Here is a 72089-nt window from a genome sequence, read left to right as displayed (position 1 = left end):
GAATGGTAAATTTAAATATTGTGGATAAGTTTAAAAATCTCATGATAATTTAGGGTCCGTTCTATTTAGCTTAATTTCAGTTCAGTTTAGTTAAGTTTCAATCGATTTAGTTCAATTTCTAATTTCTCTCTCATAAATAATTCATTTTAACTCTATTCAGTTCAGTAAATCAGAACATGCATTTAATATGATAGTACCTTACTCAATGCATAATTACCAATACATTTCAACAAATATGAGACGCGAAATTTATCCCTACTCATAACAGTGTCAAATCAATCACACGTAATAAACATACATTCTTAAAAATTTAGCTTGTTGAAAATTTTTGAGAAAACAAAATACTCCATTCTTTCCTGACAAACAGAAAATTGCTTTAACATTTTTTTATACAAACATCGGATTCTTACACTTTGATTATGCACTGTAAGCAAGCTAACGTAGGCCATCTTCACCCAAAAAACAAAACATAACCAAAAAGAAAAGGCAAGCTAAAGTTAAAAAAGGCGAATTAACAGAAACTCAACATCATGTCACTATTAGCAAAAATTATCATCCTCTTAACCTTAAAGTTTGTCCTCTAAATATGTCATAAAAACCATATTATAAAATAAAACCATATTATAAAATAAAACCATATTATAAAAATAAAACCATAGAATAAATCACATTACATTACATGAAAAGAATTTAAAAAATGTTGTCTTGTCTGGTACGAGTATATATTATGTACTGGGACCAAGGGAATCCACCTCCAGTAAACCAATTTTTTCTGCACAAAAAAAAACTAAAATCCAACACAAAAACTGTTTCTGTAAGGCGTGCTTTGTTTGATCATTCTCTCTCAATCTTTCTCTCTCTATATTTTACTCGTACAATGCAAAGATAAAGCAAAAAAGTGTTGTTTGTACAGATACCCACACTACTAAAGTTTTTTGCAACATTTTCTTCTTATAAACCCACCTTACAAATTATTCTTTCCATTGTTTTTATCTTTTTGTAATTTTTTCTGGGTTTTCTGAATTATTTTCTGGGTTTTTGCAAAATTTGGTTCATCCTTAAGGTCAGTTCTTCCATGCCAAAAGGGTTAATTAGTAATTTCCTAGACTGATATTTTTTTTTTTTTGGTTCTTGTTTGTTTTTAGTCAAAAAGTTGGTTGGAATTTTCTTTTATTTGGTTTGTTGGTTGAAAATTTTAATGGGTTTGGTTGAAACTTGTATAATCAGCTGAAATTCTGGGTAATTTACATAAATTACAGATTTTTATTTGTATTTTTTTTTTTTTTATCATAATCAGAAAACTGGGTTTCTGAGTTTTTTTTTTTAGTAGTGAAATTATGTCTGAAGTAAAAGTTAGTAAAGGTGGAACAAAGATCAGAAATGTACCAATTGCTGTAACTCCAGAAGGTTTCTGGTGTTGTCCTTCACCTGTTGTATTCCAAAAAAATCTCAAAACACAACATCCATTGAACAAATCAAAACCACCACCAAATCCATCTTCCCCAACACTACCAAGCAGTGGCGAATCAATAAAAAAGAAACCGACAACAAACTCACACGAAAGAAAACCGTCTTCGCCAAGCCGGGCGAAGACGGTCCCTTCAGATGATCATAAGAGTACCAATGATAGTACTACCCCTGCCTCTAATGTGGCAGAGGGAGTTGTTGAGAGAACAACACATAGGAATAAGAGTGAGAGTTTGCCTAAAAAGGTTTCAATTGAGTTTGGTGAATCAGGGACTAGTGATATGAAGGTTGTGTTGTATGGGAAGCATGGATTTTCGGTTAAATTGAATGTTCATAAGGATGTTCTTGTGGAAAATAGTAGTTTTTTTGCTGAGAGATTGGCTGAGCAAGAGTCTGATGTTGCATCACTTCAGATTTTGGAATGTGAAGATGTTGAAATTTATGTTGAGTGTGTTGGTTTGATGTATTCTAAGGATATGAAGCAAAGGCTACTTAAGCAAAGTGTTCAACGAGTGCTTCGTGTTCTTAAGGTAAATTCCGAAAACCCGAGTGATCAAATATATCTGCTTTGTATTCTTGCTTGTTAATCAATAGTTTTCTGCTATATTATTCCTGCTATTGTGTGATGAATTGTTTTAAGATCTCTGTGATATAATTGTTTGAAACATTGTCACCAATTAGTGAAATTTTTCCTTAATGATACCAAATTTAGAGTTATAGATTGGCTTCAGATGTTGAATGCCTTGTTTACCCTTGATGAAACTCAATAATTTGACAGGTTTAGCATCTTGGGTTTAGATATTTGATTATGCTATATGCTTCAATGCTTATTCGATTATCGATTTGGTTTTTTATAGGCGCTGATGTAATTGGTTTCATAGAGGTTCTTAATGTATGACTATGAAGTGGGAGCTCAAGTGGATGAGTTTTAACTTTTAAGATATTTTTATGTATGCCTTCTTTTATGGGAGCATATTGATAGTATAGTTTAGATTTGGTTGGTGAGGGTAGTTAGCTTCAAGAGCCAAAATATGAGCTACCCCTCTAAATCGCGTGATTAAAAGCATTCATATGCTTAACTACTTGAGTGGGTTTTCATCTTCATCTACCATGCTGCATTTAGAGTTACAGAAAGATGAGAACAAAACCATGAACAAAGATTATCATCAGTGAAATGCAAATTTGTTTTCCTCATTTTAGAAAATTCCTTATAAAGACCTTTAGTCCTTCAGACTTCTTCAGTACGTGTGAACTAATGATGAATTCATTGCAGGTTGCAGAGGTAATTGGTTTTAGCTCGTGTATCAAGGCGTGTTTAGATTACCTGGAAGCTGCCCCTTGGGTTGGAGAGGAGGAAGAGGAGAAAGTGGTGTCTTCAGTTCTGAGACTTCAGAGTGAGGGTGTTGGTGTAAATCCTGTCCTGAAACGAGTCTCTTCGCAAATCTCAAGACCTCCAAAAGACACACTATCTCAAATTGTGGAACTTGTTCTTAAGAGTAATGAAGAGAGAGGTCGGCGTGAAATGAAGTCCGTTGTTCTTAAACTTCTTAGGGAGAATAACAGCAGCTCAGATTGTGATAGCTCACCTGATATCTGTTATGAAACAATTTATGCTTCATGCAGAAGCTGCTTAGATTCATTATTATCCCATTTCAAGCGGGCAACCGGTCCTGAGTTTAGTGACCGGCCGATGGACAATCAGGATCCTATCGCCAAGCAAATTGCTCTAGAAGCAGACAACCTTGCCTGGTTGCTGGATATTTTGGCTGAAAGACAGTTAGCTGACGAGTTTGCCCTCATGTGGGTGTGCCAACAGGAGCTAGCAGGCTTACATCATAAGCTTCCTGCTATGACTCGCTACCATGTTAGCTGCATAACAGCGAGGTTGTTTGTTGGGATTGGCAGGGGGGAGCTGCTACCATCTAAAGATACCCGGCATATGCTATTGCAAACGTGGTTGGAGCCATTGACCAATGACTACAGCTGGTTGAATCATGGGTGCAGATCATTTGATCGAAAGGTGGTGGAGGAAGGGATTGGGAGGACAATCTTGACTTTACCCCTTGAGGAACAGCAGAGTATTCTGCTCTCTTGGTTGAGCAATTTCCTAAAATCGGGTGATAATTGCCCGAATCTTCAAAGAGCATTTGAGGTTTGGTGGCGGAGGACCTTCATTAGGCCATATGCTGAGCCACGAGTAAATCAAGGTCAGTCAGATAACTCAATGACTTCATAGGGTGTAGACTAAAATAATTACCTCGAGAAAGTAATTCATACAGGTATATGTACAATGCTGATTGTGTTTATTGTTTGAAGAGTGGTTTCTTAACTTGAAATTTGGAGTGACATGGTGTTGTAGTTTATGTACCTTGACCCACCAAATTGTTGGGATGAGGATGCTATTAGGAAGTTTGAGTCCTGTGAATCCAATATTGTGTTTATAAGCTGATATATATAGCTGTGGTTATCTTCATGATATCAGAATTGGTGAATAAAAATGTTAACCAATTCCAAGTGATTCCGATTAATATTAGTCCTTCTTAGAATGCTTGTATATGCAACTTTTTATCAGCATGTATTTCTTGAGTTAGCGTTTGATTTTTCAAATGTTCCTAAGATCGAAAGTTAAAGATTCAGAATTCATGGTGTACACTGTACAGGAGGAAATGCTGTTAAAATAAAGCAAACCGGCTTTCTGGATATAGTAATGTATCAATCTTTGCTTCCTCTGGTACATTTGAAGCTTTGAGCAAGTGTTTTTGTTAAGAGATGCCCTTAAGTCCTTTAGATTGGTATCTAAGGAGCACTTCTACACCTATCTAGCAGGATACTGCTCGAGCTTTACTTGCTGGTAGTTGAGTACTAATTGGTGCTAGCTATTTTTTGCTACCAAAAAGCTGAAACAATGCAAATCAACAATAAAATGCGAGGGACCTCATCGATTCACCACATCATGGAAGGAACAAAATCAACGGGATTAAAATTTCAGACTGCATAAAACTATTTACCTTCGTGAATTAAGCCATTTCAAAATTTTCAACTGTAAGACCATGGCTAAACTTAAACTTGCTCACAAGTCTTGTATAATACCAAGCAAGGCTTGGCTCACTTGGTAAAACTCTAATTCTATATCCTTGATATTTGATATTTAAGGTTCAAAACTTACCAAGTGAGAAGGAAACACCAAGCAAGACTTGGCTCACTTGGTAAACTTCTAATTCTATATCCTTGATATTTAAGGTTCGAAACTTACCAAGTGAGAAGGAGGCTTGTTTTTGGGTGAAAATGAGACTTATATTTGGAAACCAAGGAAGAATAAATGTCATGCCCCAACAAAGCAACAACTATATAAGCAACTTCAATGTGGTTTGGTCCTTGTCGGCCTGAAAATATTAATAGTTGGGTAGAGGCTGCATGTTTTGGGCTTTTACCAAGTTAGTAAGTTCATTGGACAACCAATTTGGATCGAACTGTGATGGAAAATGATTACAATTGGAATTTTGACTATTAATATCACAATTTTGAATATTAAAGTGGGAAAAAAAGATATTATAAAAGGGGTCGTTAAATATAGCCCTCGAATATCTAACTAATGCCCGCAAAATAAAATAAAATTACGTATTTATCCTTATAATAACGATTATTAAAATAATTAATTTTACCTCAATTTCACACTTTTACTGTACACAAAACTTTTTACCGTTCTCTCTAGCGGTCAACGACCACGAACGCTCATCGAACAACCACCTCCAACCACCGTGAGTTTCAAAATCAAACAAATTTTTTTAATTTTGCAAAATCAAATTTGTTAGATCTTATGGACAACGACGAAATACCAGAAACACAACCTTAGACGCTCGCCAAAGGCTCGTCGAACCGTACGGAATCAGTACGTCGCGATAATTTTTTTAAAAAAATTCGAAACCCAAGAAACGCCTAGAATTTTCGAATACCCTAGGCTGAAACGCCTAGTTTTTTCGAAACATCCTAGGCTATTGCAACTAAAACTAAAATCTCACATGGACACATGGTTGCATTTTTCCTTAAGTTAAAGTGGGATATATGAGTAATGCATAAGTCAAAATATTGCAACTAAAACTACTGGAGGAAAATAATAATGTAGATTGTAGATCTCATTCTCTATCCAAGAAGGGAGGTATTAAATACCGCCAACAAAAATTATCAAAACCGCCAACTTTTTAAGCGAAATGTCATTATTGCCCTTACTAAAATACTAAACCCAAACCCATCTTTCTCCTCTTTCTTTTTTCTCTCTCATCAACAACCCCTCAAGATCCCCAAAAACAACCACCACCACCACCACAGAGACAATCGACGTACCAGTCAGCGGCGTTCAAGAGGTGGTGGCGCTTACATGGGTGACGGTGGTTGACGGTGGGGACATGGCTGGAAACCGGGGAAGGAGGTAAATTTGCCGATTAGCTTTTTGTTTTGAATTTAAGTTTTTTTTTTAAAAAAAAAAAATTCCGATGGCTGGTAACCGGCGCTCAAAACCGGTTGATCGCCACTGATGGTCAAAACCGGTTGACCGTGCTGGTCAATCGGTTTTGACCACCGGTTACCGGTGGCAGTCAACTGGTTTTGAGCGTCGTTAGCCAACAATTTTCTTTTAAAAAAAACTTATTATTTTTTTTATTCAAAACTTATTCTAATTAATTGTTATTAATCTTATTATTATTATAAAATAATTATAATTAATTTTATTACTATTGTTGTAAATAATTATATTGATTAGCTGTTATTATTCTCGGCAATCTGGTGTAGATGGTGGTGGTTAACGCGGTGGTTGTGGGTTTGTAGTGGTCGACATGGTGGTGTGGGTGGTACCGGTGGTGTGATTGGTGGTGGTTGATGTGGTTGCTTTAGAAGAGGTGGATGGAAATCACGGAATGAAGTTAAGAGTAAGAATATGGGGAAGATTTCAACTTATTTAGACCCCAACACACACACACACATAATCGATAAAATAGATTTGTGTTGAGCATGTTAGGCATCAAGCCAAGTTCGTTAAGTCTATTCATCTAACTAATTTGAATACATTTATTTTTTATTTTTATTTTTACTTAAAAAAAAAGGGGGTTAAGTAATTAGGTTAAACATGTCAAGTCGGCTTAAAGATTCTAATTTGCAGACGTAAACTAGTCAATTTCATGTTAGGATTATGGCATGAGTTATATAAACTGGTTAAGCCAAACCTAACTTGACCCCCTGTTGCAAACCCTACTATATCAAATAATTTCAATTCATTATTTTTCATCTTTCCTACAACTATAAAGTCTTACGCACCTTTCCAGAGTTCGTTAAGATTATGCTCAAAAGTCTCAAATCCATCAAGAAAATTACATGTTAGTCGACAGTGTGTTATTGCATTAAATTGCATATACAATGAATTTAGTGGCCAAAGTTGGGAAAAAATTGCAACCTTAAGAGGTCAAAATATTGCAAAAACATGGAAAAATTGAATGAAGAGAGTTATAAGAAAATCATGCAATATGGAGGACCACAATTTATAATTGATGCCAAAAAAAAAAAAAAAAAAGTAGACAAATAGTAAAATGGAGGTAGAGCAAAGAGCTAAAAGCGGGCCTAAGACAAAAGCCCGAAAGAGTAATGAGCTTTCACCATCGAACGTGGGCCTGGTTTTGGTGCACTAGGAATCCCGGCACTCCTGATTCTTATATCTTTGTCTGCTTCTTTTTTCTTTCTACTACTATCTTGTTTCTTCTATTATTACTCCTGTCTTCCTTTTTATTTTCTTCTTCTTACCATGTTATATGTGTAAATTGTGTTGAGGTTGCTTTAATATTGGTTCTTATATTATGCTTCTTCCGTGTTTTTTAAGTTGACATGTTTTGAATTTGGCGTTATTCACACCATGTTACTCCGTAATACAGTTTTAGAGCTTTATTACTATTCAAACCTTGCAAAAAGGTTCATGAAACTTAATTCATGATAAGAGTCGATAAGTTTAGAGTTACACACACTCGAACACTACCCTTAGATTTCATTAAGAGTCAATTTTTTTGGTAGAATAAATTAAAGTTTGAAAAGTAAGTTGGATCCAACCAAACAAGCCCTAGTTAGATTCATCAGCGATTAATTACACTCATCGAAAGTAGAAGATAAATGGGGCCCAACGGGTCCGACCCGTATATGGGCAGACTGCTCCATCCTTGTCTTGCCACGCTTTCAATCAAAACATTTGATGATCAATTAAGGCTAAGAGGGGTGTAGGGGACCAAATTTTAACACACCAAGATTTTTATAGAAAGCGATATACTCTTCATAATGTATAATTGGTCCTCAAAGAAATTGTTATCCCCACATTTTTTAACTCATTTAATTTAATCTTATGTATGAAAATGATGTTGTCATTGCTGCCAGTTATTTATATCCAACTAGTAAAATGACAAGGTTTAAAAACCATCTATTAATTGCAACAATTTTCGTTCAATATCAAAGTACGGAGATCCATCCCTCACCTTATTCTATGAGAATTATTGCCAAACTAGCTATTCTCATGTCACTGCACATGCTTTAAGATGCTAGTCCCTCAACTGGTCATTTGCCTAACTATTGGTCTTGCATTATTGGTAGACCCGACTCGAATGACTTTAGTAGACTGATTCGATTTATATTTGAGTCTTTTTTTCAATTTGAAGGTCATAATAGAAACTCGCCTGACCATAGTTGTAGGACTTATTCTCTTCACCTGAAATAAGAAGATGTGGTCTGAATTTTGTAAGATCTAGTCTAATCTGATCTGAATCAAATTGAAAGAAGTTGAAAGCGCTTCATAAAGAGAGTATTCATCAACGTCAAATATCATCCATGATTTTAATCCAACTTAATTATATATGTGTTTCAATTTTGATCTCTATTGCATTGTAAATGTTGTACTCTTTAATTGATTAGTTAATTTTTACGCTCAAAAGAATTTTCATCCTATATATACTCGCATTTTGTACTCAACACTTAGTTTTCATTATGAGGGACCAATAGGTAAAAATAAATTTGTTATTACTATTCATTTTATTGTTTTAGTTTCTTTTTTTGAAAGAACATTTTATTGTTTTAGTTAATTAGTATTATATGTAACATCTAGTCATCCACCTTATTTTCACTTAAACAAAAAAAAGTTTTAAGTTCAATCATGTCTATTTTCACATAATCATATCATCACAAGTAGACCCTATAAAAAAAGTGCAAATAAAATGAACATTAGGGCAAAAGAAAGTGCAATCAAATCGATCTAATCAATTCATCATCTGTTTACTAACTACTTTACACCATTGTTCGAATCTCTCAAATTGTGACAATCCATCATTTCAATCATTTATCAATCACCACTCCCACTCCAATCTCATTAACATGCTTAAAAGTTAGGCCCTCCATCCACTAAATGATTGGAAATTATTATTACATCAAAATGCCCTTATAATTTGTCACCCAATTTATAATTAACGACATCATAGTGACTATACTATCACTTCTTGACTACATGGTCGTCATCTCATTGGTTCCTTTTACACTATTCTTAATTATTTAATCATTCACAAAATTAATTTTACATACGTAGTATAAATAACAATTGACTAATTGAACTCCACTCACCCAAAAATAAAATTCAAAAAAGAAGCTTAATTCTTCTACTATACAATTTTCCAACAAATAATAAAAAGATAATCATAATATGATGCATGGACCAACCTAGCTAGCTAGTTTACTTAGCTACATACATACATACGTCCTGAAATTGCACCAATCTATATTTTTTCACCCCTTTTTTTCACTTTGTTCAATTTTTATAAGCTAGGAAGACATATTATTTTTTGAATTTGTACGCCTTTCCCGCTTATTTTCTTTATAATAACAAAAAAAAAAAAGAATATAATAAAAATATAAAAACCAATTTTAGCAGCTCCCAAAGTCCCTAACAGAAAAGGCAGCACCTTTCTCCGGAGCATTCCCGGCATGACGAAGCCCTAAAGTAAGGGACACGTCACCAGTCGAAGTCCCAAATCTAATCATAGTGGTGGGGCCCACGTTGTCCCCACCACCAAAATGACACGTATCATCTGCTGGTCCATGGATAAAATCCTGGGACCCACTCTGCTGAAGTCCTACAAGGGCTGCAGCCGAGTGGGACGGTAGTTGGTGATGGTGTTGGTGGTGTCTATTGATTGCAAGAAGTGAAGGGTCGCGGTCAGATGGCGGGGCTGCAGGTGTCATTGTTTCAGCGGATCTTTTGCCTTCTGCTGAGACAGTGGCAGTGGCAGCAGGAGAAGAAGACGGCATTGGGTTATGTGAAGTTGATGCTTGTTGTTGTTGTTGCTGCTGTGTTGCGAAGCTGTTGCTAGTGCTGCTGCTCGTTTGGTTTCCTTCTCGATCGCGTTCTCGTTCTCGCTCTTCTTCCATTTCTTTGGATTCTTGTTGGTACATCTCTTCAATCATGGGTTTCCATAACCGTACTCTTGCATTTATGAACCAATTTGATACCTGTTTTTCAAAATATATGGTCATTACACTTATAAATGAGTTCCATAATATTACTGTATAATGATAGATGCATTAATGTTTAATCATGTTATAATTTCTCCGTCCTAAAATAACAGATATTATTTGACTCGGACCATTCAAAGTTATTCTAACCATTCTAATAATTCTCACTTTCATAGTTTTATATTAGAAAATATATTACATGTATCAAGTTTCTGTAAGAAAATATAATCATAAATAAATTACTCCGGAGTACTAAATATTTTTTTACTTATCAATTTTTTTCATACTCGAGTATTGTACCTTGTACATCCAGTATGTTACACGTAGAATTCACACTATTCTATTTTCCAAATGCCTCTAATTTTTACCTTCTTTTATACCAAAAGAAATTCCTAATTAATAAACGCAACCAATCTATATACGAGTAACACAGTACATAGTATTATGGTTGGACAATTGACTCAAAAAATGGTCACAATATAGTATGAGACGACCATTGATTGGATGTACACACCAACTTAAGTTTGAAAGAAATAAATGGGACAGACAAATTAAATACAAGGTTCAATAAATACAAAGCAGACACTGAATAAGTGGCACTGGTAGTACTGATGATTTGAGAATTGACCTTACTGAATTGTAGTTTTGAGGGCATTCAATTTTATGAAAGTGAATGGTGAATAGTATTAGTGGGAACAATTATAGTAACCAGACCCTACTTTTTTAGGACCATCCTCTTCTATTGCCTATGCACGTTATATCCTATCCTTACCTCATCACAAACACATCCCAATCATATATTTCTAAAGGTAAAGTAAAAAATAAATCAAGATACGTACGTCATATGGATGACCGCTTGTAAATAAACAAAGTAATCCCTATAATATTGAGCGAGTAACCACTATATATAACACTGATGAAGTATTCCATAACCCTTGTAACACAGACCGAGTAACTCTGTAACACTAGTGAAGTAACCAAGTGATGGCACATTAAAAGTAAGTTTGTGAGTAAGTAATGAAAGGGAGATATGATAGTTTATTTTGTTTACTGTATTTCAAAACAGTCATAATCGTGTAGATTTCTGTCTCTTTTATTTGTTTATTTTTACATGCAATTCAACTGACAAGAGACACTACGACCTAAAACCTCCATGGTATCCTTCTTCAAATAGGGCTACAAGACTTGTGGGATACCTATACACTAGGGACTAGGGTGTACCATCCTATATCTTATAAGCATAATGAAGATTGAAGAGTAAAGACAATATATATTTGACTTTTTATTATTCATTGTTAGACAAAAATGACAATCCTTCCAATTCCACTTGTTCAATTGTCTTATTGTAATTATCTAGGAGTAAATTGTTTTTTAGAGCATACTTTTAGAAACAAAGACGACATTTTATAGCATGCATGTAAGACGTAACAAGCAATTTTAACCTCTCAAGTTTAGCTCAATTGAAGTAAATCTCTTGAAAATCTTAATAAGAGACAACCAAACATTTTAAAAATTATAAAGCACCTAAAACTCGTAACAGGGACCATTTAAAAAGCATAAAATCATCTAAATAATGGAATCTAAATCAACAAACAAACCTAGTAATAATTTTTTTTTTTCTTTATTTATGTGAAGGCTCCTATATATTTAGATCGAAAAGGCTCCATTCCAATATGAATACTTTAAAAAAAATACTCCGTAAAACTTTTTAATTCAATTCTTTGAATATACTTTAATATATCTTATTAAGAAAAACTATATTCAGCCTCAATAATATTATGCAGTTGGTATGTTGGTAATCTTAAAAGATCATCGAGAGACAAGAGATACCCTTTCTATTTTATTATTTAAGCACGACTTTTATATTATAGGGATAACTTTATTTATTTGCCTAATGATTAATAATCAAGAATCCTATTCTATTGATTACACTTAAAAATGCTCAAATTAGGGGGGTAGGAGTTGGTTATGTTTAGAATAAAGAAGACCTAACAAAACAAACATGTCCTTCCTAATCCTTTCCCAACCGAATAGTTGTACAATAATAAGAAAGAATCAGCATTATTTAATGGCAACTGAAGAGGCTGAGTAATAACCAATGGGCAATGACGTAGCATGCATTTTAGTGCTTGTCACGCACTTACATGCAATGCAATGCAATGCAACGTTCCAAGAATATGCTCTTTTTTTTCTATTAGTTGCATTGTTCTTTTTAGATTTTCTTTCGATTTTATATCTTAGCTAGCTAATTAATGGGAAAAGACTTTATGCATATTGTGGAAGAAGGATTGTTTAAAAGATGAAATTAGATTTCACAATCTTGTTCTTAATATTGTATTGGGATGCTATGAGATATAGGCTGCCGATATTGATGACATATGTCCCGTCTATATTTATCAACTATTCTGCACTGCCCTACATTAAAATTTCATCTTACTTTATAATTTTTCCTCTATAAGTATGTTGAAAAAAAATGCAATTCTTTGAGAAAAAAAAAATGGTGTAGATTTTATAGATCTTAGAAGGCAATTAGGAATCTTAACTTGCCAACTAAATTATTATTAGATCTATTTTTAGTGTTATGAAGGTTAAGATGATGTTGCATAGGATGGAGATAGACTTGAGGGTCTTCCTAGAACTCTAGAAGGGTGACATATCTTAGCTATAGTGTGCACTCAAATCATCTTTATTTTCTCGTACTGTTTTCAAATTGTGTATTGGTTGGTGAGCTTTATACTTATTGTATTAGTTAGTAAAATTTTCAATTATCAGAAAATATTTATATAAATATGTAAGCAATTCATAATGACCAATGAGCAAAGAATTTGTACTGTTAATCAAATTAGCTAGTACAATCAGGTTCCAGTTTACGATTGTTTATAAATTATCTACTTCTAAATGTAGTAATTTATAAACTTTTCATATACCTTAATATGTTTCACATATTGTGGTTTGTTTTTATACAAATTTTATTTATCTCTCTTTTTGCTGATTTATTTTTTTACGCATCTTTTGCAATCTCTCTATTGTAGTTATAATTTTATTAATAATTTATGCTTGGAATTATTTAAACTAAATGAGATACTAAGGGTATGTTCATTAATATTGTTTGTTTTCAATTTTTTTATTTTTTAAAAATAATGAAATGGTAACCATATATATACGCACGCAGTATAAAACTATAGTTTTCTTCTTACTTATTAGTTTTCTAAATCAACATTATTATTATTATGATATTAATAATAATAATAATAATAATAATAATAATAATAATAATAATAATAATAATATTATTATTATTATTATTATTATTATTATTATTATTATTATTATTATTTTTATTATTATTATTATTATTATTATTATTATTATTATTATTTTATACATCTCATATCATATGACAAGTAAAATCAAAAATCCAAAAATTGAAAACTAGCATTGGTATTAAACAAGCCCTAAATGTTACGCAATCATAATATACTGGCAAAGCTACTAGCTATTATGTATATAGTATAAGGCCCTGTTCTCTTCACCTTACAAAAATAATATTAAGTAAAAATAATTTCAGTTCAGTAAAAATAAGTTCAGTTCAGTCAAATTAATTTCAGTTCAGTAAAAATAATTTTAGTTCAGTAAAAATAAGTTCATTTCAGCAAAATTCAGTTTTATTAAAGAATAATTATAATAGAAAATCAGTAAAAATAATTTCAGTTCAGTAAAATTAATTTAAGTTCGGTAAATAGAATTTAAGTTCAGCAAAAATAATTTCAGTTCAATAAAAATAATTTCAGTTCAGCAAAATTACGGTGAAGAGAACGGGGCCTAAGTCCTTAAACTCTGACTGTATTAAGGATTGAATTGAACATTTTCCTAATTAAAATATACCAAGACTAATTGATAAATACATAGCATTTTTCTAATTGTTTCCCTCACCAAAAATAATATAGAGAGTCATAAAATTAGTTTCCTCTAGTAATGTACCACAAATTTACCATACATCCAAACCTTGAACCTTGATAAGATGAACTTTCTTTTTAAGCAAAAATTTGAACTAGCTACTTACCAAAAAAATGTCACCACCTATCTACCCTCTTATTAATGTTTGATACCATCAATAGTAATGTACTCAATGAGCAGTCAAGTATACGATTTTGAAATTTCGTACATGTATCGCGTGCATATTGATCTATTACTCTTTGGAATGACACAATAATCCGAAAAATATGATCGTACTAATTTTAACTAATAAGTCCTATTTATCTATCGCATAAATACCATTATATACTGTTGCTTTAATCATCACATTGGTTGGTCAACTGATATAATAATCATATAAATTCAATAATCTATAACTTTATACTAAAGGTGAAACCAGCAGGAATGACACATGTCATCTCCTGGTTAAAAATTTTCCCTCAAAAAGTTTTTTTTTTATTATTTTTTTGGCCAAAGCTTCTTGGAGAAGTTTTTAATACAAACTATACAATAATATTTCATTTCCTATTTGATAAGTATATTCTATTTGTACACATTCAAACAAAGATATTATTTTTTTATACTATAATATGCAATAATAGTTTGCTATCTATAACTTTGTAATGTAATTCATAGTTATTTTTATTAGTCGTGCACATATTATTCTCTCTGTTTTCTTTAGTGTGATAATTTTTTTTTTTTTTTTTTTTTTTTTTTGTAAATACAGAACTTTCATCCTATTTTACAATTAGGTATAATTTTTTATAATTAAATAATAGTGTTAAACTAATGATAAGTATTAAGTATTAAAAATTACCGTGCATGGCACGGGACTAACCTAGTAGCATTATAAAAAGGAATCATAATATATGGAGTAATAATATATGATGCACATTGCATAGAGAAAGACAAAGAGAGGGAAAGCTCTCTGCAAACTTTCTTCCACACCATCTTTTAATTATTTTTTTCCGTACTTACATCTGCTTTTATTATCATATGATTCATCTTACCTATATTTTTTGTGTGTACCCTAATTAACTGAAAGTACATTCAGTAAAATTAAAGCCAAAAGTATAATATATAAAACCCACTTAAAATTATACTACTATAGTAACTTTTTAGGTCATTCTCAATGACAGTAGTGTCATCAGTTAAAAAAACAAGGATAAAAACTGTAGTACAAAAACTATAGGTTATATCCATGCAATCTTATTCTTTATTATTATTGCCATTTTTTTACTGTCCTATAGAAGTTACCAAGGCATTCTCTCATTAAAGATAGATGAATATGACTTTTTTTTTTTCTTTTTTTTCCTAGTTGTATTTAATTACTCTCTTGCATTTTTGTGTCTTTTATTTGCATACATGTCTGTGAAGTTGTGCATATGCATAATAGCTAGAGACAGAGAGAGAAATAACGAAACAAAAGAGAAAAGGCGGTACTCGTACCTGATTTCTTGATAAACCAGTCTGCCGTGCTAACAAATGCTTATCAGCGTCGCTTGGATACCTGAGATAGTGACCAGAAAAAGACATCAATATGAATATCATATGGTGTGTCCAAGCTCGATCAATGAGAATACGACATTAGTCTATTACAGTCACCCAGTGTATAATCTACCCATGTACAATTATCATACAGTATGAGATAAATGTGTACCGTGTTTTGATGAGTCACCATGTCTTTTTACAAAAACCTACACTTGCTATATTTGTATACCATATATATGCTTATTTTGGTGTAACAATGGTCATGTTTTTCATGTATATAATAACAAATGTATTAAATTAATTAATTGATACACAAGAAAATTACAAAATAATGTAAAATGCAAAAATATAGAAATTCTCTCTCATCTTAAAGGGGGCGTGAGAATCTAAGAGAGAGAGAAAGGTCATAAGGACAACTGTATGATATAGCCACTTGAATCTTTGTCATATCTTGAATTAAAATTAAATGTGGTCTGAGAAGAAAAGCATGATTGTTTTATGTATGTAGTATAACGGTTGATCAATATTATTGGCTTTTCGCTTGTCATTATTTCTTGGAACCTTGTTGTCATTGATACAGCAGAAAAGCATCACCATTTATCAATCATTTAATTTTAATTGTTTTAGAGATTCATTAATTACTCAATACTGATCTGAATCAAGGGTCTATTACATACAGCGAGCAATTAATTACTCTCTTATTAATTAACTTCAATGGTTTTGATTAGTACTAGTCCTAAGCTAGTTCTTAACAATTTACATGTGCGTCATTTAATTTCAATATATATAATCCATCTTGCAAAATGATTTACTTGAGCAATTCATAATAATAATTGCTATTGACAATGCAATAACAAATGACTAAAATATCTCTATTTCGAATAAGAAGCTTAGAATATGAAGTCGGTTTTGTTATGTTGTATGGAATAGTAATTTAGACATATATTTGTTAGTAAATAAGTGTTGTATTATTTTACGTTTTAGACAATATAAAGTAAGAAAGTGTAAAGTACATCGATATATAGTATGAGTAACATACAATAAAGTTAGGAAAACTAAATGAATAATCTGTAAGAATGATTTGAGATGAATATGTTGTTTGACATAACTTGGATGTGTTTAAAACTAAACATATGTCATTAGTCTTAAATTAGAACATAAAATCACAGTGGGACTTGCATTTAAGATTCAAAAAGTGTGCCTTATATACTAGGTTGGTTAAATATCTAATTCATTTTTAATGATATATAAGTCATAAACCTAAATGCATTATATTTTGCAATCAATTAAACAACAAAAAAAACTTTTATATTATTAAGATAGAAAGATTTAAACATCTTAAGATCAACAAGAATAATCAATATATATAACAATCATTTTTCTCAATTTGTATATTTGAGTCATAAAAGCGGCCACACAAAATAAATTAATAGAACACAGACAAGTTTCAAATTAACATCATTATATTCCTTGATACTACGCCATACAACCCTTATAAAATGAACTAAATGATGAGCATTTTAACACTCGATAATGACAATTTATACTTCATTAACCTATACTAATCTCCTATTTGACTTAGACCATATAAAATGTATTTCTAAACTATGTTGACCTTTACATAAACATCTTACATTACATTAATTAATCATTTACTAATTCAACTGAACTAAGTCCTATTCATTATATATATATATATATATATATATATATATATATATATATATATATAAAATAACAAAGTTAAAAATCCCAAAAAATATTCTATTTCTAGATAGAGATGATAGATTGACATGAGAAACTGTGCTAAAAAGAACATACAGAAAAAGAATAAAAAGAGACATGACCATGATGATGATCAATAACCTTTAACTCAGCTTTTTTTCTGTTTGTCCAAACCATTTTTTTTATACAACAACAACAAAAACGACTTACACAAAGTAATTTACCTTGGATCCATCATTCATCATATTATATCATATTATTCATAATATCATGCACATAATATTATCAACGAATGAATCAAACAAAAAGAATAATAACAAAACAGTAAAAGAAAAAGAGAACATACGGATGAAGGAAGTGTTCAAATAGCCATGCCCTTAGTACATTCACTGATCTCTCCGGTAAGCCACGTTGCGGGCGCCACGCTTCTTGATCCATCATCCCCATTTGATGGAACGCCCTTTGTTGTCTTAGACTTTGTTCTAGTACCTTCAACCTTGGTGTTTCACCCTTTGTTATTCCCGAACTTGTGGTTGGATCTTTTTCTCCTAGCATTTCACAACTATGCTTAAGTTGTACTTGTATTGCGTCCTTTAGACATCTAAAATGCCTAGACATCGCCTTTTGGGCTAACGCCGTGTATGGAATGGCTGCGCCGTACCCCATTATTAGGTCGAACGAGTTTACTACCATCTGCATTTGCTCACAGTAATGGTTGTACCTTCTATCCACCTAAAAGATCAAAATCAAAGAAAATAAAATTAATTAATTAATTAATTAAATCATACAAGTATAGTATAAATTTAGAAAGTTGATTTTGGAGGTTGATAAGTCACAAGTTTCATGGGTGTACGTTAGTTGTTGAAGAGGTTACTAAGTTGTTTTCACTACTCAACTACCTAAGAGAGTAACTTAGTTAAAGAGAAAAGATGCCTTCATTATTTTTTAATTTATTTAGTGCAAATTAAAAACACAATCATATTTATTTTAATTGATTTTGTTTTTCTTGGTGGGTATAGAATAAGACATATGTAGGTATGTATATACTTGTATATAAGATTTCAGGAAAAAGGCATCTCAATTACCTTACTATTTATATGTAAAAATATTTATGACAATGATATGAAAATGAAAACAAGAATTTGTTATACATACTCAAAACGCGTTTTAATTCGAATAACAGACAAATTCCTACAAAAATAGCAAAATTTAACCGTAAAATCAACAATCATTACATTATAGTCTTTAACCACTGTCACTATTTATAAACCAAGATTAGGAGTGTAGGGAATGAATTGAAGATTTGGTATTAGTATCATTCTTTATATTTCGGGTATTAATTTATAAACCCTAATTAAATAAAGAAATAGGGAAGAAGGTTTGTTACTCTTAAAGGGAAACCAAAAGTACACTAACATAAAGTTTAAAATATAATGAATAAATAATTAGGGAAACTAACCCAAAGTATTTGGGATAGAGACAAAATGATTATTGTTAATGGAGAAGGAGGCCGAAGGATGAAAGAAAGAATATACTTTCGGGTGTTTCTTTGCCTGTCTTCTCACCATTAGTCTTAGCCAATAGAAATTCAATCTATTTTTTTAGACTATACATAAACAAAGTGCCTAGAGTAGACCCTCTACTATATTTGAAAAAAAAAAAATAGAAATTTTCCTTAGCTTAATTAAGTCAACTCATTCTTATCATATTCTTAATTATAATAGTAACAATAATTATAGTATTATATAGTAAAACTTATACATTATAATATTTTGATTGGTAGCTTATATATATTATGAAGATTTAATTTTGATTAACATAAGATTCAATGAGAATAATCCTTATATGCCCAACATTAATACTATATTTTGCCGGCCAGTAGAAAGAAGGTTGATTTTCTTTTGTGAGTAAGCATGCCGGATCTTTTAAATAAAAATCTGATTTGGGTGGTTTAATAAAAAAAAATTAATTGGGTTTGGTTAAGAAAAGTAAGGGACTAATTAATTAAATAAATTAAGATTTGGTCTTGACTCTTGGTGTAAGAAGAAGAAAGAGGTGCCATGATTAACAAAATGACTAGTAAAGAAAGAAAAACATGCCTCATCAAGCATTGCTAGTAGTTTGACCTTCCTTCTTTGATGTTCTATCCTATCAGATGGTGACAATTGAGGCGGATCTTTCGTCGATGACGAAGATCCACCTCCGTCACCAGCACCACCGCCGCCGCCACCGCCACTTGAGGTCGGGTTTTGATTTGACGAATTCTGTCTCCCTAGTTTAGGCTTTTTTATTTGACCCCTTCCAACGCTACAAAATTCTTCTAGTAAATCTTGAGCAGGCTTAGCATATTTTGAATTCCTCAACACATTGACTACTCCCAATGATGACGTGGCCGCCGACCCGTACCCAAGGTGGATTTGGTTGTGATGAGCATTACTTGGACCTCCGAAAGCGCCCACGGATTGTAAGTGGTGTGGACTAGGGGCTAGGTTCTTAAAGAAATGACCGCCGGGCGACGAGGTGGTTGTTGACGATGATGGACCAACTCCAGTAGCATTAGCTTGGTGTTGGTTAAAAAACATAATATGACTTTCATTACTTGGACCTCCAATGTTTCTGAATTCTTCCTCAGCTTGTTTAGCTGCTTCTAGATGCTGTAACGATGACGATAACGATAATGATAGCCCTTGCCCTTCCACTATTCCTGTTAATTCAGCTGGATTATTGATATGTTGAGTGCTCCAAAAATTAGGATGATTGGTTGTACTTGTACTATTATTATTAGCTGATGGATGGACTACTCCGGCTGCGGCTAGGGAGTGAAACCCTCCTCCCCCAATACCCGGCTGAATGTTGGACTGCGCTTGTGGCTGTGCTTGCGGTGGTGCTGGTGGTGGCGATGGTGATCTCGGTGGTGGATTAGTCATAAAAAGTTGCATGGCTGCGGCCGAGTCATGTGCACTTATACCACCCATCTGATGATGCTGCTGTTGCTGCTGCTGGTGCTGGTGCTCAACAATATGTTGTTGATCGTCCCTAGTTACTTGCCTTGTATTCCCATACCAATCGGCGGGGCCCATCCCGCCAACAGCCCGGCGATAGTCCAACAGCTCGGGGCCTGGACTAGGCCCCGAGCCGTGCCCAAAATTGAACATCTCAGACAACATCCCTGCAGTTTCATACACAGGATGTAATCCTCCTCCTGCAGGGTCTTCAGCAGCCACAGTCGCCTGCTCGGTCTGCTGGTTTATTCCAGCAGATCTGTCGAACCCATTCGGAAAGCTGAAGATATTATTTGCAGCTTGCTGGTGGTGATGATGATGTTGATGAGGATGATGATAATCGTGGGACATAGAATTATCAGTATTATTATTGTTGGGCTGTTGTTTATCAATCGCGACAATAAGTTGTTGCAATTGATGATAAGGTGTACTGATGATGGTGGTGGTAGTGCTAGTGGTCGTCGTCTTCTTTGATGACGAACAAACTGATGGTAATGGTTGCGCTACGCCCATCTTTTTTCTATCTTTTTCTTCATCATCATCTGTAACATAAGTAACAACCTTAACCAAAAAAAAAAAAAAAAAAAAAAAAACATATATATATATATTAAAAAGAAAAATTATAAACCCTTAAAAAAACACTGATTCCCCTTTCATGAAGATGATAGATAGCTAGATAATAAAAACGACCCAAAAATAAAAATATAAAAAAAAACAAGAAGATAATAAGAAAAAAAAAAAAAAAAAAGCATAAGTTGAAATGGAAAAATGGGAATACCTTAGAATGAAAGAGAAATGCTTAGTACTGCAAAAATGAAAATTCTCTGAGATGAATTGTGATTGTGTTCTGTAGGTTGTCTGTTGTCGTCTGGTAATAAGGTCTATATCAATCTTTATCAAAATGAAGCTAGGCTGTATTATCTTTAGTTATTTATGAATATTCGGGTTGAGTTCGGGTTCGGGTTAAGGCTTTTTTCCTTATGTGGTTCTCTTTGTAGTTAAGTGTGCTCCCTCTGCGATCGCCTTCTGGAAAGAGATATCATCAACTAACATTAAATTATGTGGACTACTTGAGAGGGAAAGCAAAAAAATGGAGGAAATTTTGGCAAAAATTATAAAGAGGGAGACTTCCTTTTTTTTTTCTTTTTTTTTTTCTTTGTTGGTTTTGGTTCTTCAAAGGATGAGAGAGAGGAAGTAGGAGGAGAGAGAGAGAGGAGGGAAGTCGCTATTGATCCTCTTCTTCACCCACTCTCTCACTCCATCCTTTATTTTAAAGTTTTCTTTATTTTATTTTAATTTGATTTATTTTTACTATTTCATTTATTAATTCCCCAATTGCTCAAAGGTATATGGAGAGGGTTTTACATGGAAGGAAACCAAATATATAAGTGGTAGATAATGACATAGGTTAACTTATTGAAAATAAAATATTGTGATTTTTTAACCTTATTCACAAGTTAAATTTTATTGACTTTTTTCAAATTTTTTTTTAGATGGTTCATTATTGTATGCATGTTATTCTCATCATATTGTATAATTAATTGGTAATTTTCTAAATCGTATCCTGACATCTGGATTTCTCCTAAAATCATTATTTCGGTTGGTTTTGAAATGTATCTCGATCGATTGTTATGGAATGAAAGGTGTATATATAATTTTGCTAGAAATTGCACATGATGATTTTCATATATACTTTCTGCCTCGATCATCTACGAGACTATAGATGATTTTAGTCTTTGAGAGACATATAATCCATTTCGACGAACAAGATGGGTTTCAATTCCATACAAAATACTTTTTCAAATAGGTTGCTCTACTAAATTGGTGTTGAGATTAAAAGCCACAAGCTAGGGTTGTTACTTGTCAAGTAAAATATCTTCTTCAAAAATTGTTGAAAAACTATCATTTATCTATTAACTTTTAAAATGTACAATGAATAAAATTTGGTGTAAATTTCATAGTTTAGATTCACTTTAACTTATTTAGGTGTTCTAGTATAAATGAAACTCAGGTTTAAAAACTTGTCTTCGTCTAATTTGAATCTTTCTAATCTAAATTTATAGCCTGGTATAATCAATTGTTATCTTTTAAATATTGCATGTTCTAGTTTATTTATAATTTACTCTAGTCTAATTTGAACTATATATATTACTTCGTAATATATTTGTTTGATTTTAAAAATAATTACTCCGTAATAAAGTAACAAACCCTCGTTTTTCTTCTCAAGTACTACGTACGTAAAAAAAGTTGACATCCTTGTATTATAATATGGTTAATTAAGATACATCATTCGTAAATTACGGTTAAGAGGCTTCAAATTCAAATAGTAAAACCAGCAAACAATCAATTAGAGACAAGCTAAGAGTGTATAACTGTATGTCTGTATATAGCTTATGTGAGTGTACTTGTATCACTTGTGTGCACAATTGGGCTAGTAAATTTTGAACTCAAGAAAGCTTACATCCCCTTAAATCAACGTATTAAGTATGAACTCACATTAGTCACATATAATTAGCTGTCCAAATTCAAGAGTCATTGCTAACCCCACCTCGAATATAAATTAGGCCCCATTATTTGATTTTTATTATAACGTGATAAGTTGAATTTACTACATATTGGTGACATTTGATATATATAGTTGTTGTAAATTTTACTTATAGAATAATAGTACTAATCAAAGGTTTGGAAATCAAACGCAAATTATAATATATGGAATATTAATAAAGATAAGGTCAGTACAAGGTCATCTCAATGATTTATGCACGCCCGTCATCCTTTTGGTGCTGTGAATTGTCCTTATTACCCCTCCCATGTATATAACGAATTACCATAATTGTTGGTGGTTGGTATATAATAATTGATAATACTTGATACAAACTTGATAATCAGTAGTTTTGGTTTAGTCGACATGCTTACGTTTATACTCCCTTCGTTTCATACGTTTATACTCCCTTCGTTTCATAATACTCTTTGATTGTCTTTTTATTAATTTTGTATTTCTACTACTACAAATATTATTTACATAATCATATATATGTTTGTCAATATCTTAATACTTCTCAAAATCTCTTCTCGTTACTTAAAGGTTATTTCCCTATATCCTTACTTTCTCAAAAAATTTGATCAAAAAATATCCATTGATTCCAATCCCACATTCTTTTTTCTAATAAACAATATACGTAACAATTAATAAGTTAGCATGTTCAAACAATCATTTAATTAATATGACTGTATATAATTTTTTTAAGGACGAAAGGAGTAATACAATTATGTTGGTGTGATTTGGGTGTATTGAGACCAAATGAGAGAAGGAGTGATGGAGAAAGCACAATTTTATAAAAGGTTGAAGAAGGGGAGAACATCAATAAGGAAAGCTAACAAAAGTTAACCAACATTGATGGCACGTGCTATTTGGTTGGGGGTCTATGATAATGTTAGGTTTGTATGGAGGGAGGTTGACGTTTGAAAGCCACATGTAACTGTTGGCCTTTAGGGTTTAACAATTACAAGAAATTCACTACTTCTTATCATTACCTATCCTAATACATGTTATCACTGAGGGCAAGCTAGCAACGTACGGATCTTGGAGTGTGCTAGGCATTTTCATTTCACTCGTGTATCCTTTCGTTAAAATATGTCTTGAATCTCTTCGATTTATATTTATTTTTGGACTCAATTTGCATAAACTTTATGTCAGATTTTTATACATAATGATATTGATTTTTAAACACATGCATTTCACATAGTATTAAATTAAATAATATTACGAGTTTTTTTAAAGTGTAACGTGCTAAATAAAACAAAGCTTGAGCTCTTACAAGGATATTTGAGTCATTTATCCGTACTTTTGCTAGGTTACTCGACTCAAACAGCTAAGGATCTCACACACGTACTACAATGGAATTTAATTTTCCTATATTGCTCCTCTTAACATTTTTGTGACTTTATGTTTATGAAGGAGTGACTCCATCCTAATTTAGGAACCTTTCAATAATTCCTCTATCTACCATTGTTCAAATAGAAATATTGTGCCTCAAGACTCACATTGTAGGCGTATATAAATTAAGGGTTCATATTTGTAACAAATATATAAATATTCACATGTCACATAAGGAAGAGTGGTCCTTTGAAACCTAAAGTCAAATGATTCTTCAAATAAAGGCACATCAAATTCATCTGTATAACTGTATTGCTACAATAAGAAGAATCATTGTTACTACTAGAAATTACAAAGTGTTATGTTACACTGCACCAATTTTAAAAGGGTGAAAAAAGGGAAAATTCTGTACATGATTTATTGGAGAAATAATAGGATTGAAACTTTTCTTGAAAAGGGAAGTCCATAGTTATTACTTTCGGTTATCTTCAACTATACAAATTATACAATTCCATGATCTATTAATGTTTTGCTTGTAGAGTATGCTCAAGTGTAAATTTAATTAATAGTTAATCATATTTATATAATTATCAGGGAATCTTTGATGATATTCATTTGCAAAACAACACTTTTTAATTCCCAATTAGGAACCAAAACACGTCACTTTACGAACTGATTAGATTAAGAACCTTGATTTAGTTTATACTAATCTTTATCCCCTATAGGAAAACCACATTATGAAGCTAGAATAACAATTTCTAAAAGGGTATTGCCCACCAATAATGATATCTTAATTGTATTGTTTAGCGTAAGTGGAATAATTAATCAATTAATTAATTAATTAACTAAATGCCTAATAAAAAATTATAAAAATACCTTTTACCTAATGACGTTAAACCACAACCGAACATCTTCCAACAAATGAAAAGAGCCAAATTAAAGGTTATTTTCAATAATACCTCAAAAAGGCCATAATTTGAATGACTTGAATTCTAAGACATGATAATATTCATGTAGTATTGATCAGTTTTCACGAGAGATTGGCTCAAAAAGTTGAAACGATCCTCTCAAAGTTTGATTGAGGACGTATCTTAAGAAGAAAATTAATCATCATGATTACTAAATCAATTAAACAATAATTAAACAATTATAGTTTTAAATTTAGGGACATTACACAAAAGGTTGTCTATTTCCAAAAGGTATCATTCATGTCATGTCACTCATGAGTGACATGTAGAGCTTATGTTTATTTATCTTGTAAAGTAAGTAATAAACAAATCAAAGAAGAAACCTTCTTGTTACATTAACACAAATTTAGTCAACTCCTAATAAATCATGTGAACTAAGCCGTATCATGTTTACGTGCCCTCTTTTTGTCTAACCATTTTTTTGCCATCTGGATCGGACTGGTTTGGACCGATTAACATATTATCTGTATTTAAACATTTTTGTTCAAAACATAATTTGGAATTGTGATTACCAACTAGCTAGTCCTATTGATTTTGTTTTTAATTTTAAAAAGTACTCCTATTATTAATTGAACTATTGTCTATGAGTTACTAATTTGAATTTTTTTTTTTTTTTTTTTGGGTGAAAACTAATTTGAAATTTAGTGAATTTCACACCATGAAATTGGAAAATCATGTACAATGCAAGTTCAAATGTAATATATATATATATATATATATATATATATATATATATATATATATATATATATATATATATATATATATATATATATATATATATATATATATATATATATATATATATAGGAAGGCTCTCGTGAGAAATTTTCTTATGTGAGAACACTCTTTATGTTCTAAATTTTTACTCGTATGTTCTAAATTTTAAATCTGATGTTCTAAACTTTTCCTTAAGTGTTCTAAATTAAATCAAATGTTTTAATTTAGTACTCACATGTTCTAAACCATAAATTAGTTAAGTTTGATGTCATAAATTTTAAATAACTTGTTCCAAAATTTTAAATTGTATGTTCTAAATTTTAAAATGTGTGTTTTAAGATTTTTAATTATATGTTCCAGATTTTAAATTATATGTTCTATTTTTTTACTCGTATGTTCTAAATTCTTTACTCACACTTTCTATATTCTATATCAGTTTGTTCTAGATTTTTATTCACAAGTTCATAATCTTAAATAATATGTTTAAATTTTACTCATATGTTTAAAATTTCATAAAGCAAATTTTATAAATTTTTAATCACTTGTTCTAATTCTTAAATCAGATGTTCTAAACATATTACTCACACAAATGTTCTAAATTATTACTCATATGTTCAAAATTTTAATTTGAGTCACATGTTCTAAATTTTAACTCGCATGTTCTAAATTTTAATTCACATGTTCTAAATTTTTACTCACATATTCTAAATTTTAAATCAGTTCTCATACAAGTATGAATTCTCACATATGGACCTATTCTCACTGGATCCCTCCCCTATATATATATATATATATATATATATATATATATATATATATATATATATATATATATATATATATATATATATATATATATATAATGATAAAGAAGATAAATGAAACTTTGCCCATGCGTTGGACTAAACACGTAAAAGAGATGGAGTTTAAGTCAATGAGTATGTTTGGCAAAATATAGCTGTGAAGGTAGCTGCAGCTGTGGAGATAGTTGTGAGCTGTGCATGTAACTGTTAGCTGTCAACAAGCTGTTAGCTGTGAAGATAAATAATTTAGATATGAGGGTTCGGTAAAGTAGCGGTTGACTAGCTGTTACATATAAAAATCAACATTTTATTTTTAAAACTACAGATTAAATTTTCAACAGCTACCTCAAAAGCTACCTCTAATTTCAAAAGCTAATCTTTCTAACTTTTAATAAAAGCTACCTCCACCACTAAAAGCTACCCTAACCACTACTTTGCCAAACACTCATATTTTTTGTCAAGTAGTGATTTGACTTGGTCAAACCACTAAAAGCTACTCAAAAGCTAGCGCCGAACACGCCCAATATAAAATCAAATCAACATATCAAAATTAAATTAACATCAAATAAGATCATATCAAATTAGACTAGTTCCGTCCATCTGGCCAACTAATATCTACTACAGGAAATTGATTGGTGGTATATATAGAATCCATGAACAGAATCCACAATTACACAGTATGTAAATGAAGATGTAATCATTGGATGTACAGGAAATTAGTACAAATAAATTGTTGAAAAGAACTTCTCAACTTCCTTCTAACTTCTTTATGGTGAATCTCGTTGCCCACGATGGGGTATATTATACACTGTATTCTATTTATAGGTTGAAGGTCATATTAATAATATGATGGAAAAAAACCTAGTCTTAGCAAATTATACTGTAGCCCTCTCAAGTTTTGTCTCATACAAATATAGCAAATCCTACCCCTATCACTATTACATTGAATAATTAAGTAATAATTAAAGTAATTAGATTAAATTTTGTCTTCATTATATTAGATAATCGTGTCGTTACTATATTGGTCGATTTCTGGTTGATTGAACATTAAGCCCTCCCCAAATTTCTCACTACAAAAGTCATTAGATTATAAGATTATACTCAATATTATACTTGTATATATTGCCTTTGTTTTATATTAATTTAGAATCTTGATATTATGAACCATTCTTTCACAAACATGTCTTATTATTTATTTGTTTTTTAAGTACTCAGTAAAGCTACAATATATGTTGTTTAGTTCAATTGAACCTTTATATTTAAGGTTAAGTAAACAACAAACATCCTTCATTTTATCATCCTCAATTCTTTTAAAAAACGTACTCAATCTACTTCAAATTATGAACTTCTCAATTTCATACAATACCAATTCCATCACCATATATATGTTAATCAAACAAAAGCATATCTAAGTGGGCTAAACCTATTAACTTTGCAAAATAACAATCCCTAATAATATAATCTAAGTCAAGGCAAAAAAATTGAATAATTTATTCTAGGAAAAAAACAGCGGTGTCCTTCTCAAAAGTGGGACTCATTATGAACAGATAAATACATGCGAGGACCAACATTCTCATGGTATGGCTGCCTCCCATGCATCTTTCTACACATAATTATTTCACTTTCATTATTTTCTTCGTTTATGACACACTTCAATTCCTCACTCTTCCTGTTACTTTTTTTTTTTTTATCACGATCATATTCAATGCTACAATTATTTTAATCGGATATATGATCATTACTCCTTCTGTTCTTATTTAATTTGTCGATTTTGTTTGAATTGAATTTTTTTTTTTTTTTTGAAAGAAAATAATCAAAAGTTTTGACTAATAAAAAGAAACGGAAAGAGTATTATACTTAGCCTTTATTATTATGATATCATAGCCTAGGGAACGGGGTGTCCTCACCATCCAACCGCTATTCTATCGCCGTTGATCTAATCTAATATCAATTGTTTGTTTAGTTAGCAAAATAAATAAATAAAAATTAGGAGTACTAAATTTGTGTACTTAATTTGTTTTGTTGACCAAAAAAAAAAAAAAAAAAAACCCTTAATGTATGCATAGCATAAGAAATATTTTAATTCCCATGATATGCACAAACTTGCTTGTCTAGTCTCCTTAATTAGCTAGAGTTGATCATCGATAATCCGATCTTAAAGAGTGTAAGTTTGAGTGTCTTAAAATTGTGTTTTTATGCTAAACCCCAACCAATAAAGGCCTAAAAAGCCCAACCCATTTGGACTAAAGTTCAACCCCTTGCTTGATCATAATTCAATAATTCATAGATGTATTGTGGCACACCTAGTTGAAGTTTTTTCCCATGACTAAGGCCATGTTCTTTTGAGTTGTTCTGCATTGCTTTGCTCTCCCTGCTCTACTCTGCAGAAATATGTCTTGCTCTGCACTGCTATGCTCTGCTCTGCAATGTCTGTTCTTTTGAGTTATTCTGCATTGCTTTGCTCTCCATGCTCTGCTCTGCAAAAATATGTCTTGCTCTGCTCTGCAGTGTCTGTTCTTTTGAGTTGTTCTGCGTTGCTTTGCTCTCCCTGCTCTGCTTTGCAAAAATATGTCTTGCTCTACTCTGCAGTTTCTGTAGTGTGTTCGAAACCCTGCTTTGCTCTGCTTAATCTGTTTTTCTCTACTTTGTAATGTATTGGAAACACTACCCTGCTCTGTTCTGTTGAAATCTGCTCTGCCTAAAAGCTCAAAAGAACAGGGCCTATAGGCGACTAACCAAATTAAACATTTTAATTTCATTTCCTTTTTCCAATTTCTCCTTATATGTGCGAGGTAATAAATAATCTCACTTTTAATTCTTTGATGGTTTAGTTATACAGTATCAACTTTTTATAAGATTTACTTTATATATTAAATTAAAATACTTATAATTAAATTATACATTCACAAACATAAAATTATCGTCGTTTAGCTTTAGCTTGAAATGTGCATTCTCCTCGTTTGAAGAAGAAAAAGTAATTAAAGAAAAACAAAACTAAGGAAAAGAAAAGAGAGGGTGTTGGGTATTTAAAGCAAAGAGGGGTGGACTGGTGGAGGGGTGCTTGGCAATTGTGGACAACTTTAGGAGATGGTCCCAAATTTAATGAAAATGACGGCAAAATTAATTATTGTAAAAAATAAAGTATGTAACAATATAAATTAATTTTGGCACTCGTTATTTTTATTTTTTTCTGAACTATAAAAAAATGATGTAAGTGAATGTGATGTAAGGAGATTATTGATTGAAAGTTTGATGATATAGGAGGTAGATGAATTTAATTTAAATTTCTTTAAATCTTTTTTGAATTAATGGTGGTCCTACGTTGTATTTATACATGTGGTAAGGGGGTCCACGTGGCGTCCGGCAGGAGGTGGCCAGAGCCACGTGGGAATTGTGGTCCAAAAGGATCAAAGTCACATTTCGAGTAGGCCACGTGACCTCATTAGGCAGGCTGTTTGGCTTTGGAGGGAATAAGATTAAGTCTTTTTTTTTGGGAAAAAGTTCAATCCAAACAAATTACCTAAAATTACGTTAGTAGATTATGAAATACAACTCATTTTGTATGCGGTTAGCCACATCATGTAGCCTGTAAAAGAACAACGTAATAACACTAATTGTGTATCTCTATAACGTAACACTGACGAAACCTTGTAACATTGACTAAGTAATGTCTATAAGACTATAACATTAACAAAGTAACTTCTATGATAATTGGCAGTCACATATAAAAGTTGGTGAAATATAATTGACTTATTTTTGGTTTTTTTTTTTTAAAAAAAAAGATCTATTATTGGAGTTAGACATGTCATATTATTAATTATCTGGACTTACATTTGAAAAATCAAATTCATGCACTTCAAGTTACCTTAAAATGATCAAAAATTAACATATAATGAATGAAAGTTACCCAATATATATAAGTTATCCTTATACAAATAAAAGTAACTTAAGCTTTATGGATAAAAGTTAGGAAAAATTGCTCCCATTAATCTGAACTTTGCCTCGTTCGCCAAAAATAATCCGTACTTTCGATTATTATTTATCACTCCCAACTTTAGAGGGTATTAATTTTTATTGCACCCAACATGTCATCCAACCTGATGTAGCAGATTACCTAGATACGTGTCAACCTATAATTGGCTTAAAAAAAACAAAACAAAACAAAACAAAAACCCACAAACCACCCATGCCCAGCACGGAAAACACCACACCCCCACCCCCACCCCGCCGAAAAATCGGCCCCATCCCCGAAAACCCCTCCCCCGCTGTTGGAAACCGCCGCCCAACCACCCCTTCCCTTCCCCCATCCCCGAAAACCCCTCTCCAGCAGCCCAACCACCTCCGAAAACCCCTCTCCACCCCTGAAAACCCCTTTCCCAGTAGCGCCCAATCCTTAAACCTTCGACAATCAGCCACGAAATCGGCCACAAACGGCCGAAATCGGCCGGTTTAGGGTATTCAGCCCCATCATTAGCCAATTTCGGCCATTTGCGGCCAATTTCGGCCATTTGTGGCCAATTTACGTGGTCGATTTTGGGGAGGGGGGTTGCGTTGTGGCCACTTTGGTGCCCAATTTTGGTGGGGAAACGGCCGTTTAGGCCTTTGATGAGTATTCCGGTAGTAATGGCTAGGAAGGGAGTGCGTTGGTGGTGGTAGTGTGTTGAGCATGGCGTGCGTCGATGGTGGTGGTGTGGTGGTGGAGGTGCGGCAACTGCTGGGTTAGTTTTAGGATTTTTTTTAGGGCCTGTTCTCTTCCGTTGAAATTCAGTTCAGTTCAGCTCAGTTCAGTTCAGTTCAGGTCAGTTCAGCTCTTAATTTACGTCTAATGATATTGCTAATGATATAAAGCCAAATTTCATAAGCTCTTATTACAACGACGACAACAACGACAACAACAACAATAATAATAATAATGATAATAATAATAATAATAATAATAATAATAATAATAATAATAATAATAATAATAATAATAATAATAATAATAATAATAATAATAATAATAATAATAATAATAATAATAATATTAACAATAATAATAATAATAATAATAATAATAATAATAATAATAATCAATAAGTAATAAATAATAATAATAATAATAATAACAATAATAATTGAAATAATAATACTAATAATAATAATCAATAAATAATAATAATCATCAATAAATAATAATAATAATAACAATAATAATAATAATAATAATAATAATAATAATCAATAAATAATAATAATAATAATAATCAATAATTAATAATAATAATAATAATATTAATAATAATAATATGTATATTTGTATATACACATATGTATAGTAATAAATAATCAAAGATCACTAATCCGTAGTTAAAAATCACTAATTAATAAGTTCAGTTCAGCTCAATTCAGTTCCGTTCAGTTCAGTTCAGTTCAGCTGAGTTCAGTCAATCGGAACGGGCCCTTAAAACATTTTTTTTTATTTTCTCTATTTTTTTTCAACCAATTACATATTGACACGTGCAAAAAAAACTAATTCATAAATATTTACCTGATTAACCGGTTGCAAGTCATTTGGGTGCAATAGAAATTAATACCCCCTAAAGTTGGGAGTGATAGATAATAATCCAAAGTACGGATTATTTTTGGCTGACGAGGCAAAGTTCATATTAATGGGAGCAATTTTTCCTAAAAGTTACCCTAAATTCAACAAAAGTTACTCATATGTATACAAAAGTTTTTAAATTAGCTGATGGTTTAATTTACAATACTTAATTAATCATATTAATATAGTTACTGTAAAAATAAGGGGGACGTTTGATTTGTATATTTTAGGTATGAGGTATGGGGTTAAAATGAGTAAAATCCATGCTTAATGTATATTTTAATTTCTAAACCCCATAAGGCCATAACCCAACTTAATGAAAGATGGGTATGAGTGTATGACTCATAACACACCTCTAGGTATCAAATAAAAGGAGAAATTCATTCCCAAATAACAATCACACACAAGGTATTAAGAATCAAGTTTCAACCCCATTAAAAAAAAAAAAGTTTCAACCCCATACCGCCATGTCACCCTAATTCATTTTTTTATTCTAAACATATACTTCGTATCACTTTGTGAATCAAATGCTCCCTAAAAAATACAAACAAACATTAACTGAGCTGCCAAAAACTTAAAAAAAAAAAAGATAAGAAAAGTAAGTGTTAAAATATACAAGTAAGGTTTAAGGTGTTTTTTTTTTTTAAAAAAAAAAAAAAAAATTTATTTTAAGAAAGCCATAAGGGCGAGTGATGAGAATCGATCTTTGAATCACCTGAAACCTAGAGGAAAATTTTAACCACTTGAGTTGTTCCTCACTCGGCTTATTTAAGTTTAATTGAAATTCATATTATAAATTCACAATGGGAATACAAAAAATAGATAGAGTAATATTTAATTAAAACACGTTATGTTTCCAAAAAAAAAAAGGGTTAAGGTTTATATATTTAAAAAATTAAATTTTATATCTTTTCTTTTGGGTAATATAATGCAGGGTTGCATATAAGCATTGAATACACTAAGGAATATTTTATTTCTCACAACAAATAACCTGTTGTCGCATAGAAAATCATAAGAAAAACACGCGTAAATCAATGTATTAATGTGTTTTTTTTTTCTCTAAAACATGTATACTGATATTTAAAAAATAAACATTAACATTGTGGTTGACCTCGCCGTGTGGTTAGAGTTACTTATTCAGAGAGTTACTCGATCGATCAAAATTACTTATTTTGAGGTTACTTGGTCGGTTAACGTGTTTTTTGTGTGGCTGGGAAGAACTTTAGATTTGAAGGGAGTAATACCAGTAAAATTGAAAAATATAGATAATGCCAATGTAGCTAGGTGGAAACTAGGAAGAACTTTAAAGTTTAGATTTGAAGGGAGTAATACGATGAATAAACATAGTAGCCAACTAGCCACTCCTCAGTCCTCACTAGCCAGTAGGGCAGTAGGAACTAGGAAGAAGGGGTGAACAGAAAACTTTTTTTTTTTTTTTTTTTGAAACAGAACAGAAAACTTTATACTAGTGAATTTATCCAAACTAGCTGATATTTTCGAATCTACGGTATATGGCCCATTAGGCCCATCAAACATTATTAATATGTTTTGGGCTGCCTGATTTAGAATTTAGAAACTACAATCATCCAAATTGAATTCAGCGTAGTTTTAGGGCCATCTTTTCTGAAAAAGAATAGTAAATTGCGACTTGGATTCATACTACAAGTCCGTAAAAGTTGATTTAAATCGTCAGCGTTAGGGTTGAATACTTAAGTATCACTTATGTAGTTACATTACATGCCACTTTTATTTCTCTAAATTGATTTATTACTACTTTAATCTCTTTATGATGTTTTCAAAATTAAATTTTATTAACTTTAATGCAATTGGAAAATACACTCTTGATGCATAATTTATAAAAAAAAATGAACAATAATTGAATCAAGATTCAAACTTAAAAATTCACAGGTAAAATCGAATCTAACCCACATAAATATCCCTTATTAGTTATTACCATTCTTTTTGAACAATGGTTTATCATTAATTATTCGTAAACACTCATTCCATTTGTTCTTCACACTATCAATCTTTAACCACCTCTTGTTCTTGCTTTTGCTCTTTGTGAAAGTGTAGCTTCTTAGATACATTTGCCTGGAAGCATATTGCAATTTCAACAATAACGATTGTGTCGGCGATGGTGGTAATGGTATTGAAAATTTAGAGTAATGATATTCTTTGTTGTCATGACTTCTCTCTTCTCTTTGAGTTACTTCCTTCAAGAATTCAGCATCTGAAATAGGCCATTCATAGAGTTTCGAGAAATTTACATTCATCCTTGTTTGTTGATTTGATTTACTTTCTCTCGCTTCACCTATCACTTTTTTTTTGGTTAACACCTAGCACTTTATAATGCATGTATATAATAATTATTCATGTAACTATTTATATATTTATTTTATACAAGAGCAAAGCAAATTTGATTTGAAGTAGAATTTATTTTCAAATAGGTATCTAATTATATGTTCCTAAATTAAAACTGCATCAGTCTATCATCTTATCTTGTTATCTTTATTTAATTTTTTTTTTTTATAGTTTTTTTACAAAAAAGATTATTATTACAAGTTTAAGCATGGCATAAATCTCACCTAGTCTCGCGTGACACCGTTTTTATTGACAACAAATTAACAAATGCAATTGATGCAAACAAACATTCAAATCAACTTAATTAATTATAAAAAGAATTAAAAAAATAAAATAAAATAAAAGTCAACTAATATCTGAGAAATTAAAGGTCAGCTAAGATCCTAAAATATCAAAAATTCAATTATGTCCAATTTATTATTCACATGGGTAAAGGCGTAAAGCACAAAGTTCCCAACATAATAAGTTAGCTCAAATAATAGAAATAAAAAACAATAAAACAGAATTACCGTTATATTCATCATACGAGTGATCATCTCACAATTGACTTATTAGTACTCGAATACCGACGGCGACCGGTAATTAAAAAAAGGATTAATTAAAGAAAGTAATTCAAAGTACTTAACTTTGAACCAAATTCTATTTATAGGAGTTGTTCAAAGTAGGTTAGTCCCTTTTTTGTTAACAATTTATGAACGGTAAATTGCTGTTTTTTTTGGTTTAATTTCTAGTAACAAATCCTAACTTTTTTGTCATCACCTCATTACCATTACGCATGTTCAACCGAAAGACATATGTCTTTTCCCTAGAGATGCATCATATTGGATCTCATGGGTCCATCAAAATTTCATTCAGAGTTTTAGACTCATTAAATTTTATCAAAAAAAAAAAAAAAAAAGGTCTCATCAAATTACTACAGTATTAAATTACTATGCCTAAGATTTCTTCAAAAAAAATAATAAAAAATAATAATAATAATAAATAAATTATGCCTAAGAATAAATAATCATCAAACTTATGTAAAACATTGCCTAGTTTGCTTATTATTAGAAAAATAACCTTTGTGTGAGTTGAGACTAGTTAACTCATATTCTTTTTTAAAAAAAATATATAAAAAATAGAGGAAGATCCGAATAAGTAACATGTAATATCCCTAGTCAAGAAAATTATGAAAATGTTTTTGAATAATTAATACAAATTTACAATTTTTTCTAAATAATTAATTTTAAAGAACATTACTTGGAACCAACATGACCTAATAGAGTTTTAATTTGTAGTTGTCTAACTTAACTTGAACATCACTCCCCAATACAAAGCCTAATTCAGTGGGTGTCGGTATAGTGTGATAGACACATGAAGTGTTGAAACATCTATAAATTGCCTAGTGACTAGTGAGTTAAATATCCTGCCAATGCAACGTTTTAGGCCAAAGTAATTCTTGGGAAAGGAAGTTTAATTTGGTGTGTTGGAAGAAAATGCATGCTTGGTGGATGACTTGGTTAGAAATTTGAGGTAAAAAGTATCTTTGTTAAAAGAAAGACTCTAGCCAGGAATTTAAATAGGATGACTACAAATCTAACATAGATCAAATTCAGGAATTTAGAAAGGATGACTATAAATCTAATATAAATCATATTCATAAGCACGTAAAAGTAAACGATACTTAGTTTGTCGGATCATCAATCGTAGTTAGTTGTGAATTTGTGATATGGAGTATTTTTTTTTAATGACAACAATTTAGCGAATATATATAATTATTTGAAAAGTTTTATTTTATATCAAAATGAAATGTTCTTTATTACTTTCCCATACCAAATTAATTTCGAACTTTAAGAACTTTTCTATGAGATAGTATGTGATAAATAAATATTTATTTATATTCATGCGCTATAAGCCTATTAGTTAGAATTAATACTAAGTAAAAATTAGTTGAAACTTGTGATTTAAACAAAATTTATACTTACACAATAAATTCAGAGGATGTCAACTTTAAAATAAGAAGTTAAAAGTATATATTGAAAGTAAGATTTAGAAATTCGTTTAACGCGGCAATAAAATGACAACAACTTTTTTTTTTTTTTTTTTTTTAACATAAAACATAGTATGGATTACTTGGGCAAAGCCGTAATTACATCATAACGCCCAAAGATTTGAATAAACCCAAAATACAAATCTTGGACCAAGTTTAGCAAACTAAAACCACAGAAGTTAAAGGAAATGTTTTTACATATCATAAGCAGAGGTAATATAGCAATCATAACTCTAGAAAGAGCTAAGATAAGTTTGGTAAAGCATTACGATCCGCTTCATATGCAGCCAGAACACTATAGTGACTCACTAGTGAGAAATATGGCCTCTTTGCATACGCATAGCAAGCTAACTCAGGTAGTGGGCCACTGAATTCCTTTCCTTGGAAATATGGCTAAGGATGACATTCATATCCTTGTTTCGACCAAAAAGTAAAGATTAATTCGACTGAGCATGCACAAGTTCTTTCAAAAATTTGAATAAAGTACTACCGCCCTATCAATCAAACAAAGAAATTCGATCGAGCGAGTAACAATATTTTCACAATGAACATTAGGCAAAAAGACAACAACCTTCACCGTCTTTACCAAACTAATTAACTAGGCAAACTAATTAACCAGGCGTACGTGCCCAATCAAGAATACAACCGATCAAAAACATGTCCATACTCATTATGGAGTACTAACAAAAATTAATTGATACCATAAGTGCAAATAGTGGTTTAGGTTGGTAATTTGTTAATCGTTACATGTTTAGTTGAGATGACATTAATTAGGCCCCACTATTACCCCTTATCTTCAAATTTTAATCATCCTTCACCATTATTTTTGTTGTTTTTCAAACACAAAATTAATAAAATAAAAAGAGTGTAAGAGAAGTTCTTTGATGGCTACCAATCCACGTAAAGCCCTATGAGTTTATGATTCAATTTGTCTATAATAATACAGTATATGAACATTCATATATTATTTTTATTTTATCCTATGTTCCATTTATTTTGGAAAATAAAATAAAATCGATTACTTTCATTATGCCAAAAATTTGCGTCGAATTCAAGTGAAGAAGAGCCAAGAAAGTCTATTTTGTTGGCCCCTCAAACGCTCACACATTTTCTCTCTCCTCCTCTCAACTGCCTGGAATTTTCTTCCAACTTTTTTGTCGACTCTTCTCTAACCCCCTCTCAAAAAATTAGAAATTTTATTTATTTTTTCAAAATTTTCTGTAATTTTGTATTGAATTACAACTGGGAGTTGAAAAAGAAAGAAAAGCTTTAATTTTTTTTAATTTTAATTTTTTGATCTGGGTATTTTTCTGGGGAATCTTGATCTATCTTCAATTTTTTTTTTAAGGTGAGTGAAATTTTCTAACACTTAATATGATCAAAAGTTCATAACTTTACTTATTGATTGGTTGATTTAATTGAATGCTTTTGCACTTTATAAATGCCTTCACTAGATTCTTATAAGGTAAAAAAAGAATCTCTTTCTCTCTCCAATTGTAGTGGGCACTTTTGCAGTTTATTTCTTTGAATTCAATTTTTGTCAATTCTGGGTTTTTTGGGTTTTATTTTTCTGTCAAGGAATTATGGAATTACAATCCTATTGAATTAATTTTTATTGAATTACCAAGCTTATGTTATTTGCTTTAATTAGAAGTATTGGTTTTTGCTGTTGATTTTGATTGTGTTCATTATTTGGGTATGTATATCATTATATCATCGCATAATTGATTAATTTCTAAGTTTGATGTTTTTTATTTTATCATGTTATTTAGTCCCTACCCATTTGTGCAGATTATTGATCAATTTCTAAATTTGATGATTGAATTCAATTTTCAAATTAGTTCCTACCCAATTTTGCAGGAAATTGGGATTATGTTATTTATTATGTGAATTTAAAGGGTATTTATGGTACTGTGCAGATTGTAAATATGGCAATAAGCAGCTGAGTATAGTACTGATTGAATTCTGCCAACCCATAAAGAGAGTGAAAATCTTTAATTATGGGTTGGTTGAGTAAGATTTTTGGAGGTTCCAGCAATAGTCATAGAATATCAGAAGGACAATACCATGGACGGTATGGAGAGGATACAATTTGGGACGGTCCTACCACTTCCGGGGTAATTCCTGCAACCTTTGACATTCTCTTGATTTCGCGGCTTGAGAATTTCCTATTTTTGCTTTATTCCTTAACTTTAGAATAAACGAATCGAAGTGGAAACCATTGCATTTCTCTCATGTCAATCGTGTGTGTGCCTGGTTTTTACTTACTTATATGTGGTTTCGTGTTCTATAAATAGACTCAAATGTACAATAGCTTAAACTCTATAAAAACTCTTTATGTGAGGGTTTATGTACAAGGGATAGACTTGATTGAACAATATGTTGAGAAATCCACGTTTGAATTATCGTTACTATGAAGGGAGGAGGAGAACTAGAGTGAGTTGGAAGGTTTCTAGTTACATTTTTGCTATTGGTGTAACATAATCTATTGTCTTAGTGATCTTGTATTGGTGAAACATGTTCTTTAATGGGGGGGCATTGTATGCAGGATGCGTGGTCAGATTCCGGGAATGAAGATATTGATCGTGCAATTGCACTTTCTCTTGCAGAGGAAGAGGAGAGACAACAGGAAAAAGATCAGAAAGGCAAAAAGGTGATTGGTAAGTTGGATCTTTAGCTCAATCTAGTATCTTTGTTCAGCAGACATGATATATCTTCCTATTCTTCCATGCTGTAGATTTAATATCAAACATTTTGAATCAAACAAGGATGCTTAGGATTTTGTCTTCCTTGGGATTCTAGGCCTTTGCAGTGATTAGTCTCTTCTACATGAAGCATGGTTTTGAATACAAAATGTTAAATCTTTATGTCTGCTTGATAGATAACATCAGTTAAACATAGAAATATAGAATACTTTAGGAGTTCTAAACAGGCTTTTACAATATTTTGATGCCAGTTATTGTCATGTAAAGCTAAAGAATCTTGTATGTATCCATCAGATCATGATAGTCTACTTGAGGAAGATGAACTACTGGCCAAGGCTCTTCAAGAAAGTTTAAATATGGAATCTCCAGCTCAAACTCCACCCCCGACTCCTCCCCGACCGCCTCCTCAATATGATCGTGGAACTATGATGCAGCCTTACCCTTTCTTTTCCTATGGATACAGGTTTTACATCAGAGTCTTATCAGCTTTGTCTGAACCGTTTCTCAAAATTGTTATTGTTTTATTTTTCATTAATGCATGAAGGTTGAATTTGGTGATTTATATGCACAGCTTCATTTTTTTCATGGAGGTTCAATTGAACAGCTCCATGTGTGTGTTTTTTTTTTTTTTTTTTTTTTTCTCTATTTTTATGAAGTCAGTATAGTTTCCTTTAAAACCTTTGTACAAGTGAACCTAGTGGCGGGGTTATGTATACATTATAGTATTATACTGTCTGATAATTAATGTCTTAATTGAAATTTCAGCAGAAGTTTTTGTTGTATATTGCATTTTATGTGAACCCATGCTTGTGAATTTGTATGAAAAGATAAAGACCTTGTGCTGCTGCTTGTATCTAGATTGAGCTAAGATATGATGGGCTTTGTCAGAAACATGAGGCTTAGAATAATTTAGCATGGGTGGAAGGAGCTAATACTGACATCAAATTAAATTATGTGGGTTTAGTGTTCTCGGGGCCTCCCAGTTTAGGATGAATTTATGCTTTCTTAGACAGATGTGTGTTGTTCTTGTGGTCTGTTTTCTGTGTTTCCTTTTGGATTAATTGTTCCTTTCACACATAAAAATGCTCAGTCAGAGTGATCTGTTGCAAATGAAATTTCTCTAGAGCATTATGCTGCGTCTACTATACTAGGATGTTTGTTATAAATTTTGTGTGCACTACTGACTTAAAATACTCTCCCAAGAATCCTCCCAAGATTTTGCGGTCTCATACTGAAGGAAGCTCATTTTAATGGATTAAAAGTGCGTACTGGAATTTGATATGTTTTGAAATCTTTTGTCTTCCAAAGCATAGTAAACTCGTGGTGTATCTAAATTGGTTGTGGAATTGTGTTTTGCGGGCAGGACATGTTCTGGTTGTGGTGCTGAGATTGGTCATGGACGATATTTAAGTTGTATGGGTGGGTTTTGGCATCCAGAATGCTTCCGTTGCCAAGCATGCAATGAGCCAATATCTGATTATGAGGTTAGAATTTTAATTGTTTTCACTTTTATATTTTAATGATGCACGTGTATGTGAATAACCCGTGGTTTTTGGCACTAACCATGTTGTATATTCATCTGATTTTCTATACACCAGTTTTCTATGTCGCGGAATCGACCATTTCATAAAACTTGCTATAAGGAGCAGCACCATCCAAGGTGTGACGTCTGCAAAAACTTTGTAAGTATTGTTCCTTTGCCAATTTGGTTGTTATCTTGAATAATTGTAGTATACTGTAGAATTATTCAAACAAGTAATGATTTTATTGACTTACAAGATAAGACCCCTGACAAATCTCCCAACAATACTCTAGAGTCATTTACGTTCATTAACTGACAAAAGATCACACATGGAACTGAGCTCCTTTACATGCAGTAAAGTTGCACTATAGGCTGCTCTTCTATTTAAATATTCAAATTAAAATCGCTTCCAATCCCCCCCCTCTTTCTTTTTTTCTTTTTTTTTTTACGAATTCCAATCCCTATTAACCTCCCCTAAGGAGTAACTAGAGAAGTCTTATGTGAATTAAATCTCCAAAGGCAAGGTCTCATACTGCCCTATTTTACATAACTCGTACTTACTTTTGATGACATTGTACAACAAATTTCTTAAATTCAAGAGGTAACCTCCACCACTAATTTCCCTCCAAAGCAAATTTTTCGAGGCAACCCTTTAAAATTCCATTCTTCTCTCTGGCTTAGGACAATGCTCCAAATCTCTGTTCACAAGATGATTCTTCCTCTCTTCCCCTGCTCTGCATTATCTACTCAAATAGATGCACTATTGCCACCAGAATTTATAATGTGGACAGAATGACAGATAATAGAGAGGTATACATGACAAACAAGATTTAATTAGCATAATTCTTCTGCCAAATGTGAAGTACATTTGCTTTCATCAATCTAACCCTTGAGGCATACTTAAATAATTAATCATGATAAACAAGATTTAATTAGCATAATTCTTCAGCCAAGTGTGGAAGTACACCTTATTTCATTAATCTAACCCTTGAGGCATACTAAAATAATAATTCGTCAACTCTTTTGCGTTTTTTCCGTGTGATATGGAGAGGGTGTGAGAAAAGCCACATACCTTAAAAGGTTTGTAACATAATTTGAAAGAGACAACATTAGAAAGTGTTACATGAAGGAAGATGAAGGCGACAGTTTTGGGAGAGTGGTGTGATGAACATAGCTTACATCAGCCCCTTACCTTTTAAATAGTGGGAGCTTCATTAGAAGCATTGGGTAATGATGTTGTGTGAATAACATATGAATTCCAACAGTGTTCAGAATCTTCACCGTGATGACAGAGATGGAATTGGTTATACTCCACAAAAAGAATTGTGCTACTGTTTTCCCTGTTATTACATTTTGAAACTAAGGCCAGAAACCTGCATGATTGGCAGTACCTCTTTTTATCCTTTTACCACCTTGTTTCTCACCTTTGCTTCAGTATGTTTATTGTGAGAATAGACTATGATGCTACTTTAATGGATTGTGAATGGAATTAGAAGAATCAAGAATGTCCAAGCACATATATATTGCCCATACTGAAAGTCAATTTTAGCTAGGTTTAATTTCATTTGTGGCTTATTAGATTAGTTGTCATATTCTTCTGCATTTCTGTTTGAACAGATTCCTACAAATGCAGCTGGCCTTATCGAGTATAGAGCACATCCTTTCTGGATGCAAAAGTATTGCCCTTCTCATGAATATGATAGGACTCCAAGGTGTTGTAGCTGTGAAAGAATGGAGGTAAGTTGAAACAAACTGTTTGAATTTTAAGTATGATAAAGAAAGAGTTCTTTTCTAGAAATTTTTTCGTACGCTCCACATTTTAAACAAAATTGTGAATTCACTTAATGTGGTATGCCTCACAATCTGAAACTTGCAACATTTGTGCAGCCAAAGGGCACAGAATACCTGGGACTTGATGATGGTCGTAAGTTATGTCTGGAGTGCCTAGACTCGTCTATTATGGATACTAATGAATGCCAACCCCTTTATATAGAGATTCGAGAATTTTATGAAGGGTTGAACATGAAAGTGGAGCAGCAAGTACCCTTGCTCCTTGTGGAGAGGCAAGCACTCAACGAGGCTATGGAAGGAGAAAAACAAGTAAAAAAAACTTTTTGTGCAAATGATATAAAGTTGTCTTGATTTTATTATGAATTTTCTCACTTTTGTTTTTGTTGCTTCTAGGGTCACCATCACATGCCGGAGACCAGAGGACTCTGCCTTTCAGAAGAACAGACTGTGCGGACGGTAAGATACATCAAGATGGATGTTTCACCATGCATAATTGATGTATGAGTATTTTGGTCTTTTATGTCAAACTCATGTGTCTATGGAAAAACCAGATATTGAAGAGGCCAAAGATTGGAGGTCGGCACCAGATAATGGACATGATAACTGAGCCTTACCGATTGATACGTCGTTGTGAAGTCACAGCTATTCTGATTCTCTACGGCCTTCCCAGGTGTTTATTCTTCTCATGTCTAATCTGTCATATAAATGTGCCTATAAAGTAATGAGTGTGGATGATGCTTATTTGTTTGCAAGATGTACCCTTTTCTAGGGTCTAGGTGGCCAAGTGTTTTGTGGGAATTTAGGTTGCAGGCAGTTGTGATCCTTATGTTTTATCAATCAATCTACTTTCTAGTCTTTTATGCATAGGAAATGCAACTTCAAACGATCACTCTGTTCCTTTCTGGTAACTAGTACAAATGTTTAGCAGTTGGAACTTACCGGTCATATGTTCAGTATATTTATTTAATAGCATTTGGTGCCAGCATTAGATATTAGCGTATTGGATTAGCAGGTATGAACATCGAGTAATATTAGTAAGTTCTATAAACTTGGTTGACTAGCAGCTTAGTGAACATATCACCTTTCTACTTTCATATGTCAATACTTCAGGAAACAACCTTAATTTCGAAGGAAACAACCTTTCTATTCTCCCCCAAGTATAAAGAAGGCTCTTAAGACAGTTTTTAGGGGTTTGGGGTTGTTGCATGAGAATCTGACATACTCGAGTCCTCTCCGCAGACTTCACCACATTTTTCTATGAATAAATATGTATTGTTGAAGGAGCAATAGTTATGAATTTTTTGATGAAGAGTGTAACTTTTTATTCTGCTGCTATCTTCTTCGCGACAAATACCTCTCTAGACTGTTAAGCTAATAGATCATCTTCAAATTTAGTAACTTTTAGCGTGCCCGAATTGCCTTAAATGATAGCTTTATCAAAAACCTATTTCGTGGCATGTTAGTGATGTTAGAACATACGTTTACATTGAGAAGGATACCCTTGTTCGTTAAAATAGCCTCTATAATCTTATTTGGGGACAGACAGGCACTTGGGGAAATAGTCAAATACCAGTTGAAGTATGCTGCCATTTTTCTAGTCACTGATTATTGGTTTCTTGTGATTTTCTTGATTTAAGGCTGTTAACTGGATCCATACTCGCTCACGAAATGATGCATGCATGGTTACGGCTTAATGGTTACCCAAACCTGAGACCAGAGGTTGAAGAAGGAATATGCCAAGTCTTAGCTCATATGTGGCTGGAATCTGAAATCATAGCTGGTTCTGGCAGTAGTAGTGGCGCATCATCTTCTTCCTCATCTACATCAGATCCCGGATCATCTTCCAGCAGTAATTCTTCCAAGAAAGGTAAAAGGTCTCAGTTTGAGAGGAAACTTGGTGATTTTTTCAAACACCAAATCGAGTCTGATGGTTCGCCTGCTTATGGAGACGGATTTAGAATAGGTAACCAGGCAGTAAGCAAGTATGGACTGAAGAGAACTCTTGACCATATACGATATACAGGGACATTCCCTTGTTGAGGCACGACACCATTGTTACCTAGTGTAATTTCTTGCTATACAAATGAACACTGGAAATGCATTAGAGGCTTTACAGGGTATAGGAATCAAATCAATATTTCTTCTATATGATTTTTGAGTACCACAGTTTTCTCTTCTCTTCACCCCTCCCCCCTCTTTTCTGTGATTATTTTGGTGTATAAAATTAAAAACCAATAAGACTATACAAAGAAATGTATTACTGCCCTTTAAAAAATATATATATATATATATATATATATATATATATATATATATCAACTAGTTTTTTTTTTTTCCTCGTAATTTTATTTTGGGTTCTTAAGTTCTTAACCTTTATATTTAATTATTGATTAGTGTCCCACATGACTTAACAACTACTTACCCTGTCACCCTGTGTGATTATAAATTTATAATACTTAGCTATGCCCAAGCTTAAGGAAAATGCTTTTGCTTTTCTCACTTCAATGATTCTTACGTTATCTTTTGGCAAACAAAATGACTCTTTCAATTTGGTAAAGGGTGTTTATAGATACGTCCAAATATTTTTTTATTATTTTTTTTTCTTTTTATTAGAGATTTACGATGCAATATTAGAATTAAAATTAAGGTTTGTTTAAAAGGTGGACAAATTAGACACGATTGACAAAATAAAAGAGTTCAAATAAACAAAGTTGCTTTTAAGTTTTAATACTCATTATGCTTACGTCATTCTGAAGTAGCGTGCTTTGTTAATTTGTTATAATATAGTCGCACCTTTACCTTTAAAAAAAAAAAAAGTTGCACCATTTGACTTGTATATTTGTCGATGCTTAATTTTGGTTGCTAATTTACTTAAATTATGTCCATTGGTGTAATGTTTAGGACGAAGTAGTAAAAATTAGCAATAAATAGTGGCTGATTCCTATTGGAAAAAATGGGAGAGAGAATAGGTTGCCAAAAAAATAGGAGAGAGAATAGTGAAAAAATATTTTTTTTTAACTATTGGTGGAGGAAAATTATGATCAACAAAATAAGTATTTGGAGAATAATTGAGAAAGTGGGTAAAGAGAGATTGGAAAAATACTGTATTTTTTGTCCATTAGTGAAAATGCTCTAGTTTTTAAGACGCACCCCGACATAAAATAGCTCAAGTGTATTGTATCGGTCTGAATCATGTTGTATCGTAATAGTGACTTTCCTTTTTTTCAAATGTTTTATAGTTTTTCAGGAAAAAATGTTGATGATTAGGATTTTTTTCAAAGTATTTGGAGAATAGTTTTTTTTACTATCGTAATAGTGATTAATAACCAAACAAAGAAAAATGAAAAAAAAAAATATTTTGAAAAATCATTTACATCAAACCAAATATGACCTAAAGTTGATGATTAGGATTTTGATATATCCAATATTTTTTTTAAAGTATTAAGCTAATGAGCGCCCCCGGGGCGTTAGATAAGAGAATTAAAGTGCAAATATTAGACTAAAATTAACATTAATTACACCGAACGACGCGTGATTTTGTCATGAATTCCTAATTTAATACCATTTCAACCAATATAATTTATCCTTAACTAACGCCCCGGGGCGCTCGTTAGCAAGATCGTTTTAAACCTAAATTATTTGGGTCGTTATACTCCGTATCAGTGTTGCAACTGTCAGTTAAAAACCTTTTTCGCGCCACATTGGGAACGGTCAGTGTTCCTTGCGCTCCTTCACTTACAATTCATTCACCAAGAATACCTAAAATCCAAGTAGTCATTTCTATGATTTTACCAAACATCTTTGAAATATTTCCATGAGTTTGATCTGTTAGAGTATAACTTTTCAATTAAAGGTTCAAACTTTGAAGAACCCTAAACCCCAAAGTTAATTTAACTACTTTTATTCAAGATTAACTCTGGTTAATCTGAAAATTGTCCACATTCATTTCCATGAAGTTATATCAACATACTATTGGTATGATAGCTTTTTCTTTTTTATTATTTTGTTTCGCTACATTTGTGCACACCAACTGTTTGATGTTTGTTCTGTGAGAATTCTGAAACCTGCTGTCATTGTGTATTTGTAAGATCATCTTATCCTGATTTGGGTTTTATCCAATGTTTAGGAGGACTTTATTCAAAGTTCAGAATCTGTTTTCTAGTGTAACCCATCAAGCTCGCGGCTTTTCTTACAAACCCATCTCTAATCAAGTCAATAAGTACTTCTGTCAGGCAAAACTCATTGATTCGATACGTTTAAGTCTCCGGTCTGGGTCATCTGATTTGCTTCTTCCTCTGTTAGATAATCCCAATTTGGATTCGTTTGTAGTTTCGAATGCCCTCCGTTCTGCCCCTTCCCCTGAATCTGCTCTGTCTTTTGTTGAAGCCCTTAAAAATGTGCCTAATTTTTCTCATACCCAACATACTCTTCATGCAATTGCTAAAATTCTAGCTAAATCAGGTCGTGCTCGTCAGCTGAAAAATCTTATTGATTCAATCAATGCTGGCGAATTCCCAAAGGTTCGACCTGTTAGTTATGTGGACCAAATGAGATGGTATGCTATTGCTGGAGATATTGACTTGGTACTTTGTGTTTGGGATGCACTTCGTGCTCAAAGTAAAGGACCATGTATTGAATCTTACAACATTGTCATGGGGCTCTATGTAGTAATGGGAAAGGACTTGGAAGCTGTCCAGACATTTCGTAGCATAATGCAAGAAGGAGCTATCCCCAACTCACGGACATTTACTATTGTTATTGAGCATCTTGTAAACTCCGGGAATGTAGAAAAGGCAAAGGAAGTTTTTTATAAACTCCCACAAATGAGAGTTAAGCGTACCTTAAGGCAGTATTCACTTCTTATAGAGGCATTCTTGAATATCCAACAGTACGATGCTGTGAAAAGCCTTCTTAGAGAAATGAAGATGGAAGGTATACTACCTCCAAGATCTATGTTGTCATCATTGCAACGTATGGGTGAAGCAGAAGTATTGGAAGAGTGTGATGAATTTATTAAAGAGATGGTACCTGATAGTCGAATTAAGAACATAGAGTTATGTGCTGCTAATCACAGTAGTGGTGAACATGAGGAAGATGTTGATGATTGCAGCAGTGAAGCTGACACTGTTAGTGTTCAGTTGAAGCCATGGCTGGACCCAATGGCTTTGGCTAGTGCCTTAAGGGACTGGACAGACGCTGACAAATCTGCTTTAGAAGATGCTCAACTTGTGTGGACAAGCCGCTTGGTTTGCAAGATGGTTAGGCACTTTAAATCACCTGAAACAGCATGGCAATTTTTCTGCTGGGTTGCTCATCAACCTGGATTCATTCATGATGTTCACACTTATTCAGGGATGATCACAAAATTAGCAAGCAATGGGAGGGTTGATCTTGTTCATGATATATTGTTAAAACTGATGAATGGAGGACTTATGTTGTCACTCAGTACCATAAGACAGATTATTGATTTCTATGGTCTTCACAAGGAAGGAGATGCTGCTTTAAGGATATTCCATGATATTAAATTGCTATGTGGTCACTTCTCCAAATTTGATATGGTGCTTTTATATTCCTCTCTGTTACGCACACTGCTCAAGTGTGGGAGGGATGGCGATACCATAGATACTGTCAAGCAGATGTACGCTTTGGAAATTTACCCTGATGCGCAGACATTTTCTGGATTGATGCATCATTTTGCAGTTCGGGGTGATTTCAGAACAGTCCAGAAACTATTTGAGATGGTAAAACAGTGCGGTGTAGAGCCAGATGCTTACATGTATAAGACACTTGTCCGTGCTTACTGTAAGCATGGTAGGGCTACTCTTGCACTGAGACTCTTAGAAGACATGAGGAACTCTGGTTTGGTTCCTGACATTGAGACAAAGTCATTGCTTGTCAGAGGTCTTTGGAAGGAAGGAAGACTGAGAGAAGCTTCCATAGTTGAAGAGACTTGTGAGAAACAAGATGACATCCTTCCACTTCCTTCCGCTGTTCAGATGTTCAATGTCTGTTCTGCAGATCTTATACATGTGCATAAGCTATATATTGGCAGCTTTCAAGGCTCTATTGGCTAGTGTTGTTCAGTGAGAATCATATGTATTTTTCGGTCAATTACCTGATTTGAAATGAAGCACCATGATTTATGAGCAGCTTGTCACTGGATTTGAAGGTAATAATTCTGATACCTCATTTTTTATCCTTCTGAATCTTGTGCCTGTTGACTGTATTTCACTCAATTTCTGAACTATGTTGTCCTGCTTGATTCAGAATTTTACTTCTTACAATTGATGATAATTTGAGCGACTCATTTTCTATGGCATTTTATAAAATGATAATGTAAAATCTCACAATTTTTCAAATCTTTATTTCAAAAGAGAAATAAAATGTGTGACAAGTGCAAAATTGTTTGCTGTGTTTGACTTTCTCATCCTGCTGGTTAAGTATTGGAGATGAGAAATTCTGAAGAATAAAGGTTTTCTGTATTCAGCTAATAGTTGAACTGACATAATATACTTTCTCCGTTACATATTATTTGCAACGATTAGACATTTTCCCTCTCTACTTTATGTCAAATCGTTGCAAATAATATGTAACGGAGGTAGTATGACTTTATCAGCTATAAGTTACATACTTTTCTACCTTCTAGACTTATTACTGAAAATTCCTTCCCAAGTGTTACCAAATTAATTTTGAACTACTAGAAAGAAAAATTATAAATGTAAAAAGGTTGATATTACAAATTAAACTGTACTAGGTGCCTAAAAGAATAGGAAGAGGGAGGGGGGGGGGGGGATGTTGATGCAAGTACCCGTTTCTTAGTGAACGATCCCCTGAAAGCTCTGCAAAACTGTTGCCTTGAATTTACAGCGATGATTCCCAGGTCATGGATGCACTCAATACTTTTGAGAGAGACTTCACAATTTCCTCCATATCTGGCCTGCTTGACGGATCTTTATTCAGGCAAAGTTTGATTAGTCTTGCTACAGAGATAGCAGATTCAGAAGGATAATTCCCTTTTAAAGAAGGATCCATCAAGCTCTTTAGCTGATCCTTTCCCTTTGTTTCATCAAGAATACCCACGAAAACATCTGATACATTCCCATCTAGTCTTTCGCATAGATTAGCAACCTTCTTTCCTGTGAGTACCTCTAGCATTAGCACCCCAAAAGCATACACATCTAGTTTTGTCGATAGCTGGCCTTTTTCTCTATACTCTGGTGAAAGGTAAATTTGCTCAGATGCAATTTTTTCTTTCTGTCCTTCTGCTGATCTTGCTGGGCTGAAATAACTGATCTTTGCCCTGAATTCAATGTCAAGGAGAACGCTACTGCTTTTCAAATCTTTGTAGACGTAGGGAGGGCTATTATAGCTGTGGATATAGTTAAGCCCTCTAGCAACATCTAGCACAATTTGCATCCTTTGTGTCCAACTTAAGAACTTCTGATTGGTATTATTGCTGAATATCCAATCGTTCAGAGGCCCATTCGATGCATACTCATAGATGAGATACCAGCGCCCTTCATTGAAACAAACACCTAGAACACGAATAAGGTTGAAATGGTTGATCTTGGACAGGGAATTAATCTCCTTGGACACATCCCTTTTCATCTTCTTAATGGCAGTCAGATCACCATTCATTTTACCCCGGTAAACAGAGCCTTTAATTTGAGAACCAGGACTGAAATCATCTGTTGCATACTGCAACTCCATAAAATTATACACTTTCATAGATTGAGCTATATTGGCTAAGCTTTCTAGAGACTCTCGGTGCTCAACCTCTGTCTTCTTCCATATAGGGTTTTCATATGCTTCGAATGTCTCTGCTGGTAGAATATCTGCTTCTGTCTTTGTTTTTCCTGAGGACATGCAGCAAATTGATATTATGATGACTAAGATAACAACTATTCCAGCAACAGCTCCAATGGCGATATAAGCTGACATCTTATATTGAGGCTGTTATGATAATGGTGGTTATTTGCCCGGTATAAGAACCCGGTATTTGGTGATAAGCTATGAACAATGGAGATTCAAAGGAGAAAGCTTGGAGGAGGTAAAGCACTTGATAGATATTTCATTAAGAAGTGCATCGTGCAAACTATCTTTGGTTGACCATCTCAAGTGTTTTTAATCATATTAACAACAATCCAACCTGTATGAGAAGTAGGTCTAGTTTCATGGTTGTCATTAAGCATTTCATGTCATATATCAGGGACACATCCTCTTTATTAAACTAGAATGACAAGCTCTCCACTAACCTGAAATTATATGGAAACTATATACTTGTATATATATATTAATATATTTTAGTCAATATTTTTGTTATTAATCTCCCTTAATAGTGGCGTAATATATAATTGATGGTCATTGTCATGTAATTATTAATTATTGATGGTCACAAAGACATGAAGGATAGATAAATTTTTTTGGCTGTTTCTAACCGACTAGATTTTATTCTGGTAAAGTTGTAACTAGAGTTGTCAATTCGGGTAAACAGGTCGGGTTTGGGTCGGGTAAGAGTGGGTCGAGTCAATTCGGGTTGGGTCAATTCAGATTAATTCCATAACCTATGCGGGTCGGGTTTGGGTTTTGGGTCCGGTCACGTCGGGTCATACTTGAGTCCGGTCACGTCGGGTCATACTTCTTATCGGGTTTGGGTCGGGTTTAGGTCAGGTTAATAACAGGTTGGGTTACATTCGGGTCGGGTGAACAATAGGTCGGGTTTAATTCGGGTTAAAACGGGTTAGGGTAATTCTCAGATTCGGTTCAAGTCAATAATTTTCAGGTTAGAATCAGATCGGGTCATTCTCGAGTTTGAGTTAGGTTCGATTCAAGTCAATAATTTGTGGATTATAATCAGGTCGAGTCATTTTCAAGTCGGATCATTCTCGGGCTCAAGTCGGGTTCAGTTCAAGTCAATAAATTGCGGGTTATAATCAGGTTGGGTCATTTCCAAGTCGGGTCATTCTCGGATTCAAGTCGGGTTATGTTCTAGTCAATAATTTGCAAGTTACAATCAGGCTGGGTCATTTTCAAGGTCATATTCGGGTTCAACTAACTATAAATAGATAATTATCATTTTTTGAAGCTAATTATTTCCTTTAATTATAATATATATGATAATATTTTGCACCAAAATATAATTTAGGAAGATAATTATCTCCTCTGACCATACAACCAATATATACTATATTTAACTCTTAAATTTGAGGATGATGCTCCTTTCTTTTGATGGTCTGGACCGACTTGGTCTCCCTAGACAAAATGCTTTGATCAACAATAATAAGGTAGGTGGTCTAAATTACATTTAAGGTGATTTGAAATCGGGTCAGGAACAATTGGAGTTGAATTTAGGTCGGGTCAATAACAAGTCGTATTGATTTTGAGTCGGGTTAGTAACAAATCGGGTTGTATTTTTGGGTCGGGTTAGTAATAGGTCTGGTAAAATTCGGTCGGGTCAATAACAAGTCGGGTTGAATTTGGGTCAGGTCAATAACAAGTCGGGTTGATTTTGGGTTGGGTTTGTAACAAGTTGGGTTAAATTCGGGTCGAGTTAGGAACGGGTCGGGTTGAATTCAGGTCAGGTTAGTAACAAGTCGGGTTAAATTCGGATTTTGACGGGTAAAAACGGGTTTGGGTCGATTTCGGTTTAAGTCCGGTTCGGTGCAAGATAATTAAATTGGCCGTTGTAAACCGGTAAATCCGTGCAAGTTGTAAATCGTTAAAATTGGCCGTTTAAAAGCAAATTGAATGGTTCCACACACCCAATTGGACTCCCGGAAGATATTCGATACCATGGTAAACATTTCGGCAATTTTTATTTCAGGGCGAAAAAAGTCAAAAAATTCCAAAATTGAAGGCTAGTATCCACGCTTTTTGAGAAATTTCGAACGTTTCGGGGCCTAGTGTAGAAAAGTATTGATATTTTAGGGAATACATCTCGGGGTCATATAATGCCGTTTGAAACCATATATGATCATTATATGTTGTCATAAATGTTCGTAATAGGCTTGAGTTAATAAAATCCGTGCAAGTTGTAAACCGATAATTAAATTGGACTCCCGGAGGGTATTAAGGACCATGGTAAACATTTTGACAATTTTTTTTTCGGGCGAAAAAAAGTCAAAAAATTCCAAAATTGAAGACTAATATCCACGTTTTTTGAAAATTTTTGGAGGTTCGGGCCCGGTGTCAAAAAGCCTTGAAATTTTAGGGGATACATCTCGGGGTCATATAATGCTGTTTGGAACCATATATGATCATTATTTATCGTCATAAATGTTCATGTTAGGCTTGAGTTAATGAAATCAGTGCAAGTTGTAAACCAGTAAATTGGTCGTTTAAAGGCAAATTGAATGGTTCCAGCCACCCAATGGGACTCCCGGACGGTATTAGGGACCATGGTAAATATTTCGGCAATTTTTATTTACAGGCAATAAAAAAGTCAAAAATTTCAAAACTGAAGACTAATATCCACGTTTTTTGAGAAATTTCGAAGGATTCGTGGCCCGGTGTAGAAATGAAATGAGATTTTATTAGATACATCTCAGGGTCATATAATGACATTTGAAACCATAAATGACCATTATATGTTGTCAAAAATGTTCGTGGTAAGCTTGAATTAATGAAATAAGGGCAAGTTGTAAACAAGTAAATTAACCGTTTAAATGCAAAGTGGATGGTTCCACTTACCTAATTGGACTACCGGAGGGTATTAGGAACCATGGTAAAATTTTTGGCAATTTTTATTTTTTGGCAGAAAAAAACCAAAAAATTCCAAAATTGAAGGTTAATATCTACGCCTTTTGAGATATTTTTGAGGTTTCGGGGCCCAGTGTCGAAAAGCTCTGAGATTTTAGGAGATACATCTCGGGGTCATAAAATACTATTTTAAACCATAAATGATCATTATATGTTCTCATAGGAGTTTATGGTAGACTTGAGTTAATAAAATCGGTACAAGTTGTAAACTGGTAAATTCACCATTTAAAGGCAAATTGAATGGTTTTACCCACCTAATTGGACTCTCGGATGATATTAGAGACCATGGTAAACATTTCAACAATTTTTATTAACAGGCGAAAAAAAAGTCAAAAATTTCCAAAATTGAAGGCTAATATCCACGCTTTTTGAGAAATTTCGAACGTTTCGGGGCCTGGTGTAGAAAAGTACTGATATTTTAGGGGATTTATCTCGGGGTCATATAATGTCGTTTGGAACCATATATGATCATTATATGTTGTCATAAATGTTCATAATAGGCTTGAGTTAATAAAATCCATGCAAGTTGTAAACCGGTAATTAAATTGGTTGTTTAAAAGCAAATTGGATGGTTCCACCAACCCAATTGGACTCGTGGAGGGTATTAGGAACCATGATAACATTTTGACAAATTTTTTTTTTCGGGCGAAAAAAAGTCAAAAAATTCCAAAATTGAAAACCAATATCCACGTTTTTTGAGAAATTTTGGAGGTTTCGGGCCCGGTGTTAAAAAGTCTTGAAATTTTAGGGGATAAATCTCGGGGTCAAATAATGTTGTTTGGAACCAAATATGAATGATCATTATTTCTTGTCATAAATGTTTATGTTAGGCTTGAGTTAATGAAATCAGTGCAAGTTGTAAACTAGTAAATTTGTCGTTTAAAGGAAAATTGGATGGTTCCACCCACCTAATGGGACTCCCGGACGGTATTAGGGACCATGGTGATTAAAAAAGTTAAAAATTTCAAAATTGAAAACTAATTTCCACTCTTTTTGAGAAATTTCGAAGGATTCGTGGCCCGGTGTAGAAATGAAATGAGATTTTATTAGATACATATCAGGGTCATATAATGACGTTTGAAACCATAAATGACCATTATATGTTGTCAAAAATGTTCGTGTAAGCTTGAATTAATGAAATAAGTGCAAGTTGTAAACCAGTAAATTAACCGTTTAAATGCAAAGTGTATGGTTCCACTTAACTAATTGGACTACCAGAGGGTATTAGGAACCATGGTAAAATTTTTGGCAATTTTTATTTTTTGGCAAAAAAAAGTCAAAAAATTCCAAAATAGAAGGTTAATATCTACGCTTTTTGAGATATTTTTGAGGTTTCGGGGCCTAGTGTCGAAAAGGTTTGAGATTTTAGGAGATACATCTCGGGGTCATAAAATACTATTTTAAACCATAAATGATCATTATATGTTCTCATAGGAGTTTATGGTAGGCTTGAGTTAATAAAATCGGTACAAGTTGTAAACTGGTAAATTCACCATTTAAAGGCAAATTGAATGGTTTCACCCACCTAATTGGACTCTCGGATGATATTAGAGACCATGGTAAACATTTCAACAATTTTTATTTACAGGCGAAAAAAAAGTCAAAAAATTCCAAAATTGAAGGCTAATATCCACGCTTTTTGAGAAATTTCGAACGTTTCGGGGCCTGGTGTAGAAAAGTATTGATATTTTAGGGGATTTATCTCGGGGTCATATAATGTCGTTTGGAACCATATATGATCATTATATGTTGTCATAAATGTTCATAATAGGCTTGAGTTAATAAAATCCATGCAAGTTTTAAACCGGTAATTAAATTGGTTGTTTAAAAGCAAATTGGATGGTTCCACCAACCCAATTGGACTCCTGGAGGGTATTAGGGACCACGGTAACATTTTGACAATTTTTTTTTCGGGCGAAAAAAAGTCAAAAAATTCCAAAATTGAAAACTAATATCCACGTTTTTTGAGAAATTTTGGAGGTTTCGGGCCCGGTGTTAAAAAGTCTTGAAATTTTAGGGGATAAATCTCGGGGTCAAATAATGTTGTTTGGAACCAAATATGAATGATCATTATTTCTTGTCATAAATGTTTATGTTAGGCTTGAGTTAATGAAATCAGTGCAAGTTGTAAACTAGTAAATTTGTCGTTTAAAGGAAAATTGGATGGTTCCACCCACCTAATAGGACTCCCGGACGGTATTAGGAACCATGGTGATTAAAAAAGTTAAAAATTTCAAAATTGAAAACTAATTTCCACGCTTTTTGAGAAATTTCGAAGGATTCGTGGCCCGGTGTAGAAATGAAATGAGATTTTATTAGATACATATCAGGGTCATATAATGACGTTTGAAACCATAAATGACCATTATATGTTGTCAAAAATGTTCGTGTAAGCTTGAATTAATGAAATAAGTGCAAGTTGTAAACCAGTAAATTAACCGTTTAAGTGCAAAGTGTATGGTTCCACTTAACTAATTGGACTACCAGAGGGTATTAGGAACCATGGTAAAAATTTTGGCAATTTTTATTTTTTGGCAAAAAAAAGTCAAAAAATTCCAAAATAGAAGGTTAATATCTACGCTTTTTGAGATATTTTTGAGGTTTCGGGGCCTAGTGTCGAAAAGCTCTAAGATTTTAGGAGATACATCTCGGGGTCATAAAATACTATTTTAAACCATAAATGATCATTATATGTTCTCATAGGAGTTTATGGTACGCTTGAGTTAATAAAATCGGTACAAGTTGTAAACTGGTAAATTCGCCATTTCAAGGCAAATTGAATGGTTTCACCCACCTAATTGGACTCTCGGATGATATTAGAGACCATGGTAAACATTTCAACAATTTTTATTTACAGGCGAAAAAAAAGTCAAAAAATTCCAAAATTGAAGGCTAATATCCACGCTTTTTGAGAAATTTCGAACGTTTTGCGGCCTGGGGTAGAAAAGTATTGATATTTTAGGGGATTCATCTCGGGGTCATATAATGTCGTTTGGAACCATATATGATCTTTATATGTTGTCATAAATGTTCATAATAGGCTTGAGTTAATAAAATCCATGCAAGTTATAAACCGGTAATTAAATTGGTTGTTTAAAAGCAAATTGGATGGTTCCACCAACCCAATTGGACTCCCGGAGGGTATAAGGGACCATGGTAACATTTTGACAAATTTTTTTTTTCGGGCAAAAAAAAGTCAAAAAATTCCAAAATTGAAGACTAATATCCACGTTTTTTGAGAAATTTTGGAGGTTTCGGGCCCATTGTCAAAAAGTCTTGAAATTTTAGGGGATAAATCTCGGGGTCAAATAATGTTGTTTGGAACCAAATATGAATGATCATTATTTCTTGTCATAAATGTTTATGTTAGGCTTGAGTTAATGAAATCAGTGCAAGTTGTAAACTAGTAAATTTGTCGTTTGAAGGAAAAATTGGATGGTTCCACCCACCTAATGGGACTCCCGGACGGTATTAGGGACCATGGTTATTACAAAAGTCAAAATTTTCAAAATTGAAAACTAATTTCCACGCTTTTTGAGAAATTTTGAAGGATTCGTGGCCCGGTGTAGAAATGAAATGAGATTTTATTAGATACATATCGGGGTCATATAATGACGTTTGAAACCATAAATGAGCATTATATGTTGTCAAAAATGTTCGTGTAAGCTTGAATTAATGAAATAAGTGCAAGTTGTAAACCAGTAAATTAACCGTTTAAATGCAAAGTGGATGGTTCCACTTACCTAATTGGACTACCGGAGTGTATTAGGAACTATGGTAAAAATTTTGGCAATTTTTATTTTTTGGCAAAAAAAAGTCAAAAAATTCCAAAATTGAAGGTTAATATCTACGCTTTTTGAGATATTTTTGAGGTTTCGGGGACAATTGTCGAAAATTTTTGAGATTTTAGGAGATACATCTCGGGGTCATAAAATACTATTTTAAACCATAAATGATCATTATATGTTGTTATAAGAGTTTGTGGTAGGCTTGAGTTAATAAAATCGGTACAAGTTGTAAACTGGTAAATTCACCATTTAAAGGCAAATTGAATGGTTTCACCCTCCTAATTGGACTCCCGGATGTTATTAGAGACCATGGTAAACATTTCAACAATTTTTATTTACAGGCGATAAAAAAGTCAAAAAATTCCAAAATTGAAGGCTAATATCCACGCTTTTTGAGAAATTTCGAACGTTTCGTGGCCAGTTGTAGAAAAGTATTGATATTTTAGGGGATTTATCTCGGGGTCATATAATGTTGTTTGGAACTATATATGATCATTATATGTTGTCATAAATGTTCGTAATAGGCTTGAGTTAATAAAATCTGTGCAAGTTGTAAGCACTACTAGAAAAAGGGTTATTTCCGATGGAAAATTTCTGTCGGAACCACCCCAAAATCCGTTGGAAAACCTGTTTTTGACGGAATTCCGTCGTAACTGGTTGTCGGAAAAGCTGTTGTAGGAAATTCGTCTTCTTCCGACGGAAATTCCGTCGGAAACACTTTTCCGACAGAATTTCCAATGGAATTTTCCGTCGAAAGAGGTTTTTCAGCACCAGGAAAATCCGACGGAATATACAATTCGGTCGGAAATCTCCGACGGAAATTCCGTCGAAAACTGGTTTTAAGAAATTTAAAAAAAAAACGCCGCGCCACCAGTACGACACGACCTATCAACCACCACCAACCACCAAATAACTCCCCACCACCAGCCCCTAACCTGTCCCGTTACATGACCCACACAATCACAACCCTTACCCACCTAACCCTAACCCACACAAACTAGCTATGAAAGCTACCCCCACCACCCAACTAAAACCACCACTGCCGCCACCAACACCAAAACAAACTGTCACAACCCAAAAATTAAACAAAAAAAAAATTAAAATCCCAACACAACACCCAGAAACCCGAAAAAATCCCAACCCACCTCACCCTAAAACCGACCCACCCTCCTAACCGACCCAGATCTAACCAAAAAACCAAACCACCATGGCACCAAGCCACCACAACCACACCGAACACCCAACAACCGTAAAAAAAAAAAAAAAAAAAAAAAAAAAAAAAAAAAAAAAAAAAAAAAAACCTACCGCCACCCCAATCAACCAAAAATAAATAAAAAAAGAAGTACAAACCTTGAATTTCACCAACAAAACCACGAAAATGGCTCGAATTTGACATGAAAAACCTTACTTTTGTGCCAAAAATTAATTAGGGAGAAGAAAAAGGGGCTAAAAACCGAAAAATTAATTAGAACAAAGGAAAAAGAAAGGGGAAAGGGAGAAGAAAAAGGGGCGAAGAAGAGGAGGAAGGAGGAAGAACGGGAAGGAAGAAGAAGGGGCGGAGAAAGAAGGAGGAAGAAAAAAGGGGCGGAGAAGGAGAGAGAAGGAGAACAGGGAATGAGGGAGGAGATAAAAATGAAGGGGTAAGGGTAAAGGTGCGGGTTTAAATTAGGGTTTCAGATTTTTTTTGTTTTTTTTTTTTTAAAAAAAAAAAAATCAAAATTCCGTCGGAAACATAAATTATTCCGTCAAAAGCTTTAATTTCCAACCGAAAAATCCGTCGGAAGTTTCCTACGGAATAAAATCCGTCGGAATACACTTAATTTCCGATGGATTTTAATTTCCGTCGTAAATTTCCGACGGAAATTCCAGATCCGTCGTAAATTTCCTACTGAAATAAAATCCATTGGAAATTAAGTGTTTTCCGACGGATTTTCATGTCCGTCGGAACCATTCTGTCGAAATTGACCCTTTTTCTAGTAGTGTAAACCGGTAATTAAATTGGTCGTTTAAAAGAAAATTGGATGGTTCCACCAACCCAATTGGACTCTCGGAGGGTATTAGAGACCATGGTAACATTTTGACAATTTTTTTTTCGGGCGAAAAAAAGTTAAAAAATTTCAAAATTGAAGACTAATATCCACGCCTTTTGAGAAATTTTGGAGGTTTCAGTCCCGGTGTCAAAAAGTCTTGAAATTTTAGGGGATAAATCTCGGAGTCAAATAATGCTGTTTGGAACCATATATGATCATTTTTTATTGTCATAAATGTTTTTGTTAGGCTTGAGTTAATGAAATCAGTGAAAGTTGTAAACCAGTAAATTGGTCGTTTGAAGGCAAATTGGATAGTTTCACCCACCCAATGGGACTCCCGGAAAGTATTAGGGACCATGGTAAACATTTCGGCAATTTTTATTTCCAGGCAAAAATAAAGTCAAAAATTTCAAAATTGAAAACTAATTTCCACGCTTTTTGAGAAATTTCGAAGGTTTCGTGGCTCGGTGTAGAAATGAAATGAGATTTTATTAGATACATCTCGGGGTCATATAATGACGTTTTAAACCATAAATGACCAATATATGTTGTCAAAAATGTTCGTGGTAAACTTGAATTAAATATATAATAGCAAGTTGTAAACCAGTAAATTAACCGTTTAAATGCAAAGTAGATGGTTCCACCTACCTAATTGGACTACCGGAGGGTATTAGGAACCTTGGTAAAAATTTTGGCAATTTTTATTTTCTGGCGAAAAAAAAGTCAAAAAATTCCAAAATTGAAGGTTAGGGCCTATTCACTTACGTTGAAATTCAGTTCAGTTCAATTCAATTCAATTTAGCTCAATTCAATTCAGTTCAGTTCAGTTCAGCTCAGTTCTGTTCAGTTTGGTTCAGTTCAGTTTAGTTCAGCTCCTAAATTCCTTAGCTTCTCTTATAAAATATTCATTTCAGTTCAGTTTAGTTCAGTTTAGTTCAGCTCCTAAATTCCTTAGCTTCTCTAATAAAATATTCATTTCAGTTTGGTTTAGTTCAGTTTAGTTTTGTTTAGTTCAGTTCAGTTCAGCTCCTAAATTCCTTCTCTTATAAAATATTCATTTTAGTTCAATTCAGTTCAGTTCAGTTCAGTTCAGTTCAGTTCAGCTCAGTTCAGTTCGGTTCAGTTCAGTTAAGTTCAGCTCAGTTCAGTTCAGTTCAGTTCAGTTCAGTTCAGCTCAGTTCAGTTCGGTTCAGTTCAGTTAAGTTCAGCTCAGTTCAGTTCAGTTCAGTTCAGTTCAGTTCAGTTAAGTTCAGTTCAGTTCACTTCAGACGAGTTCAGTCAATTAGAACAGACCCTTAATATATTTTTGAGGTATTTTTGAGGTTTCGGGGCCCGGTGTCGAAAAGTTTTGAAACTTTAGGGGATACATCTCGGGGTCATATAATACTGTTTTAAACCATAAATGATCATTATATGTTGTCATAAGAGTTTGTGTTAGGCTTGAGTTAATAAAATCGGTACAAGTTGTAAACTGGTAAATTCACCATTTAAAGGCAAATTGAATGGTTTTACCCACCTAATTTGACTACCGGATGATATTAGAGACCATGGTAAACATTTCAACAATTTTTATTGACAGGCGATAAAATTAGTCAAAAATTTTCAAAATTGAAGGCTAATATCCACGCTTTTTGAGAAATATAGAACATTTCGGGGCCCGGTGTTGAAAAGCATTGAGATTTTAGGGGATACATCTCGGCGTCATATAATTCCGTTTGGAACCATATATGATCATTATATGTTATCATAAATGTTCGTGGTAGGCTTGAGTTAATAAAATCCGTGCAAGTTGTGAACCGGTAAATTTGCTGCTTAAAGGCAAATTGGATGGTTCCACCCATCCAATTGGACTCTCGGAGGGTATTAGGGACAATTGTAAACATTTCGATCATTTTTATTTACGGGCGAAAAAAGTCAAAAAATTCCAAAATTAAAGGCTAATATCCACATTTTTTTGAGAAATTTTGGAGGTTTCGGGACCTGGTGTCGAAAAGACTTGAGATTTTAGGGGATATATCCCAGGGTCATATAATGTCGTTTGGAACCATTTATGATCATTATTTGTTGTCATAAATGTTCGTTGTAGGCTTGAGTTAATAAAATCAGTGCAAGTTGTAAATCGGTAAATTGACCGTTTAGAGACAAATTGGTGGTTCCACCCACCCAATTGGACTACCGGAGGGTATTAAGGACCATGGTAAACATTTCGGCAATTTTTATTTTCCGGCGAAAAAAAAGTTAGAAAACTTCAAAATTGAAGGCTAATATCCGCACGTTTTGAGAAATTTTTTAGGTTTCGGTGCCCGGTGTCGAAAAGCATTGAGAATTTAGGGGATACATATCGGGGTCATATAATACTGTTTTAAACCGTAAATGATCATTATATGTTGTCATAAATTTTCGTGGTAGCTTTGAGTTAATGAAATCGGTATAAGTTGTAAATTAGTATATTAGTCGTTTAAAGGCAAATTGGATGGTTCCACCCATGTAATTGGACTCCCAGGAGGTATTAAGGACCATGGTAAACATTTCGATAATTTTTATTTTCTTGCGAAAAAAAGCCTAAAAATTCCAAAATTCAAGGTTAATATCCATGCTTTTTTAAAAATTTCGAAGGTTTTGGGGCCCGGTGTCGAAAAGAATTGAGATTTTAGGGGATACATTTGAGGGTCATATAATGTCGTTTGGAACTATAAATAATCAATATATGTTGTCATAATTGTTTGCGGTATGCTTGAGTTAATGAAATCGATGTAAGTTGTAAACCGGTAAATTAGTCGTTTAAAGGCAAATTGGATGGTTCCACCCACCCAGTTGGACTTCCGGGGGGTATAAGAGACCATGGTAAACATTTCAGCAATTTTTATTTCCGTGCGAAAAAATTCTAAATATTCCAAAATTGAAGGCTAATATCCATGCTTTTTAAAAAAAATTTCAAATGTTTCGGGGCCCGGTGTCGAAAAGAACTGAGATATTAGGGGATACATCTCGGGGTCACATAATGTCGTTTGGAACCATAAATGATCATTATGTGTTGTCATAAATGTTCTTGGTAGGCTTGAGTTAATAAAATCAGTGCAAGTTGTAAATCGGTAAATTGTTCGTTTAAAGGCAAATTGAATGGTTCCACCCCTCCAATCGGACTTCCGGAGAGTATTAGGGACCATGGGAAACATTTCGACAATTTTTATTTCTGGGCGAAAAAAAGTAATAATATTCCAAAATTAAAATCCACGCTTTTTGATAAATTTGGGATGTTTCGAGGCCCGGTGTCAAAAAGTTTTGAGATTTAAGGGGATACATCTCGGGGTCATATAATGTCTTTTGGAACCGTATATGATCATTATATGTTGTCATAAATGTTCGTAGAAGGCTTGAGTTAATTTAATCGTGCAAGTTGTAAATCGGTAAATTGGTTTTCTAAAGGCAAATAAGTTGATCCACCCACCCAATTGGACTGCCGGAGGATATTAAGGACCATGGTAAAAATTTTGGCAATTTTTATTTTCGGGCGAGAAAAAGTTAAAAAGTCCAAAATTGAAGGCTTATATCCACGTTTTTGAGAAATTTTGGAGGTTTCGGGGTCCGGTGTCGAAAAGCCTTTAGATTTTAGGGGATACATTTCGGGGTCATATAATGCCGTTTGGAACCATATATGATCATTGACAGACTAAATTCGTATCACCCAATCAAAAGTAATTCCTAAATCCTCTAACTAATGCAGATAGGGAAGTAGTGTCGAATCCACAGGGAAACTGGTCAATCTATTCCTAATTAATTAAAGCAATCTAAATTATTAGGTAACAAATTAATAATATGGATAGGAAACTAAACTACGAACATTAAGGGTAAAGAGAAATCAATGAATAAAGTCCTAGGGTATAGGTTCACCAATAAATAACATTCCAGGGTAAGATATAATAATCAACCATCAATGCATCAATTAATCAGATCATAAAGGGCTTTCGTTACGTATTACAATCACAGAATTAATCTACCAGTATTAAATCTCATCTATCGAATCTCGACTTAACCATTTATAAATTAACCTGCCTATTGAAACTAAGCCTAAATATCAATTCTCATCTCTCGAATCTCGAATTAATATTGCTAAACTCATACATAAAAGACCAGCGCTAATCTAGTTGCAGAGCATTAAATCAATCAATAGGAAATTAATCAAGCATTGATAATCAACAACAATAATTTACCCCTTCATATTATTTATGGATCCCCATAAACCCTACAAAGAAAACTACTCAGACATAATTAAAACTAAACTAATCAAAGCAATTAAACAAAACATGATGAATGAAATAAAGTAAATAAATGAGATTAGAGTAGAAGGAATTGTTACCAAAGTAATAGGAACTAAGGAGTTGAATTAAGAACAAAATAGAGAACAAAGTTGTAGAGAGAGAAAATAATCTAAAACTAAGTAGAGAGAGAAAGTCTAAGAGAAGAAGTATTAAACAAAAGCATTAAAATCGTATTTATACAAAAAATAATTACTCCTAATTAAAACTAAAAATCTCTGCTGAACAGAACCCCTAAAAATCTCGCGCTCGATCGGGCCCGCCTTTTTTTCCATTATGAGCATCTCTCGCAACCGGGCGCAAACTCGGGTGCAAACTCTTTTTCTTCATTGACCCTGCCCGGTCGGGCGCGCCTCCGAGCAGGAGCTTATTTTGGCCAGGTTCGGACACTTGGTCAAGCTTAGGCTCCGATTCTTCGGCCCAATGCATTTCCTCTTCGGGTCTTGAGTACTCGGTCCAAATGCCTCGGAATCTCAAATGCTAAGCCCTTAATCACCGGTTCGATGACTCTAACCGGCCCTGGGCTATAAAAACTTGTCGTGCTCCTCCAATGCTCGTAGTCACTTCATAATATCCCGGGAAAATGCTCCAAAAGTGTAAATCCCTACAAAAGTCAGCCAAAACTACGAAAACACTAGAAAACACCAATTAGTAATAAAAGTGGCTCTAAAGAGCCAAAAACACTACCAATTTTGACCAAGGGACGAGGGTAAAACACTATATAAAATGAAAATATCAATCATTATTTGTTGTCATAAATTTTTGTGGTAGGCTTGAATTAATGAAATCGATGTTAGTTGTAAACCGGTTAATTAGTCATTTAAAGGCAAATTGGATGGATCCACCCACCCAATTGGATTCCCGGAAGGTATTTAGGACCATGGTAAATATTTCGGCAATTTTTATAAATTTGAGCGAAAAAAGTCAAAAAATTCCAAAATTGAAGGCTAATGTCCATGTTTTTTGAGAAATTTCGAACGTTTCGCGGCCCGGTGTTGAAAAGCATTGAGATTTTAGGGGATACATCTCGAGTCATATAATGTCGTTTGGATCCATATATGATCATTATATGTTGTCATAAATGTTCGTGGTAAGCTTGAGTTAATGAAATCCGTTCAAGTTGTAAACCGGTAAATTGGTCGTTTAAAGGAAAATTGGATGGTTCTATCCAGCCAATTGGACTCCCAGAGGTTATTAGGGACCATGGTAAACATTTCGGCAATTTTTATTTTCGGGTGAAAAGAGTAAAAAAAATTCCAAAATTGAAGGCTAATATCCACGCTTTTTGAGAAATTTTGGAGGTTTCGGATAGAGCTGTCAATTCGGGTAAACGAGTCGGGTTTGGGTCGGTAAGAGTGGGTCGGGTCAACTCAGGTCGGATCAATTCGGATTAATTCCATAACCTATGCTGGTAAGGTTTGGGTTAGGTCATGCTTGAGTCGGTTCACATCTGGTCATACTTCTTATCGGGTTTGGGTTGGGTTAATAACAGATCGGGTTACATTCGGGTCGATCGGGTGAGCAATAAGTCGGGTTTAATTCGGTTTTTCACGGGTTAAAATGGGTTAGAGTAATTCTCAGGTTCGAATCGGGTTCGGTTCAAGTCAATAATTTGAGGGTTAGAATCAAGTCGGGTCATTCTCGGGTTTGAGTCGGGTTTGGTTCAAGTCAATAATTTGCGGATTATAATCAGGTCGGGTCATTTTCAAGTTGAGTCATTCTCGGATTCGGTTCAAGTCAATAATTTGCGGGTTATAATCAGGTTTGATCATTTCCAAGTCGGGTCATTCTCGGAGTCAAGTCGGGTTATGTTCAAGTCAATAATTTGCAATTTGCAGGTTACAATCAGGTCGGGTCTTTTCCAAGTCAGGTCATATTCGGGTTCAACTAACTATAATAGATAATTATCATTTTTATCAAGCTAATTATTTCCTTTAACTATAATATATATGACAATATACTAAGGGATTATAGCTTATAATTTAGGAAGATAATTATCTCCTTTGACCATACAACAAATATATACTATATTTAACTCTTAAATTTGAGGATGATGCTCCTTTTTTTGCTGGCCTGGACCGACTTGGTCCCCCTAGACAAAATTCTTTGATTAACAATAATAAGGTGGTCTAAATTGCATTTAAGGTGATTTGAAATCGGGTCAGGAACAATTTTGGTTGAATTTAGGTCGGGTTAATAACAAGTCGTGTTGATTTCGAGTCGGGTTAGTAACAGATCGGGCTGAATTTTTGGGTCGGGTTAGTAATAGGTCTGTAAAATTCGGGTCGGGTCAATAACAAGTCGGGTTGAATTTAGGTCAGATCAATAACAAGTCAGGTTAATTTCGGGTCGGGTATGTAATAGGTTGGGTTAAATTCAGGTCGGGTTAGGAACGAGACGGGTTGAATTCAGGTCAGGTTAGTAACAAGTCGGGTTAAATTCGGGTTTTGACGGGTTAAAACGGGTTTGGGTCAATTTCGGTTCAAGTCGGGTTCGGTTCAAGTCAATAATTTACGGGTTACATTCAGGTCGGGTCATCTCCAGGTCAGTTCATGTTCGGTTCGAGTCTCACATACTCGGGTCGGCTCGGTTCTAGGGTTGGTTTCAGGTCGGGTTTGGGTCACCATTTTTTCGAGTTCAGATGGGTCGGTTAATAATCGGGTTTGAGTCAGTATTTCAGGTCGGGTCAACTTTTGATAGCTCTAGTTGTAACACAAATGATTTGGTGTTATTAAAATTATAATGGTTTCTAGTCTTTCTACAAATCAACTTTGTTTTTGTTTGTAATTATTGAAAAAGAACTAAAATTTCTATTTAGGAGGATATCTCGGGTAAATTGCCAAAAGAATGTATATTGTGGAAAAAAAAATAATAACATTTGATATGGCATGGGAATTTTATAGCCAAGCTTAAATGTTGGGATTGAGTGCACATGGAATTGATATAACATAAGGTTTAAATCATTTAATAGATTGGCTAAATAGGGAGAAATTACAAGGTTATCATCTTGATAAACGACCCATGTTTATCAAGAGGGCAAACAAAACATCGAGGGCTGCCCAGTTAATCTTCATGATTAACGTTTTTTGTCAATCTTCACAGCCACGTCAGCATGATGGCTTTGAGGAAGTCCAGTCAGCATTCATGTCAGCAGCCCAGTCATATGTTGAAGATTAACGTGGCTGGATGTCAGTTAACGGCTCCGTCACTTTTATTTTTTTTTATTTTTTTTTTTTAAAAAAAAATTATTTTTAAATTGCTTAGTCAAAAGATGAATTAATTGTTGGTATTGACCATGCAAATACAAGGCTTTCACTCATATTTCTTCCCAACCAAGCAACATTTCTTGATTACAAAAATTCATTAACAAAAAACTTGAGTGAGGGATTGAGAACGGAAAGATGGTGAGGAAAAATCAACATCACAAGTCCGAACTAATGGTGCAATCGTTTGTTTAAAGTTATCTTTGTAAGTTATTATTTAAATTTGTATTATTAAAAAAGGATTTTTTTTTATTGCATGTAATACGATTAAATAAACCTATACTAAATGATTATTTCCCTAAAAAAAATGATTATTTGAAACATTTTGTAATCAATTATAATTAAAATGGACAATATTGAGAAATTGAGATCGATGAAGTTTATAATATGTGTGGCAATTGGTCATTTATTTTATTGTGGGAAAATGCTAAATTAGATAGAAAATAGAAGTGATTGACTTGATTCTCTTTTTTTTTTTTGCTTCCAACACCAATATATAAAATACAAGGTAATCCTAATACGATAGGATTAGGAAACTAAAATAAGGAAAAGATATCGAAAACATTAACTAGGCTTAAAACAATTGCGTCTAATTTTTTTTTAATTTTTTTTTTTTTTTTGAGCATCTTGATTGTTTTTGAGCATCTTGATGCTAGGCTTAAACAATTCCGTACATTTTTTTAAAAAGAAACAAAAATGAGATTAAAGTAATAGTTTAAATGGGACTAAATATATTTTAATGGGATTAAAAATAATCACAAAAATTGTAGCCCGGATGAACTAACATCAAGTTAAATTAATTGGTTGTTGAATTCTAATATTAATTATTGTTAATAATTTGTACGTACACATATATAATTGATTTGGTGTCATTATTAGAGATGGCAATGGATCGGATTCGGATCGGGTGGAGCTTCACCCGCATCCATCCATTACTTTAATCGCTCCATCCATATCCATCCATCATCCGCTTCACCCATCATCCATATCCGTCCGTCCATCATCCGCGGATGAAACGGGTGGAGCGGATGATTAATGGATAAGTATTAAAATGGAAAAAAAACTCACATAAACTCTAAATTCGGTTATTTTTTTATTTTATTAATTAAAAATGAAACAATAACAATATATGTTTGAAAAATTAATTTGCAACATAAAAAATAAGTAATTTTCTTGCACATTTCATATTTTATTATTAAAATTCTTAAATTAAAAAATCTAATATATGTTAAATGGGTGGGTAGATGGTTAGCGGATGAAAAAAGTATCATCCACATCCGATCCGATCCATCACCCGCTTCATCCGTCATCCGCTTTTCATCCATTTAATTCGGGTTTTCGTCCATATATTTATAGCGGGTGGAGCGGGTTTGTGGATATCCACTTAATATTGCCATCCCTAGTCATTATAGCTAAGAATTGGTTGATTGAAAGTTTGGAATTATCTGCTTTACTTTGTATTACTTTGAACCTTGTTTTTATTTAAGTTGAACATGAAAATAATGAGTATACATTAGCAAAGTGTAAAAAATCATGAAGAAAATTTTTTATTCAATCTATTGATGTAAGATGAATGAGAGAATTTTGCCATATGATTTAGAAGCCAAACGTGTTTAGTTGGTTGGTCCAATTTGGCAATTGCCAGCAGCATTGTTAGTGATATTATTAAGGTAATTAGCACTTTTGATATATATATATATATTCGAAGTATATATCTAAGTTAATTCTTCATTAGGAAATTATTAATTATTAAGAAGTATTGACTTAGCTTAGTAATTTATGTTCTTTAAAAAGGTTAGTAATTTATGTTTGCATATATATAAATAGTTTGAATGTTTTATTGGTATGTTTGGTTAGCATTGAATTTCTTTTTAAAGATGTTCTTATACTTTGAACCATTTCGAGCAGGTGTATGAATTGGTAGTAAGGCTTTGATTTAAAGAATGGATGATAGTATGGATGATGGAAGTGAATATGGGGATGTTCATCACACAGTTATTGATCTTGGCGATGATGATGATGACCAACTTTATGATTCTCCCATCAACACAAACGAGACATTGGACGAAGGAAGTGAATATGATGATGAGCATGACATTGTTATTAGTGAAGATGGGTTCAGGGACCGTGATGGTGATCAATTAATGTCTCCCATCAACACAATCGAGACAATACAGACAGTTGTTGGTAGTAATGACGTGAGTGTAGTGAATTTTGTTGAACCTCCTAGGGTTGGAATGATTTTTAGGAGGTGGCAAGATATCGAGGATTATTATAAAGAATATGCAGAGCAGCAGGGATTTGGGGTGACTAGGGCACAAGGCGTGTATTCAAAAGGTGAAGTGAGAGACCGTATTACAACTACATGGAGGTGTGAATGCTGGGGCAAACCAGACATGAGAGCAATAAGGGATGCCAAGAAGAGGGCAAAGGCTATGGATGTATCTGGTTCAGGTGGAGTAGTTGGGGGTGTCGTGTGTGTGGATGAGTTAAAAAAATGTAAGCGAAAGTCCAAAAAATGTGAGTGTCCAGCAAAGGTATATGCTGGTCTTAATCGTGATGGGGAGTGGGAGATAAGGAAGGTGCATTTGGAACACACGCACAACCCTACACCACGTAAGGCAAAGCTTGTTAAGGAGTATAGAGTAAAGGGCATAACATCGAGGGTTAAGAGGAGGTTGATAGATTTTTTCGAAGAAGGTGTGCCCATTTCACAAATTCATGGGTGCTTTGCGACTGAAGTGAAAGGGCTAGATAACCTCCAATTTACTGTGAAAGACTTGTCGCATGTGGTATACAAGGCAAGAAGGTTGAAAATGGTTGGGGGTGATGCATCAACATTGATGACTTACTTTAGAAAAATGCAAGAAGGCAACAATAATTTTTTTCATTCTGAACGCTTAGACCCAGAGGGCCGGTTGAAAGATGTTATTTGGGTTGATGGGCGTAGTCGGGCCGCATATGAAGAATTTGGTGATGTTGTATGCTTCGATGCTACTTATTTGACAAATTCGTATGAGTTACCATTTGTTAATTTTGTGGGCGTAAACCACCATGGACAAACTATTCTGTTGGGATGTGCATTGGTTTCCCACGAGGATTGTGATACATTTAGATGGATATTTGAACAGTGGTTGTTATGTATGAACAACCAAGCTCCGGGTGCAATTCTAACTGACCAGGCAGCGGCCATGAGGAAGCCCTTAGAGGAGGTTATGCCATTGACTCGACATAGATGGTGCATTTGGCACATTATGAGGAAAATTCCAGAAAAATTGGGGAAATGTCAAAGGTTTGTATTTATGATTTCCTATTATTTGATAATGCATTGTATATGATTGAACTTACAAGAACAATAATTTACCTCTTACTTGCTAGCTTAATTATAAATTAGTTTGTGGAATAATTTATGCTCTATGAATATGATTAGGTACAAAGAGTTCAAGGGAGTTTTGAAGGCGACAGTTTATGAAAGTTTGACTGTTAGTGAGTTTGAGACAAGGTGGGCTTCGCTAATAACTGAATTTAAATTGGAAAACAATGATTGGTTGTCTGGCCTATATGAAGAGCGACATATGTGGGTTCCGGCATTCATGAAGGACTATTTTTGGGCTGGGATGAAGACAACTCAGCGGGTTGAGAGTATAAACAGTTTCTTTGACGGTTATGTGAATCGAAAAACCAAACTATTTGAATTTCCTCAAAAGTATGCGAAGGCCATGGATAAGCGTGTGAGAGACGAGACAGCTGCTGATGCAAATTGTGCAAAATATGTAAGGAGGATAGTAACTGGTTTCAGTGTTGAGAAGTTTTTTCAAACTAGGTATACAGACAACAAGTTTCAAGAGGTACAAAGGGAATGTACTCGAATGATGTACTGTAACTGTAGAGAGAATCAAATGTTGGATGAAGATACAATTGAGTATGCAATTGAAGACCGTCTTTGGATTGTTCCTGAAGGACAGAGTGAAGAAGTCTTAACCAGTCGAAGAAGGTATTTGACAGCAACATTTAACAAGGTGACCAAAGAGGTCGACTGTCAATGCCATAAATTCGTAACAAATGGAATCATGTGCAACCATATGATGCAAATACTAGAGCACAACCATGTGATTGATATACCAGACATATATGTTGTTAGTCGATGGCGCAAGGATATTTTTAGGAAACACACTCGAGTCGGGGTATCATACCATGACCCAAATAAATCTGCCGCTGTAAAAAGGTACAATAAGTTGATGGCTGAGTTTGAAGAGTTATGTGACAAAGCAGCTATGGTGAATGACGATGCTATAGACATTGCCAGAAATGCAATTATGCATGTTAGATCTCAAATTGAACAATGCAGGCTTAGGAAAGCAGCAGAGAGTATTTCCATGTCATTTCCCGATGAATCTGGCTTAAGAAGTGAAAGCATAAATCAGACACAGGAGAATGCAATTGATATTGATATGGATACTGCAGATTTGTTTCCTCCTAGTGATGTGACAGTGAAGGATCCCATATTAAACAAAAAACCTCGTGGTAGGCCGAAGGGATCTAGAAATAAAACTCTCGCAGAGATGGGTTTCAAAAAACCAGGCAACAATAAGAAGATTGCAACAACAGGGAAAACAAAGAACAAAATCAAACTCGACAATAAGAATTGTAGAGGGAAGGTGACTAATGAATCAATGGTCAAAGGGAAGAAATATGGTAGTAAGGGTCAAGTGAAGAAAAATAACACTACCACAGGAAAGTCAAAAGTCAAAGACAAGGATAACACTACCAAAGGGTCTGCCAAGTGTAAGCTGACAGAGAAGTCAATCGTCAAAGACAAGGAAAAAAGAGTCAAGGTAACAATAAACAATTTATAATGATAGTTTATTAATATTAATAAATTAATCCATTTAAGTTTTGTTAACGTAACGTTAACATTGATTTTTGAATTGTAGGTGCATAAGGTTAAATTGCTTGAGGATTTGGTGCCGTTAGTGGATCTTACAAAAAAGGTAAGACAAGAAAAAAATATGGGGGACAAAAGTCATTCGTTCTATAAAAGCCATACGTTTAATGTAACTTGTAACTAACTCCGTACAATTTTGTTTTTATAGAATAAGCGTAAGGGGACAAAAGAGATGAACATTGGTCGTCCTTCAAGTGATGGAGCAAAAAAAAGACGCACTTAAATTGATGTGAGGAGCATCCAAGATTTCCTTTCTTGACAGATTTTAATGTTTCGTTAGATAGACTTTGGCTTACAAGTTTTTACCTTTCACTTGAAAGGGTTTTTCTTGTTTTAAGCACCTTAGGATTTCTTTATTAGTTTTGGTTGTCTATGTAATACCATACCATCGGACTTATGGATTCGGATTTGGTATGCTTTGCTTAATATCAGACTTTGCTATGCTT

At 33.4% G+C, this 72089-nt stretch overlaps 5 protein-coding genes and 1 pseudogene across 9 annotated transcripts; 4 read left to right on the top strand and 2 right to left on the bottom strand.

Moving 5' to 3' along the window:
• Nucleotides 1-740: 740 nt before the first annotated feature.
• Nucleotides 741-4065, top strand: LOC145559577 (BTB/POZ domain-containing protein At3g50780-like). Its single transcript, XM_081620991.1, has 2 exons — nucleotides 741-1997; nucleotides 2741-4065. Exons 1-2 carry the CDS (start codon nucleotides 1338-1340, stop codon nucleotides 3701-3703), a joined length of 1623 nt encoding a protein of 540 aa, XP_081477117.1. The 5' UTR covers nucleotides 741-1337; the 3' UTR covers nucleotides 3704-4065.
• A 5044-nt stretch (nucleotides 4066-9109) lies between these two features.
• Nucleotides 9110-21498, bottom strand: LOC145559560 (BEL1-like homeodomain protein 2). 2 transcript variants are annotated; one of them, XM_081620974.1, is made up of 5 exons: nucleotides 20962-21498; nucleotides 19281-20744; nucleotides 17528-17913; nucleotides 15415-15475; nucleotides 9110-9987 (listed from the first exon to the last, which is right to left on the bottom strand). In XM_081620974.1, exons 2-5 carry the CDS (start codon nucleotides 20694-20696, stop codon nucleotides 9403-9405), a joined length of 2448 nt encoding a protein of 815 aa, XP_081477100.1. In that variant the 5' UTR covers nucleotides 20697-20744; nucleotides 20962-21498; the 3' UTR covers nucleotides 9110-9402. The 2 variants fall into 2 exon arrangements, with proteins under 2 accessions (XP_081477100.1, XP_081477106.1); XM_081620980.1 differs by having other exon boundaries at nucleotides 19281-20725.
• A 16041-nt stretch (nucleotides 21499-37539) lies between these two features.
• LOC145559532 (protein DA1-related 1-like) lies at nucleotides 37540-44694 on the top strand. 4 transcript variants are annotated; one of them, XM_081620952.1, is made up of 11 exons: nucleotides 37540-37873; nucleotides 38445-38642; nucleotides 39074-39185; nucleotides 39525-39693; nucleotides 40594-40714; nucleotides 40829-40912; nucleotides 42370-42489; nucleotides 42640-42852; nucleotides 42937-42999; nucleotides 43095-43213; nucleotides 44181-44694. In XM_081620952.1, the coding sequence occupies exons 2-11, from the start codon at nucleotides 38526-38528 to the stop codon at nucleotides 44581-44583; spliced, it is 1521 nt and encodes a 506-aa protein (XP_081477078.1). In that variant the 5' UTR covers nucleotides 37540-37873; nucleotides 38445-38525; the 3' UTR covers nucleotides 44584-44694. The 4 variants fall into 4 exon arrangements, with proteins under 4 accessions (XP_081477078.1, XP_081477083.1, XP_081477093.1 ...); XM_081620957.1 differs by lacking the exon at nucleotides 37540-37873 and adding an exon at nucleotides 38200-38221; XM_081620967.1 differs by lacking the exons at nucleotides 37540-37873; nucleotides 38445-38642 and adding an exon at nucleotides 38802-38961.
• A 1765-nt stretch (nucleotides 44695-46459) lies between these two features.
• On the top strand, nucleotides 46460-50549 carry LOC145623893 (pentatricopeptide repeat-containing protein At5g66631-like). The gene is made up of 2 exons (XM_081676800.1): nucleotides 46460-48712; nucleotides 50454-50549. Exon 1 carries the CDS (start codon nucleotides 46662-46664, stop codon nucleotides 48615-48617), a length of 1956 nt encoding a protein of 651 aa, XP_081532926.1. The 5' UTR covers nucleotides 46460-46661; the 3' UTR covers nucleotides 48618-48712; nucleotides 50454-50549.
• Nucleotides 49405-50484, bottom strand: LOC145637324 (lysM domain receptor-like kinase 4 pseudogene; annotated as a pseudogene).
• Nucleotides 50550-68641: 18092 nt separating the features above from the next.
• On the top strand, nucleotides 68642-71866 carry LOC145637314 (protein FAR1-RELATED SEQUENCE 6-like). The gene is made up of 4 exons (XM_081688779.1): nucleotides 68642-69990; nucleotides 70129-71533; nucleotides 71633-71689; nucleotides 71792-71866. The coding sequence occupies exons 1-4, from the start codon at nucleotides 68642-68644 to the stop codon at nucleotides 71864-71866; spliced, it is 2886 nt and encodes a 961-aa protein (XP_081544905.1).
• Nucleotides 71867-72089: the final 223 nt, after the last annotated feature.

The sequence above is a fragment of the Chenopodium album genome, chromosome 1 (genome assembly GCF_948465745.1).
Source record: "Chenopodium album chromosome 1, dcCheAlbu1.1, whole genome shotgun sequence".
Lineage (NCBI taxonomy): Eukaryota > Viridiplantae > Streptophyta > Magnoliopsida > Caryophyllales > Amaranthaceae > Chenopodium > Chenopodium album.
Note: the sequence above shows the minus strand (reverse complement) of the source record. Positions and strands in the feature narration are given on the sequence as shown.

What these genes read in the sequence shown, in the direction of transcription:
- LOC145559577 (XM_081620991.1), top strand. Translation starts at nt 1,338, where the DNA reads ATGTCTGAAGTAAAAGTTAGTAAAGGTGGAACAAAGATCAGAAATGTA. An exon ending in GAGTGCTTCGTGTTCTTAAG is followed by an intron (nt 1,998 to 2,740) that starts GTAAATTCCGAA and finishes AATTCATTGCAG; the next exon opens with GTTGCAGAGGTAATTGGTTT.
- LOC145559560 (XM_081620974.1), bottom strand. Translation starts at nt 20,696, where the DNA reads ATGGGCGTAGCGCAACCATTACCATCAGTTTGTTCGTCATCAAAGAAG. An exon ending in TACTAGCAATGCTTGATGAG is followed by an intron (nt 17,914 to 19,280) that starts GCATGTTTTTCT and finishes TTGATCTTTTAG; the next exon opens with GTGGATAGAAGGTACAACCA. An exon ending in CTGGTTTATCAAGAAATCAG is followed by an intron (nt 9,988 to 15,414) that starts GTACGAGTACCG and finishes TTTGAAAAACAG; the next exon opens with GTATCAAATTGGTTCATAAA.
- LOC145559532 (XM_081620952.1), top strand. Translation starts at nt 38,526, where the DNA reads ATGGGTTGGTTGAGTAAGATTTTTGGAGGTTCCAGCAATAGTCATAGA. An exon ending in AGCCAATATCTGATTATGAG is followed by an intron (nt 40,715 to 40,828) that starts GTTAGAATTTTA and finishes TCTATACACCAG; the next exon opens with TTTTCTATGTCGCGGAATCG. An exon ending in GTGACGTCTGCAAAAACTTT is followed by an intron (nt 40,913 to 42,369) that starts GTAAGTATTGTT and finishes CTGTTTGAACAG; the next exon opens with ATTCCTACAAATGCAGCTGG.
- LOC145623893 (XM_081676800.1), top strand. Translation starts at nt 46,662, where the DNA reads ATGTTTAGGAGGACTTTATTCAAAGTTCAGAATCTGTTTTCTAGTGTA.
- LOC145637314 (XM_081688779.1), top strand. Translation starts at nt 68,642, where the DNA reads ATGGATGATAGTATGGATGATGGAAGTGAATATGGGGATGTTCATCAC. An exon ending in AAATTGGGGAAATGTCAAAG is followed by an intron (nt 69,991 to 70,128) that starts GTTTGTATTTAT and finishes GAATATGATTAG; the next exon opens with GTACAAAGAGTTCAAGGGAG. An exon ending in TAGTGGATCTTACAAAAAAG is followed by an intron (nt 71,690 to 71,791) that starts GTAAGACAAGAA and finishes TTGTTTTTATAG; the next exon opens with AATAAGCGTAAGGGGACAAA.